General features: G+C 36.5%; 1 long non-coding RNA gene and 5 other non-coding genes across 6 annotated transcripts; all 6 read left to right on the plus strand.

Annotated features, from left to right (window-relative positions):
- Positions 1-23,861: 23,861 nt before the first annotated feature.
- Positions 23,862-23,935, plus strand: TRNAI-AAU (transfer RNA isoleucine (anticodon AAU)). The gene has a single exon. It is a non-coding gene; the product is annotated as a tRNA-Ile (tRNA).
- A 14,389-nt stretch (positions 23,936-38,324) lies between these two features.
- On the plus strand, positions 38,325-38,398 carry TRNAI-AAU (transfer RNA isoleucine (anticodon AAU)). Its single transcript has one exon. It is a non-coding gene; the product is annotated as a tRNA-Ile (tRNA).
- An 8,002-nt stretch (positions 38,399-46,400) lies between these two features.
- TRNAI-AAU (transfer RNA isoleucine (anticodon AAU)) lies at positions 46,401-46,475 on the plus strand. The gene has a single exon. It is a non-coding gene; the product is annotated as a tRNA-Ile (tRNA).
- A 3,657-nt stretch (positions 46,476-50,132) lies between these two features.
- TRNAI-AAU (transfer RNA isoleucine (anticodon AAU)) lies at positions 50,133-50,206 on the plus strand. The gene has a single exon. It is a non-coding gene; the product is annotated as a tRNA-Ile (tRNA).
- A 3,865-nt stretch (positions 50,207-54,071) lies between these two features.
- TRNAI-AAU (transfer RNA isoleucine (anticodon AAU)) lies at positions 54,072-54,145 on the plus strand. The gene has a single exon. It is a non-coding gene; the product is annotated as a tRNA-Ile (tRNA).
- A 4,034-nt stretch (positions 54,146-58,179) lies between these two features.
- Positions 58,180-58,977, plus strand: LOC127129069 (uncharacterized). The gene is made up of 3 exons (XR_007806139.1): positions 58,180-58,259; positions 58,374-58,623; positions 58,750-58,977. It is a non-coding gene; the product is annotated as an uncharacterized LOC127129069 (long non-coding RNA).
- Positions 58,978-72,089: the final 13,112 nt, after the last annotated feature.

Below are 72,089 nucleotides of genomic sequence, written 5' to 3' on the forward strand. Positions count from 1 at the left end.
TGGTTTTTTCCTCAAAGCAATTTCCATAACAGCACTCGTATCCCTCCATTTCAAGCATCAATAAGCAAAGCACTTCAAACACTCATCACTTGAAGACCTAAAGAGCATCTGTTCCAGGCTAGAAGGACCAAACAACCACTGTTTCTCATTCTGCTTCAAAATTGGTAAATTTTCAACCTCTCTATTTTGACAAATTGATGCATGCTTAATGTAGATCTTTTGATGCTGATTTCATGGATGGTTGTAGTTTTAAGAATGGTCAAGTAATGGTTGAGATATTTTGAAATGAACATTGATGATCCAAACTTGTCTTACCTATTTCTCTTTGCCTAGCTTGATTTAATGAAAACCAATGTTGGACTCATGTTGTATGTTGTTTGATGATCACAATGGTATAGCCAATTGCAATTTTTAGGCAAGTTTGAAAATCACGATTTGGGATGCCACTGTTCATGAAACCCTAGCTTTGAATTTCCCAGATTTTTCCCCATTTTCGTGCTGCCTGGTTTAAACTCCCTCATCCAATCAAAACATTTCGTTTTGTGCCCAAAACGACTGTGTTTGGTTAAGTGAATCATGATATTACAACTTTGCCATTCTTGCTCCATTTATTTCATTTTTATTTCACATTTTATAGCCAATCTTCCAAAAATCATAACTTGCTCATTTTTGATCCAAATTCAATGGGATTTTTTGTGTTGTGTTCATCATGATCTCTACTTTTTTACCATTATTTTTCCAGAATTTTTGGATGAGTGGTTTTTTAAATGGCCTTAGGGTTTGTGACATGTGACCAAATTTTGTACACTTTGCCAAATCAATTGTGAAATGATGAGAATGTATCCAATGGTTCCCAAATTTTTTGTGCTTAAACTAGACACACTCATGGTGATTTTGGTGTGGAGTTTGTGAATTTATCATTTGTGGTTTGTGAGTTATGATTTTTTTGAATTAGGGTGTGACAATTTGTGTCACACCATTGATGACCAACTTCATGATTTTCATTGCTATGCTTCTTGACCTCCAAATGACTTGATTTTTTGCATGAGCTTACTCTTGTATGTCTAGTTGACTTGTGAATTTTCTTGGATTTAATTGAACTATTTTCCATTTGTTTGAGATTTTTCTTCCCTGCCTAGACAAATGTTGACTTTGTGTGACACATGTTCCCATTTCATTTGTGAAATTCTCATACTCTATTGGATGGACATGAAATTTTGCATGAGATAACTAGACATCCTCATCTTTGCCATGGTTTTGATCCCACTCATTTATCATACACCATTCTTGACTTATGATTTTTCTAAGTTGATGCATGTTTGGTTGACTTCCTTAAGCATGTTCAAAATTGCCTTGACTTTCTGATTTTCATTGACTGCCTTCCACTTGTCCAAATGAGATGAAATTTGACATGTATACCATGCTATGTGTTAGGTTTGATCATGATTTATTTGGTGATTTTTGGAAATGTCTTAGATTGCTTTTGATGCAAGTCTTGTTGTTGACTTCTATGAGCTTCTGTTTGCCATGTTTTGACCTAAATGGTTCATGAAATGATGATAGTGATTGATATGGATGTGAATCCAGTTGGTTGTGTTTCCTAGTGTTTTGAACATGATTTTGGATACTTGACCCTTGCTGTTTGGACTTTTTCATTCACTTTTGACCCTAGGCTTGCCCTAGTGGTCCTGCTACTCACCTTTGAGTTTGTGATTTCAGGTTGACCATCAAATGGCCATTGAGACCAATTCTTTTGACTGAGCTTGCTTGAATATTGTTGTCTAACCTCTTTGTTTTGTAGGTGGCTTGGCTCACATGCCTTAAGCCTTGTGCCTTGCACATCCTTGTGCCTCTAGTTGACTGTTGGCCTCTGTTTCCTTTCACTTTGTTTGAAGTTGTATACTAACATCTGCTTGACTGTTTCAGGTGCTTTAGTTGCTTAGTTCCTTGTGAACTTTTTGCTTTGCTTTGCTTGTATAAGCAATTCGCATTGAGGTATGCTTCTAGTCTCCATGTAGTCTGGAAGACCTGGCCTGTTACTTGGCCAGGCAACTGTCTGAAGTCCTCCTTAAGAGACAATGTTTGTGGATGTTTAACTTTGTCCTTGCATAGAGTCAAAGTCCTCCTAAGTGAAGAGGCAATTGGTGGAAGGTAGGGATATGCAATCTATCCCCCACTATTCAGTGTGTCATCTGCTTTGCTCACACCACTGTGTTGATGCATTTCAGATAAGAACCCAAGATCTTGTACCATTGTACAGTTGAGTCAGTTCTAAATGTGTAGAAGGGTTCCCACTTTCTGAACCCACACATTCTTGTCTTGAGCTCTCCCAGGCCAGGGATAAGAGCTGTGAAGTCTTATCTTCACCCACCTTTCATCTGCTTCACCTTAGCCCCTCAATGGCAAGGTTAAGAGCACATTCACCCAGTTCCAGAGGTTTGTTTGTCGAGGTTGATATGACCCCTTGACTAAAACCTAACCCTTGTTTGAGCCACTTGTTTGTGTATAGCGTGTGCTATCTGTGCTTGTAGGATTGTTTGACTTGTTTCCTGTGCAAGTTAGGATAGTTTGACTTGCTTCCTGTGCAAGATAGGATTGTTTGACTTGCTTCCTGTGCAAGTTAGGATTAGTTTAGACTTGCTTCCTGTGCAAGTTAGGTTTTGCTTGGCTTGCTTCCTGTGCAAGTTAGAGTGTGTGTGGCTTGCTTCCTGTGTGAGCCATGCTTAGAATAGGTTGGCCCTTGTGCCATTTAGCTAGAAACCTTAACTTAGGGATGATTTGCATGATAACATCTAGGCTCGAGTCGTAGTCTCCCTAGTTGTGTCTCCCTCTGTTATCTGGTTAGGCTAGTCCTTTATCCCTGCGTAGGGGAACTACATCGCCCTGATCTTCATACCAGATGAAGTATGTAGGCAGGAGATTGAGCTGATCTCTCCGGGCGCCCTTTCTTTTCTTTTGTGTGTGTTGTCTGACAGTTGCTAGGCTCGAGTGCCTGACTCCTTAGCAACTTGTTGTCTGTTTGTTTGAGTGTGTGTTTGACAGTTATAGGCTCGAGTCCCCGACTCCCTATTAACTTGTGTGTTGTTGTGTGCTTGGAAGCCGATGTAAGTCCATCGAGTGGCATTTGGGTTCCAGTGTGCGTGTGTTTGGTTCGGATGCTGATGTAAGTCCAGTGATTGGCAGTCGGGCTCCACGTTTGCCTGTGTGTGTCTTGTTTGTTTGTGTGCGTGTCAGCCGAGCTACGAATGCTCTGATTCTCCTTCGTCCAAGGAGATACGTATGCATAGGATGCGACATCCTAGCGAGCATGTGTCGTTTCCCCAGTCCGAACTACTTCGACTCTGATGTCTATGCCTGATAGACTAAGTAGGCCCAGGATACGATGTCCTGCCGAGTCAGTTTCAGTCAGTTTCTTTTGTCTCTTTCAGCCAGTGTGTGTATGTGTGTGAGCAGTGTTTAGCAACCAATTTTCTTTTCTAGTGTGCGTGGATCCCGTCGAGTACGACGGATGCGTAGGGGTGCTAATACCTTCCCTTCGCATAACCGACTCCCGAACCCATACTCTTTGGTCGCGAGACCATGTTCTTTCCCAGGTTTACTCTGAGCGTTTCCTTTCCCTCTTTTGGGATAAATAACACACGGTGGCGGCTCTGTTGTTCTTTCTTTTCCCGCCGGTTTTTCGCGCGATGCGACAGCTGGCGACTCTGCTGGGGAAATAGAGAAGTTGACCTATGCTGGTCCATCTTCCCTGAGCGAGTCTCTCCTAGCGCTCTCCAGGATTAGGGTTTTGGTTGCTTTGTGCTGTTATTTATTGCATTCATTGTATATATGTGCATTTACTGTTTGCATTTATTGTTTGCATTATTGTTTGCATTTATTCATACTCATCTGCTGGTTGTGCTGTGTTTCTCTGTTTGGGGTGGGAGTTACTTGAGGTAAAAGGCCCAATACCCAGGCTATGAGTGAAATCTAGGAAACCTAGGAATAGAGTGATTCATGGGAAGCGGGTGGTATGGCGCCACTTAGCGGAACATTGATATCACGAGCAGTTCAGACCCTGGTGGGGTATTATCGGTGCATACATCGGGTGTGCACAGGATGATATTCTGCGAAAGGTTATTTATGCTGCGTTTCTCTCGACCTTACCCTGGCCTAGATGACACCCGTGAGTGGGGGGGATTGATCATTTTAACAGGTACAGTTGGTGACTCTCGGTACAGATGGTGACTGTGAATTATGGACATTTATTTCTGGGACGCCGGAGTTCTGTCCATGGTTTATCAGCGGGTTCCGTTTATTTCGGATCCCCGGGTTGAATTGAGAGTACCTGTTCAGAGGAGCTGGCTGTCATCCGTTCAGTGGATGTTCCTGTGATGATAGTGATGCAATCTCCAGTTTCGTTTATTTCGGAACTCCCCAAGTCGGATTTATGGTGACTTGGTTCCTCAGATTGGTTTCAGATGCCAGTTGATCAGATTGACTTTGGGTTTCAGATGTTTGTGATCAGAGTTCAAGCCGAAGCTTTGACCCTGTGCCTTGAGACGCACAACCTGACCAGCCATGTTCACATCATTTGCATCATAGCATGTTTATTTTCAAAAAATAGTAACGCATGAAAAAAGAAAAAAAAGTTAACTCGCATACGCATATCCTTTATCAGGATCATTCATGACAAAATAGTACCCATATCATGCATATCATGCATATCATGCACATCCTTGCATTGCAGACATGTTTGGAGAGACTTCTCACTTCGGTTCTTGACTGAGAGAGGATTGCTGACCGCCGACCGCATCGTTACTCAACCAGACTCAATCAACAGAGGAGTATGGATCAGGTTCAAGCAGAATTGGCCGAGATGAGGGCAAACATGGCCCAGTTCATGACAACGATGCAAGGAGTTGTTCAGGGGCAAGAGGAGCTGCGTGCCTTAGCCCAGAGACTGGAAGCCGTGATTCCACCAGTCCACCATGCTCGACCAGTGAATGTACCCGCTCATGAGGATGTTGCTGTCACCATTCTCGTCGATGATCATGCCGTGGGTGATGAATTGAAGGGGATCAGAATCAGTGAACAGCCTCTTGCTGCAGAGACTGTTAATGTCAGAGCAACCCGCGCTCCGGTTCGCCATCCTGGCTCTTCAAAGTTCTTCCAGTTCTAAGAAGCTATACTCTAGGGCACCCAAAAGGGGAGAGATTGAAACAAATGTTGTGCACCGACGGAGGAGTGTGAACAGAGGACAGTATCGTCAGGTTGTTGGTGTGACTATTCCAGCAACTCAACCTCAACAACAGCAGAGAAGGTCAACTCAGCAATATCGGCATCAACAACATCGTCCTCAGCAGCAGGCTTCCCAGCCTCACAATGGTAATCAAGCCAGTACGAGTAATGAGAGGAGAAGATCATTTTGATCCAATCCCCATGTCCTACGCCGAGCTCTGTCCCTCGTTGATAGAGCGGAACTTGATTACTCCCAGAGACCCGCCACCCATACCCGTCAACCCTCGGTGGTGGTATAGGCCTGAACGACATTGTGTGTATCATTCGGGTGCTCTTGGTCATGATGTGGATAGTTGTTTCCAGCTGAAGATGAAGGTTCAAGACCTCGTGAAGTCAGGTATTCCGAACTGTGGAGACTTGGGTCCCCGTGATAATCAAGCTTGAAGATAACAAGTCCTGGGCTGGCGCCGACTTTGTCTTCAGAAGGGTTGTTCAGAAAACAGAAGCTGCTGATGCAAAGGATACTGACAGTTGTCATCCTCGGTGGGATCTATCACAATTGGGTCACTGTGGGCTTTCCTACAGTTGTTCATAAGTCCTTGTAATAATCACTTTGTTTAAAAACCCTTCTCCCATGCCAAAAGGAGAAGTGATGACATTGTTGGCAACATTTTGTGCAATGATATTTTCATTCAAATAATTCATGTTAAAACATTTGTTTTTCCATTTGTTTTCCCTTTTCGCTTTTTGCATGAAATTGGTGATCACAAAAAACCTTAAAAACAAGAATAAAAGCAATCTTTTCATCTGCATAACGATTGTCTTGTTTGATTTTCAAAGTGCTTTTCATATCAAAATCATTATGCAGGTTGTTTCTCAAACCCATTGAACATAATGATCGGACGTCATCTCCCAATTTTGAACTCCCTGTATTCGAAGTGGACGAAGATGATGTTGAAGGGATTCCTGACGAGATTTCCCGACTTCTTGAGCAAGAAAAGAAGATCACTCAGCTGCATCTCGAGAATCAGCAGAACAGCCAACTGGGGCATTATCAAAAAAAAAAGAGAAAAAAGAGAAAGAGGAGGGTGCAAAATCAAGAAAAGAAATCAATCAAAATCAAAAGAAATCAAAAGAAAGAAAAAGAAAGGAAAAAAAACAAAAGAGAAATAGCACCCTCAAAGTCCCAAGTTGACAGATGCTGAATTCGATCGAAAAGAAGAGATCAACTGCCATGTGTCATGGCCAGTCATATCAGCAGAGAGTGAAGAAAGCATTCGATAAGAAGGTCAAGCCTCGTGTGTTCCGAGAAGGTGACTCATGCTCAAAAAAGTCTTGTCTTTCGTGCCCGATTCCAGGGGCAAGTGAACCCCCAAGCTATGAATGTCCACATGTTGTCACGAGAGCCTTTTCAGGCAATGTTTTGACACTTACAACAATGAAGAAGTTCACTCGTCCTGTGGATCCAGATGCAGTCAAGAAATACTTCGCCTAAAACAAAAACAAAAAGCAAAAGCTCGCTAAGTCGAACACCCCAAAGGGCGACTTAGGCAAAAAGGAGCGTCTCGGTGGATTGAAAACCCGAAAGGGCGATCCAGGCAAAAGTTAGAGACATTAAAAAAAAAAGAAGAGAATTTGCATCCCGCTAGATTGAACACCTCACACTGGGGCAATCTAGGCAAAATTAGGGATTTGGCAAGTAACTGCATCTTGACAAGACTGTGTTGTACATCTGTCATCCGTCAGGATTCTCGATTCGTCGTCGACTGAAGCTCTGAATACATCGAAAATTCAGAATGGTAGAGGAAAGGTCATTATGTTCAATGTAGCCCTCTCCAATATATATCGCCAATTTCAAACTTGTACAGATCCATGGAGTCTCGCCCTTTGCAGACTACCATTCCATCACATCAATTTGAGCTTTTATCCAATTATTTGCATTCTTATTTGTTTCAACTCAACAAACGTTTTGCATGTTTTAATTGATAAAGTATCATTGTTTTCAAATAAACAAATTTTTCAAAATTGTTCTTAAACAAAGTGACCATTCACAATGATGGAAAGAATACTTAGGAGACCCACAGTGCTCTCCCGGGGGTGGTATGATTACCAACAGGTAAGACAATTGTTCGTATCTCGAGCATGACTGTATCTTTGTCCTGCAGAACCTCGTATGGTCTCTCCTCAGTGAAGTTGCCCGATGCAGTGTTGTTTGAAGTTGTTCATCTTCACGTTCCCGGCAGTACAGATTCTCCCTCCAAGTCCCTATTAGCCCTATCGTGGGGCATCCCCAGTATAGTGATGTTTGAGCCTTATCATGGGGCATACCTGGGGCACGTTCTTTTATCTAACAATCCCGGCAGAGCCAAATCAGGGGCAAGGGATAGTTGAACGGTGAAAAGACAGTGAAGGATTACGACGACGATCCTGGAAAGTTAATCAAGAAGACTCTTCAAAGTCTGATGATTGGAAAGTATGTATGAATCCCAAGAGTTCAACCTCCGTGAAGTACGGACGAGTTGGGAATACAAGATGATGGAGCAGAAAAGTCCAGAAGAGTCTGGGAGTTCTTAAAAGTGGAAAGTCAACACTATGGGTGGATGATGGATACCAGTGTTCGACGAGTCGACCGACATCCCTGTCAAACAAACTGTATCTCCCCAGAGGATTGAGAGTGTGATCTCCCTGGTAGATTCGAGATCGTTGTCTCCTCAGCAAGCCTGAAGGTCACCACATCCCCAGCCCAAGCCAGTATTGAAGCTATCAGAGCTATTTCCCCTGCAGAGATACCTGTGGACAGTACCTTCTTTCCCCAACAGATCTAAGGATTGCTTCTCCCCAGCAGGCCTGTGCTTGCAGAGTTCCCCAGTTGAGAATCCCCGCTGAGCGCCTGGTAGTTATTTTCCCCGGGAGTCCCCTAGTGGAGTTTATCAGTAGACTGTTGGTGTGTTCCCCAACAATTGGTTTTGTGATGCTATTATCTCCAGTATGGCCGTGAGTGCTTATCCTAAACAGGTTTGTGGGAATTCATCTCCAGTATGATATGACGTGTTATCATCCTCAACAGAGTTGTTACTCTCACCACTATGATTGATCTCTCCACTAGGATCGTTCTCCTCAGCAGAATGGTGTGTTTTTTCCTCAGCAAGTTCCCCGAGTGGAGCGGGTCTCATAAAATACATCTCCAGCAGTGATTCTCCTACATATGGATTGGTTGGGTCGTCCCTAAGTAGAGTAGCATTTATTTCTCCAGCAGAGTTCATCCTACCAGTGGATTGGACGGGTTTCTGTGGTAGACTGATATCTGTATCCCCAGCGGAGTTGTGTTTGTTTTCCAAGTCTGAAGTTGTCTTCCCAGCAGAGGTTGTGCTGATGGTTCTTCCCCAGCAAAAGTTTGTCTTTCCCCAGCAGGATGGAAATTGACATGGTTATAGGATCCCCAGCACAGTTCCTGGAGTTCCCCGGTGTTGTCTCTGAAGGAGACGTGTGTTTATGCATTCAACATTTAGATAAGCATAGCATATTGCATCATTAGTGCATGGCATTTCCATGATCATGGGGCATTGTGTAAAACAAGAAAAACTCATGCATCAACATAGCAAGCATATCCATTAGCCCTGGGCCGTGGTGACCAGCCGAGCTCGGGTTGTTGGAAAGAGTTTAGCATCGCGCCATTGGATCGGCTTCAGAATTGGGTTCATCAACATGGTCGAGAGGTTGGTGTTTTCCGAACAAGTGATTCCTCGGTCGAGTGGGTATCCCCATCAGTGTGACTCCCCAATTGTTAGCGTCTTGCCAGCTTGGGTCTTTTTCCTTAAGCAGATATGGGTGTGTCTGATCTCTCCATGTAGAGTCTACCCCTTAAGCAGAAAGTGTCAATCTGTTCCTGCCATTTCCCCACTGAGATACATCCTCGTGGATGACGGTTGCTTCCGTTCCCTCCCTAATGGGATGGGTTTTCCCTATTGAGTTCTTTCCTCATTAGGATGAGTCTTGATTCAGTCTGCCTTTTTGGATCGATCCTAAATTGGCTCCTTGTTGACTATCTCTTGTGCTGCCCCGGGGCATAAATGAATAGTCGCTCACTAACCGGCACTCATTCATTTCATCCTCAGCAGAATTTGTTGGCCTCTACCTACAACCCGGTAGCTGTAAGTCCTACCTTTGTGGTTTTCTGCCCACTAGCTGGTAGTTGTAAAATCCCACTCTCATCCCCTTGTTGGAATTAACCCTTTGTGCTCGTCCCGATGATGACTGGTTACTTTTCCGTGGTTTTCTGCCTACAAACCGGTAGATGTAATCCCCTTTTTGTGGTATTAATGGTCTTGTCCCCTTTGGATACTTGCTTTGATCAAACAGTATTGTCCCCATTGGGTCTTCACTTTCTTTTTGGATACTTGCTCCAAGTTAGCAACTTTATCCTCTTTTGATTGGTCATCTTTTGCATACCTAGTCTGGTACCCAGATGCCTTTCTTTTCGGTCGATTATTCATTTAACAACCTACAACCCGGTTATGGATAATCTTCCATGCGAGTGTATTATCTACGTTTTGACGGCTATAGATAATATGTACTTATGATTTCCCGGTATTCAGACCGAAGGAGTTTCCGACGATCAGGTCGATGTACTCATGGCACAAGGCCAATTTTCCGGTATTCAGACCGAAGGAGTTTCCGACGATCAGGTCGATGTACTCATGGCACAAGGCCAATTTTCCGGTATTCAGACCGAAGGAGTTTCCGACGATCAGGTCGATGTACTCATGGCACAAGGCCAATTTTCCGGTATTCAGACCGAAGGAGTTTCCGACGATCAGGTCGATGTACTCATGGCACAAGGCCAATTTTCCGGTATTCAGACCGAAGGAGTTTCCGACGATCAGGTCGATGTACTCATGGCACAAGGCCAATTTTCCGGTATTCAGACCGAAGGAGTTTCCGACGATCAGGTCGATGTACTCATGGCACAAGGCCAATTTTCCGGTATTCAGACCGAAGAAGTATTCTCCTCTCCGTTGGTGTCGATAAACGTCGAGTTTTTCCCGATCATCCGTTGATGATTTGGTTGTGTCCTCCTTCCCAAGTGAAGTATTCTCCTCTCCGTTGGTGTCGATAAACGTCGAGTTTTTCCCGATCACCCGTTGATGATTTGGTTGTGTTCACTCTCCCCAGTAGAGTTTCCTCCTCTCCGTTGGTGTCGATAAACGTCGAGTTTTTCCTAGTCATCCGATGATGTCTAGTTGTACCTGTCCCCATGTGGATTTACCTCTCCGTTGGTGTCGATAAACGTCGAGTTTTTCCTAGTCATCCGATGATGTCTAGTTGTACCTGTCCCCATGTGGATTTACCTCTCCGTTGGTCTTGGTAAACGTTGAGTTTTTCCCATTTCGTCCGTTGACGTATGGTTGTATCCCTTCCGGTCATTCATTAATGTCTGGTTACCTCTCCGTTGGTCTTGGTAAACGTTGAGTTTTTCCCATTTCGTCCGTTGACGTATGGTTGTATCCCTTCCGGTCATTCATTAATGTCTGGTTACCTCTCCGTTGGTCTTGGTAAACGTTGAGTTTTTCCCATTTCGTCCGTTGACGTATGGTTGTATCCTTTCCAGTCATTCATTAATGTCTGGTTACCTCTCCGTTGGTCTTGGTGAACGTCGAGTTTTTCCTAGTTGCCCGTTGGCATCTAGTTGTGATTTCTTTTCCCATTCATCGTCGTTGCGATGTCTGGATGTGGCTGTGCCCTTAAAAATAAAAAAAAAAAAAAACCAAGAAATACATACCCAGTAATAAATATCAAATCCCAGTGGACGTTTCCATTGGTGGATCCCTGTATTGTGCAAATTCTACGGTTCTTGGTATTCAATCCCTGTTCACCCTGAAAGTCTGACAGCCGTTGCTCTCATCCATTCGGGTCCCCAGCTGATTGAATAGGGGCAGCTGTAGCACCTCAAATTTGCACCTAGCATTGTACATACATTTTCATATTAGGTCATAGCATATCATGGTCCATTGCATAGCATTGCATTGCCTTCTTTGCCTCAAGTGCAAGCCAATCAAGAATTAGGTCAAACTGATCAGGAGATCAGTCAACCAATCAAGCAAGTGTGTTTTTCATTGAGCCAAGACCTTAGGGTTTGTCCAACAAGTTCACATGACTTGGAGGTCTATTTGGAGTGTTCATGTCAAGGGTTGAAGGCTTGGAGATCATCAGTTCATACACAGACAGTCAAAAGTCAAAGAAAGTCAACAGTCAGTCAAAGCATTGGATGGTGGCCATTCTTGTGGAATTTGGGCACCATGATCAATAATCAAGAGTTCATACAACTTGGGACATCATTTGAAGTCAAGCTCTCAAGGAATTAGGGTTTGGAATTCATCAGAAGAGGTTCAGTCAGCCAGAAACCCTAAAAGTCAACTGTTGGTCAACTGTCCATTTAATCAGTGATTGGATGATTGGAATTGGTTTGTGAGAGTTCATTCATGTCCAAATAGTCATCATACATCATGCCAAACACCATCATGGAAGAATTTGAAGCCAGATCAAAAAATTCCCAAAATGGAAACTGGGCCTGTAACTGAAACCTGCCATAAATGGAAAGTCTTGATCCTCAAACTTACATTTTGATACAAGCCTCAAATGAATTTTTGCCCAACATGAAAGTTGAAGATCTTGTTCTCCAATTTCCAAAAAGTCCTAGAACTCTCAATTCCCATGTGTGGTTGGCAAGTTATGATCGAATCGATTTCAGAAAATCTTGAACTTCAAAGGGCCATATCTCCCAAACCGTTTGGCCAATTTTGGTGGGGTTTTTTCCTACAAGTCACATTTGATCCCCTCTTTCCAAAAATATAAATTTCATGAGCCAAAACTTCACCAATCAAAATGGCATATTTTGACCTTTTTCATTTAAATGTAAGTTTGACCAAGAGTTGACTTTTTGATTTAAACATTTTTTCAACATTTGGCCAATTGGAACAGCTCATAAAAGTCATTTAGAATGTGTTTGCAAAGTCAAAATATGCAGTACATGAAGCCATTGCTTGGTTGCTTGAATTGTAAGAAAGGTACAAATTCACCATACTTGCCCATGCTTCCACAACCATGCCTTGTACTAGCAGCATTATGCAGCAATTTTTCTGTCATGGTGAGCCTCATTATGCAGCCAAATAACCAACAAGTACATATGGCCTTACTAGTTTACTTGAACATTGGCAAAAAAGGACATGTTTACAACAAATCCAATTCATGAACCATGCTTTTACCACAGCATAGCAGCTTGGTGCAGGATATTTTCTGTCTTGAAACCACTGCTGGCCACACAACACAGCAGATTTTGGACACTTTCTCAACATTTGCACCCTGCTGTTGCAGACCTCATGCCTAAAAAACTCCTGTGTTGCATTTACCATTGGCTGTCATAACAGAAAGGAGCAAAAAACCAAAAGCCCAACAGACCTCACTTGGGATTTTTTTTCAAAAACCTGTCTGCAGCAAGAACAACCCTTGGCAATTGCTCAAACCATACCCTCCAACATTTTCTGTCATGGCAGCTACAAACCAACATGGCATGACCTAACCTCATTCATTCAAGCTCCCCCATTTGCATTTGCCAAAACCAAGACCAACTTCATACACTCTCTAAAAACTGGACCTAGCTATTTGGCCTCGGATGATCAAAAAATCCTGGGACAACATTACAACACAGAGAGAAAATCAGGAGCTTCACTCATCAAAAATCCACTCACCTTGCTTGTGCATTTCCTGTCCAAACCTTGCCACAAGCCAGTCCAACCCTACACTGCACCTTCAAAACCTTACAAACATAACAAACCAATCTTGCCTTGCCAACCATAGCATTTTGTTCATCCCAATTTCTCATCATTGCCAAACAGCAGCCAAAGGCCATTGGTCACACCCTCTAAAACCTGATCCTGGCTTTGCACTTCTGGTGTTCTGTCAAAAAAGCATCAAAGTTACAACAACAACAGTTACAGCAGCAACACCAACAGCCACAGTCATCTCAACATGCTATTATGAATAACGGTGTATTTGCTTCTAACCAGATTAAAAAATCAATTCGCACAGCAACCGGTAACCTATGGTCAGCTTCAGCAACAACAATTACTCCCAGGAAGTATCCCACTCCAGCAAAGTGTTCAATCAGCCGTTAAGAATACATTCCCACTGACATCCTTACCACAAGACTCACAGTTTCAGCAGCAGATAGACCAACAAGCGAGTCTCTTGCAAAGGCAGCAGCAACAGACACAGTTACAACAATCCCCATTGCAGGTGTTGCAACAAAGCCAGCAACAGAGGGTGACACCAAATCATCCAGTGGCTCAAATGTCTCAACAAAACACCTCGGAGCAACAATTGCAGCTACAGTTTTTGCACAAATTGCAGCAGCAGCAACATCCAACAACATAGCCAAACCTCAATATCATTTTCTGTCAAGAGAGAAACCAGTAGCAGTCACTACTTGCAGCCAGAACAAACCAATTTCATTGATTCATACTCATCCTAAAACACAGTCTAAGCATCATTTTGAACTGATTACAATTGCCTTCTCATACCTGCAAGCAGCTTTGGAGCAATTGGTTTTTTCCTCAAAGCAATTTCCATAACAGCACTCGTATCCCTCCATTTCAAGCATCAATAAGCAAAGCACTTCAAACACTCATCACTTGAAGACCTAAAGAGCATCTGTTCCAGGCTAGAAGGACCAAACAACCACTGTTTCTCATTCTGCTTCAAAATTGGTAAATTTTCAACCTCTCTATTTTGACAAATTGATGCATGCTTAATGTAGATCTTTTGATGCTGATTTCATGGATGGTTGTAGTTTTAAGAATGGTCAAGTAATGGTTGAGATATTTTGAAATGAACATTGATGATCCAAACTTGTCTTACCTATTTCTCTTTGCCTAGCTTGATTTAATGAAAACCAATGTTGGACTCATGTTGTATGTTGTTTGATGATCACAATGGTATAGCCAATTGCAATTTTTAGGCAAGTTTGAAAATCACGATTTGGGATGCCACTGTTCATGAAACCCTAGCTTTGAATTTCCCAGATTTTTCCCCATTTTCGTGCTGCCTGGTTTAAACTCCCTCATCCAATCAAAACATTTCGTTTTGTGCCCAAAACGACTGTGTTTGGTTAAGTGAATCATGATATTACAACTTTGCCATTCTTGCTCCATTTATTTCATTTTTATTTCACATTTTATAGCCAATCTTCCAAAAATCATAACTTGCTCATTTTTGATCCAAATTCAATGGGATTTTTTGTGTTGTGTTCATCATGATCTCTACTTTTTTACCATTATTTTTCCAGAATTTTTGGATGAGTGGTTTTTTAAATGGCCTTAGGGTTTGTGACATGTGACCAAATTTTGTACACTTTGCCAAATCAATTGTGAAATGATGAGAATGTATCCAATGGTTCCCAAATTTTTGTGCTTAAACTAGACACACTCATGGTGATTTTGGTGTGGAGTTTGTGAATTTATCATTTGTGGTTTGTGAGTTATGATTTTTTTGAATTAGGGTGTGACAATTTGTGTCACACCATTGATGACCAACTTCATGATTTTCATTGCTATGCTTCTTGACCTCCAAATGACTTGATTTTTTGCATGAGCTTACTCTTGTATGTCTAGTTGACTTGTGAATTTTCTTGGATTTAATTGAACTATTTTCCATTTGTTTGAGATTTTTCTTCCCTGCCTAGACAAATGTTGACTTTGTGTGACACATGTTCCCATTTCATTTGTGAAATTCTCATACTCTATTGGATGGACATGAAATTTTGCATGAGATAACTAGACATCCTCATCTTTGCCATGGTTTTGATCCCACTCATTTATCATACACCATTCTTGACTTATGATTTTTCTAAGTTGATGCATGTTTGGTTGACTTCCTTAAGCATGTTCAAAATTGCCTTGACTTTCTGATTTTCATTGACTGCCTTCCACTTGTCCAAATGAGATGAAATTTGACATGTATACCATGCTATGTGTTAGGTTTGATCATGATTTATTTGGTGATTTTTGGAAATGTCTTAGATTGCTTTTGATGCAAGTCTTGTTGTTGACTTCTATGAGCTTCTGTTTGCCATGTTTTGACCTAAATGGTTCATGAAATGATGATAGTGATTGATATGGATGTGAATCCAGTTGGTTGTGTTTCCTAGTGTTTTGAACATGATTTTGGATACTTGACCCTTGCTGTTTGGACTTTCTCATTCACTTTTGACCCTAGGCTTGCCCTAGTGGTCCTGCTACTCACCTTTGAGCTTGTGATTTCAGGTTGACCATCAAATGGCCATTGAGACCAATTCTTTTGACTGAGCTTGCTTGAATATTGTTGTCTAACCTCTTTGTTTTGTAGGTGGCTTGGCTCACATGCCTTAAGCCTTGTGCCTTGCACATCCTTGTGCCTCTAGTTGACTGTTGGCCTCTGTTTCCTTTCACTTTGTTTGAAGTTGTATACTAACATCTGCTTGACTGTTTCAGGTGCTTTAGTTGCTTAGTTCCTTGTGAACTTTTTGCTTTGCTTTGCTTGTATAAGCAATTCGCATTGAGGTATGCTTCTAGTCTCCATGTAGTCTGGAAGACCTGGCCTGTTACTTGGCCAGGCAACTGTCTGAAGTCCTCCTTAAGAGGCAATGTTTGTGGATGTTTAACTTTGTCCTTGCATAGAGTCAAAGTCCTCCTAAGTGAAGAGGCAATTGGTGGAAGGTAGGGATATGCAATCTATCCCCCACTATTCAGTGTGTCATCTGCTTTGCTCACACCACTGTGTTGATGCATTTCAGATAAGAACCCAAGATCTTGTACCATTGTACAGTTGAGTCAGTTCTAAATGTGTAGAAGGGTTCCCACTTTCTGAACCCACACATTCTTGTCTTGAGCTCTCCCAGGCCAGGGATAAGAGCTGTGAAGTCTTATCTTCACCCACCTTTCATCTGCTTCACCTTAGCCCCTCAATGGCAAGGTTAAGAGCACATTCACCCAGTTCCAGAGGTTTGTTTGTCGAGGTTGATATGACCCCTTGACTAAAACCTAACCCTTGTTTGAGCCACTTGTTTGTGTATAGCGTGTGCTATCTGTGCTTGTAGGATTGTTTGACTTGTTTCCTGTGCAAGTTAGGATAGTTTGACTTGCTTCCTGTGCAAGATAGGATTGTTTGACTTGCTTCCTGTGCAAGTTAGGATTAGTTTAGACTTGCTTCCTGTGCAAGTTAGGTTTTGCTTGGCTTGCTTCCTGTGCAAGTTAAGAGTGTGTGTGGCTTGCTTCCTGTGTGAGCCATGCTTAGAATAGGTTGGCCCTTGTGCCATTTAGCTAGAAACCTTAACTTAGGGATGATTTGCATGATAACATCTAGGCTCGAGTCGTAGTCTCCCTAGTTGTGTCTCCCTCTGTTATCTGGTTAGGCTAGTCCTTTATCCCTGCGTAGGGGAACTACATCGCCCTGATCTTCATACCAGATGAAGTATGTAGGCAGGAGATTGAGCTGATCTCTCCGGGCGCCCTTTCTTTTCTTTTGTGTGTGTTGTCTGACAGTTGCTAGGCTCGAGTGCCTGACTCCTTAGCAACTTGTTGTCTGTTTGTTTGAGTGTGTGTTTGACAGTTATAGGCTCGAGTCCCCGACTCCCTATTAACTTGTTGTGTTGTTGTGTGCTTGGAAGCCGATGTAAGTCCATCGAGTGGCATTTGGGTTCCAGTGTGCGTGTGTTTGGTTCGGATGCTGATGTAAGTCCAGTGATTGGCAGTCGGGCTCCACGTTTGCCTGTGTGTGTCTTGTTTGTTTGTGTGCGTGTCAGCCGAGCTACGAATGCTCTGATTCTCCTTCGTCCAAGGAGATACGTATGCATAGGATGCGACATCCTAGCGAGCATGTGTCGTTTCCCCAGTCCGAACTACTTCGACTCTGATGTCTATGCCTGATAGACTAAGTAGGCCCAGGATACGATGTCCTGCCGAGTCAGTTTCAGTCAGTTTCTTTTGTCTCTTTCAGCCAGTGTGTGTATGTGTGTGAGCAGTGTTTAGCAACCAATTTTCTTTTCTAGTGTGCGTGGATCCCGTCGAGTACGACGGATGCGTAGGGGTGCTAATACCTTCCCTTCGCATAACCGACTCCCGAACCCATACTCTTTGGTCGCGAGACCATGTTCTTTCCCAGGTTTACTCTGAGCGTTTCCTTTCCCTCTTTTGGGATAAATAACACACGGTGGCGGCTCTGTTGTTCTTTCTTTTCCCGCCGGTTTTTCGCGCGATGCGACACTAAGTCCTTGAAATGGTTAGTACAATGTCATGATGTCATGATGTTATGATGTCATGATGTTATGATGTTATGATGTTATGTAAGTAACAAACACAAACAAGTCACACCGCAGTCATTCCTAGGTTTTAAGGCTTGCATGGGTTCCATAGGTAAGTACCCTCCCCACTGAAGTTTGGTTGGTTCCACCTGTCCTAGAATAGTAACCGGGTTTTAGAAGGATCTCAAATCATCGACCTTTCCTTAAGTCCACTTCAGTGCAACACCAAGCGGTTGACCAAAATTTCCCTAAAGTCCAATCTCAAAGAGTGTAGTATCGAGTATCAACCAACCCCAGTCGGAACCGAAGTCAGTTATCTCACTACTTTCTAATGGCTAGGATGAGTCAATTAGGGTTCTAAAGGTCTGGTTATTGCTTTGATGACACCACGCAGACGCCAAATTTTTCCTCAAGTAAACATGAGGAACATCAGGACATCTAAAGTGTCACATTAACCGTAGCCATTGTAACACCCTTCTAAAATACCCCAAAATTAATTAAAATAATAAACATATAATCAGAGTAATAGTGCACCAAGGGTGTCACACAAACATTTCACACCATTTAAACAATATAACAATCATGCTCTTTTATTTAATTTAAATATAAAGTATTTGCACAATTACGCAGCGGATAGAGATCAACTCAATCATGCAAAACATGTAACATCACATGTAATTTAGTTCAACCACAACAACAATAATAATCAAAGTGTTCCCGCCCGATGTTACATCTATCAGAGCATGACCCACTAGGGAGACTACACTAGACTCCAAGCATTTGCTTCTACTCAACTCATTTCTCGTTACCTGAAAAATAGTTGTAAGGGTGAGTTCCTCAATCAATATAATAAGCATTATAAAACAACATGTAATGCCAAGTAATTAACACATCAATCACCCTAATTGCAATACACATTCAGTAATAGCTCATTGGCTTAAACATCATACTCAACATCAATATACAATACCAGTATAATCTCAAATCATACTTAACAACAACATAACACACGTATAATATTGGAACACATCCATTCATATTATACGCCTTACATATTTTTTATGCAATGAGACTCTACACATGCGGTACCGACTATCCTTGAACATATAGTTCAAGCTCACCGATCCCTCCGGATACGGCTACTAAGCTCACTAGTCCCACTCATTGAGACCTAATGACTCACTCACTAATTCCTCACCATGGGAATTAGCTACAGCCCCGAAGGCTAGACTATGCACACTAATCATCTAGTATGCAAACATCAACAACAAACCCACAATGGTTCACTCACTAATTCCTCACTATGGGAATTAGCTACAGCCCCGAAGGCTATGCCATGCATACTAATCATCTAGCAATGCAGCATCAACAACAACTCACAATGGACATATGCTCACACTCTAAGCCATACAACAGTCCATTCACAAATACATGCATAATATATACATTCACAACATTTTGCATATCATCATACATCATCAATACATGGATCAACACATCATCAACACATGTGTAAAACACTTCCTCAACACATGTATGAAACACCTCAGCAACACATGTATAAACACTTCTTCTGCCTTGCTCGCTAGGCGAGGCAGTGGCGAAGCTCTGGTTCGCTAGGCGAGCTCAAGGCGAACAGCTCCAGGAAATTGGTAAATTAATTCGCTAGGCGAGCTCAAAGCGAAGGTAATAGCGAACTCATTCTGTTTTGGTGAAAAACACAGCTAGCACTCACTCGCTAGGCGAAGCTCCAGCGAGTCCACAGCGAACATTACAGTAGCAAAACCTCTCAATCTCGCTGGGGCGAGGTTGAGGCGCGTTCCTTCGCTAGGCGAAGGTTATGTTCGCTAGGCGAACATGACAGTTCACCAGACGCGTTTTCTTTGGGCAGGGATCTCATGTGCCCATTCCAGACCCTTCCCACTCAAACTTACTCGTCGCCATTCATCACCAATTTATCGGTTTGATTACACACACAATTATCAATTTGATTTCGGTTTTCACTCAACCTATTCATCACAAATTTTCAGCATTCCAAATCCCAATTAGGGTCAAATTAACGGTTTCTCACTACCCATTACATATTATCCCATAATACCCATTAATCGACGATAAACCCCCCTTACCTTAACAATCCGGCGAATCTTTGAGCTTCAAGCCTTTCCGTTCTTCAACCTTTGCTCTTCAGCTCCTTTCTCCTCTTCTCTGCCCTTTTCCTTTTTCACGATCCTTTCTCTGTTTTCACGTGAAACTTTCTTTTTACCAAATGGGATTCTTTCTCTTATTTCCAACATATATATATTTTCCAAATAATAATAATAATCCAAAAATAATAATAATAAAATTTCCAATTATTTAATTAAATTAATAAATAAATTATTAACTCAATTTAAATAATTATTTTATTATTATCGGGGTGTTACAGCCATCATTTTAACCATTCCAGTATACGCCGGACAGTCGCGATGATCTCTTGCTACTTACCTAAGGTACACTAGATCCGGGTGTAGGATCTTTCACTCAAGCATAGAATACCCAAACAATCCCTTAAAAGTAAATCAGACAAAGGAACAATTCGAAAACATAAATGTGTTTTTCTGAGGTGCAGTTTTTTGTGGTTGTTTTGGTTGATTACCTCTATTGATTCTTGTTGTATTCCAAGATTGGTTGTAGATCTTGATGATGTTGATGTATGCGTCTAACTGGCGTTATAGAGAACCTTAATTGTACCCATTGTTTGATTATAATGGATATTTAAGTGGAATACGGGTCCCGTGGTTTTTTTTGCTCCTAGTTAACAAAGATTTTTCCACGTTAAAATTGTGTTGTGTTGTTTGGTGTGTCTTTTGTTGATTGTCATTGCATTTGGTATTTGGGAGAGATTGTGTTGTTTAATTATTCCATTGAGATATAAAATTCCTCCCACCAAGTGGTATCTATAGTAGTGGTTGGATTTGTGTAATGATGGAGAAGAACACATCTAGGATGGTGAGTTAGAATGGATCCAACTATAATATTTATAAAGGGGAAATGGAAGACTTACTTTATGTTAAAGGCTTTTACTTGCCGATTTTCTCAAGTGAAAGACCTGATGGAAAAAGTGATGAAGAATAGGCTTTGTTTCATAGACAAGTTTGTGGTTACATTCGTCAACGAATGGTGTCATACGGTGAATTGACTTTGGTGTTTTTGCTTTGAAAAGCAATGTCGCGGATAGCAAGAGTCGCCACCGAGTTTTATTTTATCCAATAAGGAAAGGCGGAAAAGAACAGGAAAGACCTTGATTAGATTTTGAGTTCGGGAGGTACATTATACAAAGGGAAGGTATTAGCACCCTTTGTATCCATGGTTATCCATGGGCTCTTAATTTCTTAGCTCACTTATGTTTTCCTTGTTCGAGAAAATGTTTGAGAAATGTGGCGTGTTTAGAAAATATTTTGAAAGGAGAGTTTAACTTTATAATGATTCTTGTACGAATGTATACAAAGTGTTTATCTCATTTGATTTTGAAAGGTGTTTGGAAAAATATAACTCGGCGATGATTCTGGTGCGAATGTATACCAAGTGGTGATTTTCTAAAAGATGTTTTGAAAAGTGTGAGGTGTGAAAAGTATTTTAAGCTGTGAGCAAGTATTTAAGAGTTATACCTAACCAAAGTCTTTATAGGTATTTCCTATCCTTAGGAGGGTAAAACTGTCCTTACTATCGAGAAGTAAGTAGTCTTATCCTTTGGATGTAAAAGGACATCGTGGGGTCGTCGATCGGTCATTGAAGGCAACATTTGTAAGGATACCTTATCATTCGAAGGGACGGTCATCATTTAACCGTAGGCTACCACGAAGGGTCATCGAGGGACAAAGTCATGTATTCGAAGGCAACATTCGAGGGACTATGATGATTTAACCGAAGGGTCTTTGCTAAGGGTATCCTTACATTCGCGGGACATGGCCGTAATATCGTAAGGCAACAAAGAGAGGGTCCAGGTCATAGGTTCGAAGGCAATGTAATCAGTCAAGTAATTAAAATGAATCTTCACAAGGGTATCCCACAAATAAAGCGGAAGACCTAGCAAACTGTCTCTTCAGGAGTATGTGAACCCTCACAAAAATTCAACAAACGGGTTAGAAGACTAAGCTAGGGTGCAACCAAGAGTTGCACCAAACAAAAGAATCACAACAATAATAGTGTCAGGCAAACAGCGTGCAGATGCAATAGAAAACATTCCAATCAAGTACAGAACAGATTAGAATGTAAACGAAAAAAACAAATACTGTCATGTTCGCTACTGCCTCGCCTAGCGAAGGCTTGGCGAACCCTCGCTACATGTTCACTCAGCGAAGTGCTGACGAACGACTGCGGGTTCTGGGTTCTCCTTTGATAACAGTGCGATTTCCAGAACCCCAAACCCTATGGCATCCATTACAGAAATTACATGGTTAAACATTCGAGATATTGTGTTACACGTTCATGCATACTTAAACCCATATGCTAAACCTAATGATAAATTCAATCATAATGCCTCATGTATTTGCAGATATCAAACTAGGAGTATAAAATTAGTGGGGGTGTGGCAAACCTGTTTGCAATTAAGTTGGGCGGAGGTAACCTTTGTGCAGATGAGTTTCCTTCGGGGTATCCCGGGGTTACTCTGAATTCTCTTTGTTAGCCTCCAGGGTTTTTTTTCGGTTGCCTCTGTTAGGGTTTGCTTGTTCCCTCTCTGTCCACCGTCTGTCTCTGTCTCTTTATGTCCTGTGTGAAGTTCTGGTATTTATAATAGTTGTGTCTTGGTGGGCTCATAATTAAGCCCAAAATTTTCTGGTATTTCGTGAGCTCGCTAGGCGAGTGAGGTAGCGAAGGATTCGCCTAGCGAAGGGTTTGCTCGCCTAGCGAGCATGCCAGTTTAGGTCATGTTCTGGATTTGGTAACCTGTGCGCTGGACCCTTGTTCCTTTAACATTAATGTCTTGAAAATGGATTAGAATGTCTTGAAAAATGTCCTGAACACTTAACGGGCAAATCTTGGGGTATGACAAGTGGATTATAATATTTTGAATCATACGAGCTCAGTGACTCATGCCCGTTCTATTTGGACCAAACTTGAGGAGTTGTATGCAAGAAAGACGGAGAATAATAAGTTGTTCTTATTCAAGAAATTGATATCATTGAGGTATAGTGATGGTTCATCAATGACCGATGACTTGAACATTTTCCAAGGGATTCTAAATTAATTGTTGGCGATGAATCTTACTTTTGACTATGAAACTTGAGGTTTGTGACTTATTGGTACTTTACCTAATTCTTGGAAGACTTTTAGTACATTTTTGTATAACTCCGCTCCGAATGGTATCATCTCGATGGACATGGCTAAAAGTAGTATGTTGAATAAGGTGTTGAGGTGTAAGTCACAGGGTTCTTCTTCATATTCTGAGGTGTTGGTTACCGAATCGAGGGGGAGACATCAAAATAGAGGTTCAAGTAATCGTGGTACATTACGTGGTAAATCACAAGGAGACTCTAATATATTCTTTAATATTGAGTGTCATCATTGTGGGGTAAAATGACACATAAAAAGGTATTGTCGGACTACAGTAATGACAAAAATGAAGGTAACAATAATGAAGATGGTGTTAGTGTTGATGATTTATTTGTTGTTTGTGATAGTTGTGTAGAGAATGTCAATCTATCATGTGATGAGATGGATTTGGTGGTTGATAGTGGTGTTTCTACTCATGAAACCTCGAGAAGTGGTCTTTTTTCAACTTATGAGATCAGTGACTTTGGAGTTGTTTGTATGAGAAATAATGGACAAGGTAATGTCATCAGAATATGAGATATTTTTGTCGAAACTAGCAATGAGACTACTCTAGTTTTCACACGCGTGAAACATATTTCAGAACTTCGATTTTATCTTTTATCTGTCGTAAAGTTGGATAATGAAAGATATGATAATTCTTTTTCGGCCAATAAGTGGAAATTAAAGAAAGTCTCAATGATGGTTGCTAAAGGAAAAAATAAATTCAAACTTGTATATCGTCCAATTTGGGGTTTCGAAATGCTACATCAACACTTGTGACAATGATAGCTAATCTGAATTATGGCATAAACGTTTGGGTCATATGAGTGAAAAAAGATCATATGACAACTAATCTGAATTCAAACTTGTTTATCGTCCAACTTGAAGAATTTTTAATTAGTTTTTGACGTCGTGCCAACATTAGTTTATTAGGGAATCTCGTAGCATAGTCCATAAACTAAAAGAGTATAAATATTTATTAGTAATAAAATTTCAAATTTTTAAAAATCTAGCAATTGGCCCATTAGCTCAGTTGGTTAGAGCGTCGTGCTAATAACGCGAAGGTCGCAGGTTCGAGACCTGCATGGGCCATGTATTTTAAAAATTAGAAAATAAATATTATGGGCAAATTTTATAAAATCTGCATGGGCCATGTATTTTAAAAATTAGAAAATAAATATTATGGGCAAATTTTATAAAATATATGATAAATATATTTTTTTGTCTTTATAAATATTTTCAATTTAAAATTTAGTCTATGTACCAACTTTTTAATTAAAAAAAAGTTACATGATTTTAATCCTAAAAGAGAGTACTTAATTATAATATTTTGTAATTTATATAACTTTGTAAGTTTTATAATAAATCAAACATGTGAACCAAATAATTAATAGAAGATACAATTAGGAATGACAATTTGATTCATCCCGAATGAGCACCCACAAATTTATCCATAACGGATAGGATAAAAATCTACAAAAATAAATACGGCATAAGCTCGGGTAATTATCCACAAAAATAAGAAGGTATGATTGTGGGTATGAATATTTTGGTATCAACCCTATCTCATACCCGCACACTATATATTTAGATATTTTTATTTATATTATATATTTTTATTTATATTATTATATAAAAATGCATATCTATCAATCATAAAATATATATCAATCTTAAACTATTATGTATTTAATATTTTGAAAACTTTTAAATGTTTTTAAAATCTTAAAATTATAATTGATATATTTATTTTTAATAGGAATTCGGGTCACGAATGCGGGTATGACTACTTACATACCTATAAGATACGGGTACGAGTGTTAATTTTGACACCCAAGCGGGTATAGACTCGGGCACATAAACTTTTATAAATCGTGGGTATGGGGATGAGTACTATAGTACCATGCCCAAACCATACTCATTGTCATCCCGAGACACAATAGTAAAAAAAGAGAGAAAAAGGGAAATGAAAAGATAGATCAACAAAGGGTAAATAATTTGTTAATTGCTTTAACTCTAAATTTTAAACATATTTATAGTTAAAGATATATTCATTATAGTTTAACTCAAAATTTTAAACACGTGTATAGTCAAATATATATTCGTCATTGCTTTAACTCCAAATTTTAAACATATTTATAGATGATAATAATAATAATAATAATAATAATAATAATAATAATAATAATAATAATAATAATAATAATAATAATAATAATAATAATAATAATATGGACAAAGAGTTAATGTTTTCTATAATACTTTACTTTCATTATGCACAAAGATAAGCAAAATTAACATTATCTATTTTGTAAAAAGATATTGTGAGTATTCTTGCCTACATTATTACATCCCATTAATTCATCCTTAATCATGTTGGGAGAGTTTTTACTATGGAGCATTGAATATTGTGAGACTTTTTCTTTTTAGAGCAACACCATTGTGAGTGATACACCACATATTCACCCAAAACCTTAAGGTGATATGTGGGTGGATTCTCTTATTTATAAATACTCAAGTCTCCATATTTCCAACTAATATGGAACTATTACTCACACTATTCACACTTGATAGATTCTCAACAAACCATTTAAAACACATATGCTCTTAATCTCCTAACTAAACCCTTCATGTTCGCAATAAATAAATAAATGTCAAAAACAACATCAACAAAATGTTTCATTCATGAGCCACAAGAAAATGAATTGTTAGTTTTCCTACAAATTGTTATCTAATCAACTGCCTTTCAAAGCCTGATGCAGCCAACAAGGCTGTATTCTCTTCGGCCTTTCTCAAGAGGTATGTCATAACAGTCTCGATAAGCCTAAATAACGGTTGGGTTATTCCTCCTATTTTGAGTGACCCAAATTAATGTGGATTAGTAGCTCATATGTATGCAAGCCTTTGTTATTATCCAACAAAGATAATTAAGTTAATAATTCATAAGGTGATAAACAACAAAAGAAAAGTTGAGAGAAGAGAGAAATTCCTACAACCCCAATTCAGCACAGATCAGTCCCACGAGATCAAAGTTTTCTCAAAATCCAACTGTCGGATCGTCATTATTTTTGGTGATAGTGTCCAACACTCGTAGGGGTACATTCTGAATGATGTAGATTGGATTTTGAGTTTTCTAGACCTGACTGCAAAGTGTTTTTCTGAGGTGCGGTTTTTTGTGGTTGTTTTGGTTGATTACCTCTATTGATTCTTGTTGTATTCCAAGATTGGTTGTAGATCTTGATGATGTTGATGTATGCGTCTAACTGGCGTTATAGAGAACCTTAATTGTACCCATTGTTTGATTATAATGGATATTTAAGTGGAATACGGGTCCCGTGGTTTTTTTTGCTCCTAGTTAACAAACATTTTTCCACACTAAAATTGTGTTGTGTTGTTTGGTGTGTCTTTTGTTGATTGTCATTGCATTATGTATTTGGGAGAGATTGTGTTGTTTAATTATTCCATTGAGATATAAAATTCCTCCCACCAAGTGGTATCTATAATCGTGGTTGGATTTGTGTAATAATGGAGAAGAACACATCTAGGATGGTGAGTTAGAATGGATCCAACTATAATATTTATAAAGGGGAAATGGAAGACTTACTTTATGTTAAAGGCTTTTACTTGCCGATTTTCTCAAGTGAAAGACCTGATGGAAAAAGTGATGAAGAATAGGCTTTGTTTCATAGATAAGTTTGTGGTTACATTCGTCAATGAGTGGATTATAATATTTTGAATCATATGAGCTCAGTGACTCATGCCCGTTCTATTTGGACCAAACTTGAGGAGTTGTATGCAAGAAAGACGGAGAATAATAAGTTGTTCTTATTCAAGAAATTGATATCATTGAGGTATAGTGATGGTTCATCAATGACCGATGACTTGAACATTTTCCAAGGGATTCTAAATTAATTGTTGGCGATGAATCTTACTTTTGACAATGAAACTTGAGGTTTGTGACTTATTGGTACTTTACCTAATTCTTGGAAGACTTTTAGTACATTTTTGTCTAACTCCGCTCCGAATGGTATCATCTCGATGGACATGGCTAAAAGTAGTATGTTGAATAAGGTGTTGAGGTGTAAGTCACAAGGTTCTTCTTCATATTCTGAGGTGTTGGTTACCGAATCGAGGGGGAGACATTAAAATAGAGGTTCAAGTAATCGTGGTACATTACATGGTAAATCACAAGGAGACTCTAATAGATTCTCTAATATTGAGTGTCATCATTGTGGGGTAAAATGACACATAAAAAGGTATTGTCGGACTACAGTAATGACAAAAATGAAGGTAACAATAATGAAGATGGTGTTTGTAGGAGAATTGCCATACAAGGCGCAACGAAATTTAAAATTTTCTCCATTTAGTGATCCTTACGAATGGGCATGATCAGTGATAGAATCGTTACCTCTTGTGGCGATTCAAACCTTTGGTGCAGATCTCTGATAATGATCAAAACCTTTGATACAGATCCACGGGGCGATCACGAACGTTGAACGATGACAATGTCTCTACTCAGTCCACACGAACGGATTCCTTCAATCGCAGTGCTAGCTGTTATGAATGAAGGCTTTGAGTGAGAGAAAGAGGGAAACAAAATTCCAAGTCTCTACTTGAATTTCTGTCTGAGTGGATTGGAGTCACAATGCTTCTACCCAAGGGGTTCTATTTATAGAATCACTTGTGTGGGCTTCAAGCTAAAAAGCCCACTTAAGTGTATTTTGGCCCATATCTTATAATATGCCCAAAATCACTTAAGTATTTGGTACCTTACCATATTTCGTCTCCCACTTAAGTGCACTGTACCTTACGGTGTTCCTTAGTTACTTTATGTCTCATTAATCTGTCCTTTGTGTGTGACCCTATAGGTTTTCGCGGCGTTGGCAATTATATTAAATCACGCATTTAACATAATAAACAGTGAGCGGTATCTAGCAACACATCACTGCTACCCAAGTCACGAAAATGTCATGTGATCTGACAAAACCTCCTGTGATAATAATTATGTGTATAATTACCCCTTTGCCCTTATGTCTATATTGAACACAAGGTATATACCGTGTCACCCTTGTCCAGTTCAATATTGGGCCCATAGACATTTATCCTGTTACGCAGGATTGGCAAATTCCATCTAGGACACTCATGTCCCTCAGCATGCTTCGTGGAGTACCCATCAACTGTCTTTATGGTTATCCAGTTACGGACAACGTTGGATCAGCAATAAAGCACTCGACTCTACATCTAGGATCCATAGTGGTTTCAGGTCGAAGAGTGGTATACACTATTATCACCATGAGAATAACTTATGACACTTTGCATAACTTTCTATATAGTATTCTCATAGCGGGTCAATCCGGTATAAATATTACTCCTAATATTCATACCTATGTTTAAGACTTGATAACTCTTTATCCATGATCCATGAGATGTGATCATCAGTCTACAAACATAATAGTCTTAATGCTTTAATGTTATCCCACTTCACACTAAAGCTCGACTACGGATACTTTAAGAATAGTGTCCTTATGTTTAATGTGCTCTCATGATTAAGTCACACTTAATACATTAAACGGACTATCTATTCCAGGGACTTTATTAATCAACCATAATAAAGAAAATGCCTTTAAATAATTCGATACAAGTACCAAAAGTATTGGCCTCTAGGGCTTACACCAACAATCTCCCACTAGCACTAGAGCCAATTAGGCATACCCCGTATGCCCATTGATCTAGTATGGCCATCATGCTTCTGCTGCGCAAGAGGCTTTGTCAGTGGGTTAGCAACATTGTCAAGTGTAGGTACTTTACATATTTTCACACAACGTCTAAGTATGTGTTTGGATCGTTGGTGAGATCTAGGCTCCTTAGCTTGTGCGATAACACCATTGTTATCATAATAGAGACCAATGGGATCCACAGTGCTAGGGACTATGCCAAGTTTATTGATCCAAACAGCTTCCTTTGCTGCACTTAAGGCAGCAATATACTCGGCCTCAGTTGTAGAATCAGCAACTGCATCTTGCGTTGAACTTTTCAAGCTCACAGTGCCACCATTTAAGCAAAACACATAACCAGATTGGAATCATTCATATTAAAGCGTCTCAGCACTTTGTCTATGTACTCTGACTTAGGCCAAGCATTTCATGATCTATCTCTATAGATTCTGATAGGCTGCTTCACCCAGATCCTTCATAGAAAAGCATTTCCCCAACCAAAACTTTACTTGTTGCAGGGTAGGGATATCGATTCCAATGAGTAATATGTCATCTACATATAATACCAGGAATACGATCATGCTCCCACTAACCTTCTTGTAGACACAAGGCTCATCTTCGTTCTTGATGAATCCATACAGTTTTACTGTTTCATCAAGGCGAAGATTCCATGAGTAGGTCACAGGCTCATCTTGATCCATGAGTAATACATCACCTTGATCAGATATCCATATATCTCAGGTAGGTGACGTATCCTGCCTGACCTACGCTGGTCTTGTTCTACTTGAGGAGGTTGCTCTTACATAACTACTTGTGTTTCCTGCTCTAATTCCTCCATAGGTGTATCGATGCTTTGTGATTCTTGAATTTCTTCAAGCTCTACTTTCCTCCCACTGGTTCCTTTGGAAATAAAATCCCTTTCTAGGAAAACTCAAGTTCGAGCGACAAACACTTTGCCCTCAGAAGGATTGTAGAAATAATATCCTCTTGTTTTTTTAGGATACCCCACAAATAAGCATTTGTCACATTTGGGCTCAAGCTTAGTTGAAATTTGTCGTTTCACATAAACTTCGCAACCCCAAATCTTCATGTAAGACATATGTGGTCTCTTACCACTCCATATCTCATATGGTGTCTTTTTAACCTTTTGGATGGAACACGGTTAAGTGTGTAAGCTGATGTCAATGGTGTATGTCCTCAAAAGGAGTTTGGAAGATTGGTGTGACTTATCATGGATCGGACCATGTCCAACAGGGTTCGATTTCTTCTCTCAGATACACCCTTTTGTATTAATGTTATTAATAGGCATTTCAAGATCAAGGACATATAGTCCATTCTTCATTTGTGCAGTAGCACAGAATATATCATTCAAATAAATTGAGCAACAATTGTTCTTTATTATAAATGAAAAACCAAACTTGTCCAAAAAAGCAATGGAAATAATATTCCTGCTAATTGCAGGTACATAATAACAGTTCTCTAACTGAATTATTAAACCACTAGGTAAAGTCAATACAAAAGTTCCTACGACTAAAGCAGCAACCTTTGCTCCATAGCCAACTCGTAGGTCGACTTTACCTTTTGCCAAATCTCTACTCCTTTTTAGTTCTTGCACATTTGTATAAATGTGAGAACTGCATCCAGTATCTAATACCCATGATGCAGAAATAGATAAATTAATAACAAAGTTACCTGAAGTTGAAGTCTCTACTCCATTCTTCTTATCTTCCAGGTACTTTGGGCAGTTCCTCTTCCAGTGTCCGGTCTTACCGCAATGGAAGCAGGTGCCTTCTTTTGCTATGCCTCCACTAGGCTTCAAAGCAGTAGTGGATCTGGGATTGGCAACTTCCTTGCCCTTCCCCTTATCACTCTGCTTAGTGGGCCTTTTGTTTTGTCTCTTTCCATTTCCGATCATCAGAATGGACTTCCCTTTTGACTTCCACTACGCCAAATAAGGGAAAAGAGGGCGCTTATTTTGGCCTATAACAGCGCTTTTAAGCGCCCTCTAATCTGGCGCTGGCATAGGTAAAGACAGCGCTTTGTTCTCCTGGAGAAAGCGCTGTCTAAAGTGGCCACATTATAGTGCGCTTTAAGAAAAAAGCGCCCTCTGGAGTGGTCCATACAAGGACACCTTAGAGGGCGCTTTCTGGAAAAAGCGCCCTCTAAAGTTGTCAGTGTAAAGTGTTTAGAGGGCGCTTTCAGGAAAAAGCGCCCTCTAAAGTTGTCAATGTAAAGTGTTTAGAGGGCGCTTTCAGGAAAAAGCGCCCTCTAAAGTTGTCAATGTAAAGTGTTTAGAGGGCGCTTTCTGGACAAAGCGCTCTCTAAAGTGTTAGTTATTTTAAAAAAATTTGTTTGAAAAACAGTGGATATATATTTAATTGGTAACCTGTTCGCATGCTGCAAAAGTGTAAAATTCATATTGATTTCATCCTTTAATCCAATGTTATACACCATTAATCCATTGATATATACAACATGAATCCATTTATATACAACATTAATCCTCCATATATACAACATTAATATATGATTCTTTGATCAACAATATACAACAACATATTCTCAAAGTACTACAATTAAGAGAATAAAACATAGCAACCAACACTCAGTGACCACTGTATCCAAAAGCTGTCTAGTAGTTCTAACCAATACTAAACAAAAATGCCCATCCACCCATGGTGGCAAACATGTTCTGTATATTCAAAAGCTGTCTAGTAGTTCTATCGCACATCCATACAAAATAAGGCTCAACCAAAACAACAGATGGCAGCATAAGTAGTCCCCTGCAAAAAGAACACGTCCAAATGCAAATAACACAGAACTGTCAAAAGGCGATTGAGCAACAAATAGTAAACAATGGCATAAAGTTAAATGACATAGCTAATATTACCTGAATTCCTGCATGGCTGTTAAGGTAAAAATCAAATTCCCTAGGGTGACAAATGCCGGTGTCTACCACGGTTCCTTTGACAATTTAGAACAACAAAATCAGCAAAAAGTGATAAATTCAAATGATAATATATACCAGCTGCGTTGAGAAATATATTGAAAAAACCTGGCATAATTTTTCCACTTCTATCGGTCTCTTTGGGGTTGACAGGAAAGAGACGGGTGTGATGTCTCTTTTGGACCACTACAAAAGTAACTTTAGGTAGATACCCATCCTCTATTGAGACACAAGCCTGATGAAAAAAAATTAAAAATTAAACGCAGAGAATTTAGTGGTGTATTTTATGAACGACAAAGTAACAAGAAATCAACTTTGAGAAGTCCTAAATTCTGCCTACAATACAGGGCTGCAAAGTTGATGCAACAAAAAACATATAACAATACATGGTAAGTACCTGTATCTCCGACCATATTTTTTCTTTGCCAACCTTCAAGTCCGGACTTCTCCAATTATCACATGTAATCGGAATATGTTGTCGAACAAGGAAACCAATGTAACTTGCCAACATTGAACCCTTATCTTTTGAAGATAGAATTGATATATGTTTAGATGGACATGTTCCATTATCGTAGAGGGATACTTTCAAATATCCAGCATCATCATCTACGCGAATGAGGCTTGACGATAATAGAGCATCTCCATCTAAACAAATATCAATTGATACTTTCGAGCATCCCTTGCCCCTTGCACGAATGATTGACTTCATAATAGCCATTTTACCTGTAAAAAAGAAAACAATTAAAATCAGATGACAAATGTAAAAACAATTAAAATCATAAAAGTCATTTTACCTGTAATAAAGAAAACAATTAAAATCATTTGACCTGTACCTTTTTCACTAAGTTCTCTTTCTTTTCTTGGTTGGAATATGTTCTACATGTCTCTTAACAACACGGACGGTTGGATTGATCCAAATACCCTCATTATGATCATTTCTAATATATGAATCATTTGATATATTATTCTCATCTTGATATCAACAACCCAAGCAAGGACATATCATTCTACTGGGGTCTTCGGCGTGCGCAACGACAAACTTAACGAATTCTAATACCCCATTCTCGTACTCTCTCGACAATCGATTGGAAGACATCCATGTATTATCCATTACTAATTAGAATAAACAAAAAACAATTTCAGAAGAGTTCAAACACATTCGGACCTAGGTTTCTAATGATACTGGTGTTGACACAAAATCAGATATTCATAGGTCGTATAACCCTAACTACTGGGTAATGTAGTCCCATTGCATGCGCTATCATGGTCACTAAAAACCAACCGTCAATTGCCTAATAAACCCAAACAAACGTAGGGCTTGAAATTTAACGCATGCGCTATCAAATTTAAAATGACTATGAATATTGAAACTTTACAGGTTGAAACAAACGTAGCATAGACAACAATAACATAAAACTGAAATGGGGCAAAGCTAAAACAAAGCAAGAAATAGGGCAAAGCTAAAACGAAACAAACGTACCTTTGGTGCCAGAAGGAGGAAACGTCGTAGATCTAACAGAGGTGGAAGGAGAACGCCTTAGAACCCTAACGTGAAAAAGAACGAAAATAACAGAGAGTGAAATAACAAAACGCGCAGTATGTTATAATTTTAATGTTTACTAAAGGGGACCTTAGAGGGCGCTTGTGGAAAAAAAGCGCCCTCTAAGGTGCGTTGTCTATTGCTCATTATTTTTTCGCTTCACTTTAGAGGGCGCTTTTGTAATAAAGCGCCCTCTAAAGTGCGCTGTTGTACATGGACTTAGAGAGCGCTTTCTTAGAAGCGCCCTCTAAGGGTATCCTTAGAGGGCGCTTTCATAAACGCGCCCTCTATTGTTGTCCCTCCATTTCCTCATTATTTTTTTGCTTCACTTTAGAGGGCGCTTTGTTACAAAAGCGCTCTCTAAAGTGCGCTGTTGTACATGGACTTAGAGAGCGCTTTCTTAGAAGCGCCCTCTAAGGGTATCCTTAGAGGGCGCTTTCATAAACACGCCCTCTATTGGTGTCCCTCCATTTCCTCATTATTTTTTTGCTTCACTTTAGAGGGCGCTTTGTTTCAAAAGCGCCCTCTAAAGTGCGCTGTCTATTCCTCCTTATTTTTCTCTTCACTTTAGAGTGCGCTTCTTTAAGAAAGCGCCCTCTAAGGTGCGCTGTCTATTCCAGTTTTTGGCGTAGTGTTCAGATTCTGCTCGGCAGTTCTTAATATGGCGAGCAGTTCAGGAAGAGATTTGTCCATATCAATCATATTGAAATTTAGGACAAATTGACTGAAACTATCTGGCAACGATTGCAAAATCAAATCAGTTGCAAGTTCCTTTTCGAGGGGAAAACCCAATCTCTCAAGGTTTTCCACATACCCAATCATCTTGAGTACATGGGGACCTACAGGGGCTCCCTCAGCTAACTTGCTTTGAAAAAGGGCTTTTGAAACTTCAAACCTCTCATGCCTTGCTTGCTCTTGATAGAGCAACTTTAGGTGTTCGATCATATCGAACACTGACATGTTCTCATGTTGCTTTTGCAATTCTGAGTTCATGGTAGCCAGCATGAGACAAGCAGTTTCATTGGCATCATCGACATGCTTCTTATAAGCATCTCTTTCTGCCTTAGGTGCAGAACTAGGAGGTTCCTCTTCAGGAACAGGTGTCTCCAAGACATACAGCTTTTTATCATGTTTGAGGACAATCCTCAGGTTTCGGTGCCAATCCAGAAAATTTGTCCCAGACAATTTTTCCTTATCAAGGATTGATCGCAAGATGTTGTTAGAGGTATTTGCTGTCATGGTAATCTACACAAGGATTAATGAAAATATAAGTATCATTGACATATTCAATTAGGCCTTTAATTAAACATGCTCCCACTATTTTACTCAAAACAAATGACCCTCATCATCTGATTCGGAAAATCCCGTTGGAAGATTTTCTAGTTGGTCGAGATCCATATTTCACTTCGTTCTAAGTCCGCGTAGGCGGATTACACAAAACTAGGTTATTTAGGTAGGAACTCCTTCCAATTGTATCTCATACAACTCTCGAAAATTTCAGTTGGGTGAATAACTCCTTATTCCAATCCATCATATGGATTATTCCCAACTCTTGCTTCTAAACATATATAATAAAATTATAATTAAGTTTGAACCATTGTCTTAGCAGTTGGATATTAGATTTATCCCATCGCACCCTACTAATATAGAACATGCACCTCGCGTAGGCGAAACCTACATATCCTATACCAATCTTGATGAGTGCTAAAACTTGGAAAGCAAGCACATATAATATTATTATAATTTGTTTAGTTAAGTTTGACCCATTGTTTTAACAGTTGGATATTACAATTATCCCATCGCACCTTACTAATATATAGATCATGCACCTCGCGTAGGCGAAACCTACATTATCCATTACTAGTCTTGATGAGTGTTAAAACTTGGAAAGCATAAACTTAATATTTAATTTGAGGGAATTGCAATTTTTCTGATCTCACCGGCTTGTTTATCATATAAACCGTCTCTCACATGCATCAACATACATTCACATGCATCAACATACATACAAACAAAATGAAACAGTTATGGCCCCTAGCGCAATTGTTCTCCCAAGCCAATGAGAGAACCTAAGCTAACCTACAACGATCTAAGCTTCTCCAAGCAAGATCTTCAAGGTTGTCCTCCTTTGGCACTGACTTCTTTGCTTTCTTCATATCATTACATTACATGAAAGAAACTCGTTTTACATACGAGGGAGTGAGATGAGAAAAGAAGTTACATTTGGGAGATTAAGAGAGAGGCACGACACGCAGGTCGTATTTAAAAAAAAACCCAAAACAAAACAAAGGAAAACTAAGGTCATAACCGATCACCACAAGACAATAATAAACACTTTATTATTATTATTATTAATTCCTTTAATTAATTAAAATCAAATTAAATTTCGACGATCGATCACACTACGCAGAGTTAGCCGGGGGTCCGCTGCCCGGTCAGGGGTCAAGGGGGCAGCGCCCCTGCTCGAAAATTTTAATGAACAATTCATTTAAAATTGACGTCGTTTTTCATATTAACACTTGATACTTCAAAGCACTTTTTCTAGCCGAACGAGTGAATTTTTCCTTGCGTTAACCGGTTAACCATATGCGTTAACCGGTTAACACTGTTTGAAAACTTTTAGAAAATTCTTTTCTGCCTTGCGTTAACCGGTTAACCATATGCGTTAACCGGTTAACACTGTTTGAAAATGTCTTGGAAAACTGTTTTCCGCCTTGCGTTAACCGGTTAACACTGTTTGAAAATTAAAAAAAAAATATTTCGCATTTCGTTAACCGGTTAACCATACGCGTTAACCGGTTAACACTGTTCCAAAAAGTGTTTAGGAAGCACAACTCTTGTGCGTTCAAACCCCAATCGCATAACTCTCTGACAACACAACCCTTGTGTCGTCACTAACCCTGATGCACCAATTTCAAACCGTCAAACACATCTCGATTGTTAATTCAGTATGATTGATCAACACGTCATTGCTTCACCATACTAATGTCGGATCAAGAAGCAAACGATCATTGATCGCTCAAAGGAAAACAATCATCGAGGGTTTGAATGAACGAAACGAGAACACTATATCATATATAATGTATTTTGCATCAGGATTACATATATCACATATATGTAACTTGATCGATCTCAATTTAACCTTTGATTCATTTTGTCTTTAATCATATTATTACAGTACAAAAACAAATATCAGATTCATGGTTTCGTAAGTGGCTCTGATACCACTGTAGGAGAATTGCCATACAAGGCGCAGCGGAATTTAAAAATTTCTCCATTTAGTGATCCTTACGAATGGGCATGATCAGTGATAGAATCGTTACCTCTTGTGGCGATTCAAACCTTTGGTGCAGATCTTTGATAATGATCAAAACCTTTGATACAGATCCACGGGGCGATCACGAACGTTGAACGATGACAACGTCTCTACTCAGTCCACACGAACGGATTCCTTCAATCGCAGTGCTAGCTGTTATGAATGAAGGCTTTGAGTGAGAGAAAGAGGGAAACAAAATTCCATGTCTCTACTTGAATTTCTGTCTGAGTGGATTGGAGTCACAATGCTTCTACCCAAGGGGTTCTATTTATAGAACCACTTGTGTGGGCTTCAAGCTAAAAAGCCCACTTAAGTGTATTTTGGCCCATATCTTATAATATGCCCAAAATCACTTAAGTATTTGGTACCTTACCATATTTCGTCTCCCACTTAAGTGCACCGTACCTTACGGTGTTCCTTAGTTACTATATCTCTCATCAATCTGTCCTTTGTGTGTGACCCTATAGGTTTTCGCGGCGTTGGCAATTATATTAAATCACGCATTTAACATAATAAACAGTGAGCGGTATCTAGCAACACATTACTGCTACCCAAGTCACGAAAATGTCATGTGATCTGACAAAACCTCCTGTGATAATAATTATGTGTATAATTACCCCTTTGCCCTTATGTCTATATTGAACACAAGGTATAGACCGTGTCACCCTTGTCCAGTTCAATATTGGGCCCATAGACATTTATCCTGTTACGCAGGATTGGCAAATTCCATCTAGGACACTCATGTCCCTCAGCATGCTTCGTGGAGTACCCATCAACTGTCTTTATGGTTATCCAGTTACGGACAATGTTGGATCAGCAATAAAGCACTCGACTCTACATCTAGGATCCATAGTGGTTTCAGGTCGAAGAGTGGTATACACTATTATCACCATGAGAATAACTTATGACACTTTGCATAACTTTCTATATAGTATTCTCATAGCGGGTCAATCCGGTATAAATATTACTCCTAATATTCATACCTATGTTTAAGACTTGATAACTCTTTATCCATGATCCATAAGATGTGATCATCAGTCTACAAACATAATAGTCTTAATGCTTTAATGTTATCCCACTTCACACTAAAGCTCGACTACGGATACTTTAAGAATAGTGTCCTTATGTTTAATGTGTTCTCATGATTAAGTCACACTTAATACATTAAGCGGACTATCTATTCCAGGGACTTTATTAATCAACCATAATAAAGAAAATGCCTTTAAATAATTCGATACAAGTACCAAAAGTATTGGCCTCTAGGGCTTACACCAACAGTGTTAGTGTTGATGATTTATTTGTTGTTTGTGATAGTTGTGTAGAGAATGTCAATCTATCATGTGATGAGATGGATTTGGTGGTTGATAGTGGTGTTTCTACTCATGAAACCTCGAGAAGTGGTCTTTTTTCAACTTATGAGATCAGTGACTTTGGAGTTGTTTGTATGAGAAATAATGGACAAGCTAATGTCATCAAAATATGAGATATTTTTGTCGAAACTAGCAATGAGACTACTCTAGTTCTCACACGCGTGAAACATATTTCAGAACTTCGATTTTATCTTTTATCTGTCGTAAAGTTGGATAATGAAAGATATGATAATTCTTTTTCGGCCAATAAGTGGAAATTAAAGAAAGGCTCAATGATGGTTGCTAAAGGAAAAAATAAATTCAAACTTGTATATCGTCCAATTTGGGGTTTCGAAATGCTACATAAACACTTGTGACAATGATAGCTAATCTGAATTATGGCATAAACGTTTGGGTCATATGAGTGAAAAAAGATCATATGACAACTAATCTGAATTCAAACTTGTTTATCGTCCAACTTGAAGAATTTTTAATTAGTTTTTGACGTCGTGCCAACATTAGTTTATTAGGGAATCTCGTAGCATAGTCCATAAACTAAAAGAGTATAAATATTTATTAGTAATAAAATTTCAAATTTTTAAAAATTTAGCAATTGGCCTATTAGCTCAGTTGGTTAGAGCGTCGTGCTAATAACGCGAAGGTCGCAGGTTCGAGACCTGCATGGGCCATATATTTTAAAAATTAGAAAATAAATATTATGGGCGAAATATGATAAATATATTTTTTTGTCTTTATAAATATTTTCAATTTAAAATTTAGTCTATGTACCAACTTTTTAATTAAAAAAAAGTTACATGATTTTAATCCTAAAAGAGAGTACTTAATTATAATATTTTGTAACTTATATAACTTTGTAAGTTTTATAATAAATCAAACATGTGAACCAAATAATTAATAGAAGATACAATTAGGAATGACAATTTGATTCATCCCGAATGAGCACCCACAAATTTATCCACAACGGATAGGATAAAAATCTACAAATATAAATACGGCATAAGCTCGGGTAATTATCCACAAAAATAAGAAGGTATGATTGTGGGTATGAATATTTTGGTATCAACCCTATCTCATACCCGCACACTATATATTTAGATATTTTTATTTATATTATTATATAAAAATGGATGTCTATCAATCATAAAATATATATCAATGTTAAACTATTATGTATTTAATATTTTGAAAACTTTTAAATGTTTTTAAAATCTTAAAATTATAACTGATATATTTATTTTTAATAGGAATTCGGGTCACGAATGCGGGTACGACTACTTACATACCTATAAGATACGGGTACGAGTGCTAATTTTGACACCCAAGCGGGTATAGACTCGGGCACATAAACTTTTTTAAATCGTGGATATAGGGATGAGTACTATAGTACCATGCCCAAACCATACTCATTGTCATCCCGAGACACAATAGTAAAAAAAGAGAGAAAAAGGGAAATGAAAAGATAGATCAACAAAGGGTAAATAATTTGTTAATTGCTTTAACTCTAAATTTTAAACATATTTATAGTTAAAGATATATTCATTATAGTTTAACTCAAAATTTTAAACACCTGCATAGTCAAATATATATTCGTCATTGCTTTAACTCCAAATTTTAAACATATTTATAAATGATAATAATAATAATAATAATAATAATAATAATAATAATAATAATAATAATAATAATAATAATAATAATAATAATAATAATAATAATAATAATATGGACAAAGAGTTAATGTTTTCTATAATACTTTACTTTCATTATGCACAAAGATAAGCAAAATCAACATTATCTAATTTGTAAAAAGATATTGTGAGTATTCTTGCCTACATTATTACATCCCATTAATTCATCCTTAATCATGTTGGGAGAGTTTTTACTATGGAGCATTGAACATTGTGAGACTTTTTCTTTTTAGAGCAACACCATTGTGAGTGATACACCACATATTCACCCAAAACCTTAAGGTGATATGTGGGTGGATTCTCTTATTTATAAATACTCAAGTCTCCATATTTCCAACTAATGTGGAAATATTACTCACACTATTCACACTTGATAGATTTTCAACAAACCATTTAAAACACATATGCTCTTAATCTCCTAACTAAACCCTTCATGTTCGCAATAAATAAATAAATGTCAAAAACAACATCAACAAAATGTTTCATTCATGAGCCACAAGAAAATGAATTGTTAGTTTTCCTACAAGTTGTTATCTAATAAACTGCCTTTCGAAGCCTGATGCAGCCAACAAGGTTGTATTCTCTTCGGCCTTTCTCAAGAGGTATGTCATAACAGTCTCGATAAGCCTAAATAACGGTTGGGTTATTCCTCATATTTTGAGTGACCCAAATGAATGTGGATTAGTAGCTCATATGTATGCAAGCCTTTGTTATTATCCAACAAAGATAATTAAGTCAATAATTCATAAGGTGATAAACAACAAAAGAAAATTTGAGAGAAGAGAGAAATTCCTACAACCCCAATTCAGCACAGATCAGTCCCACGAGATCAAAGTTTTCTCAAAATCCAACTGTCGGATCGTCTTTATTTTTGGTGATAGTGTCCAACACTCGTAGGGGTACATTCTGAATGATGGAGATTGGATTTTGAGTTTTCTAGACCTGACTGCAAAGTGTTTTTCTGAGGTGCGGTTTTTTGTGGTTGTTTTGGTTGATTACCTCTATTGATTCTTGTTGTATTCCAAGATTGGTTGTAGATCTTCATGATGTTGATGTATGCGTCTAACTGGCGTTATAGAGAACCTTAATTGTACCCATTGTTTGATTATAATGGATATTTAAGTGGAATACGGATCCCGTGGTTTTGTTTGCTCCTAGTTAACAAACATTTTTCCACGCTAAAATTGTGTTGTGTTGTTTGGTGTGTCTTTTGTTGATTGTCATTGCATTTGGTATTTGGGAGAGATTGTGTTGTTTAATTATTCCATTGAGATATAAAATTCCCCCCACCAAGTGGTATCTATAGTCGTGGTTGGATTTGTGTAATGATGGAGAAGAACACATCTAGGATGGTGAGTTAGAATGGATCCAACTATAATATTTATAAAGGGGAAATGGAAGACTTACTTTATGTTAAAGGTTTTTACTTGCCGATTTTCTCAAGTGAAAGACCTGATGGAAAAAGTGATGAAGAATAGGCTTTGTTTCATAGACAAGTTTGTGGTTACATTCGTCAATGAGTGGATTATAATATTTTGAATCATATGAGCTCAGTGACTCATGCCCGTTCTATTTGGACCAAACTTGAGGAGTTGTATGCAAGAAAGACGGAGAATAATAAGTTGTTCTTATTCAAGAAATTGATATCATTGAGGTATAGTGATGGTTCATCAATGACCGATGACTTGAACATTTTCCAAGGGATTCTAAATTAATTGTCGGCGATGAATCTTACTTTTGACTATGAAACTTGAGGTTTGTGACTTATTGGTACTTTACCTAATTCTTGGAAGACTTTTAGTACATTTTTGTCTAACTTCGCTCCGAATGGTATCATCTCGATGGACATGGCTAAAAGTAGTATGTTGAATAAGGTGTTGAGGTGTAAGTCACAAGGTTCTTCTTCATATTCTGAGGTGTTGGTTACCGAATCGAGGGGGAGACATCAAAATAGAGGTTCAAGTAATCGTGGTACATTACGTGGTAAATCACAAGGAGACTCTAATAGATTCTCTAATATTGAGTGTCATCATTGTGGGGTAAAATGACACATAAAAAGGTATTGTCGGACTACAGTAATGACAAAAATGAAGGTTACAATAATGAAGATGGTGTTAGTGTTGATGATTTATTTGTTGTTTGTGATAGTTGTGTAGAGAATGTCAATCTATCATGTGATGAGATGGATTTGGTGGTTGATAGTGGTGTTTCTACTCATGAAACCTCGAGAAGTGGTCTTTTTTCAACTTATGAGATCAGTGACTTTGGAGTTGTTTGTATGAGAAATAATGGACAAGGTAATGTCATCAGAATATGAGATATTTTTGTCGAAACTAGCAATGAGACTACTCTAGTTCTCACACGCGTGAAACATATTTCAGAACTTCGATTTTATCTTTTATCTGTCGTAAAGTTGGATAATGAAAGATATGATAATTCTTTTTCGGCCAATAAGTGGAAATTAAAGAAAGGCTCAATGATGGTTGCTAAAGGAAAAAATAAATTCAAACTTGTATATCGTCCAATTTGGGGTTTCGAAATGCTACATCAACACTTGTGACAATGATAGCTAATCTGAATTATGGCATAAACGTTTGGGTCATATGAGTGAAAAAAGATCATATGACAACTAATCTGAATTCAAACTTGTTTATCGTCCAACTTGAAGAATTCTTAATTAGTTTTTGACGTCGTGCCAACATTAGTTTATTAGGGAATCTCGTAGCATAGTCCATAAACTAAAAGAGTATAAATATTTATTAGTAATAAAATTTCAAATTTTTAAGAATCTAGCAATTGGCCCATTAGCTCAGTTAGTTAGAGAGTCGTGCTAATAACGCGAAGGTCGCAGGTTCGAGATCTGCATGTGCCATGTATTTTAAAAATTAGAAAATAAATATTATGGGTGAAATATGATAAATATATTTTTTTGTCTTTATAAATATTTTCAATTTAAAATTTAGTCTGTGTACCAACTTTTTAATTAAAAAAAAGTTACATGATTTTAATCCTAAAAGAGAGTACTTAATTATAATATTTTGTAATTTATATAACTTTGTAAGTTTTATAATAAATCAAACATGTGAACCAAATAATTAATAGAAGATACAATTAGGAATGACAATTTGATTCATCCCGAATGAGCACCCACAAATTTATCCACAACGGATAGTATAAAAATCAACAAAAATAAATACGGCATAAGCTCGGGTAATTATCCACAAAAATAAGAAGGTATGATTGTGGGCGAAATATGATAAATATATTTTTTTGTCTTTATAAATATTTTCAATTTAAAATTTAGTCTATTTACCAACTTTTTAATTAAAAAAAAGTTACATGATTTTAATCCTAAAAGAGAGTACTTAATTATAATATTTTGTAATTTATATAACTTTGTAAGTTTTATAATAAATCAAACATGTGAACCAAATAATTAATAGAAGATACAATTAGGAATGACAATTTGATTAATCCCGAATGAGCACCCACAAATTTATCCATAACGGATAGGATAAAAATCTACAAAAATAAATACGGCATAAGCTCGGGTAATTATCCACAAAAATAAGAAGGTATGATTGTGGGTATGAATATTTTGGTATCAACCCTATCTCATACCCGCACACTTTATATTTAGATATTTTATTTATATTATATATTTTTATTTATATTATTATATAAAAATGCATGTCTATCAATCATAAAATATATATCAATGTTAAACTATTATGTATTTAATATTTTGAAAACTTTTAAATATTTTTAAAATCTTAAAATTATAATTGATATATTTATTTTTAATTGGAATTCGGGTCACGAATGCGGATACGACTACTTACATACCTATAAGATACGGGTACGAGTGCTAATTTTGACACCCAAGCGGGTATAGACTCGGGCACATAAACTTTTTTAAATCGTGGGTATGGGGATGAGTACTATAGTACCATGCCAAAACCATACTCATTGTCATCCCGAGACACAATATTAAGAAAAAAGAGAAAAAGGGAAATGAAAAGATAGATCAACAAAGGGTAAATAATTTGTTAATTGCTTTAACTCTAAATTTTAAACATATTTATAGTTAAAGATATATTCATTATAGTTTAACTCAAAATTTTAAACACGTGTATAGTCAAATATATATTCGTCATTGCTTTAACTCCAAATTTTAAACATATTTAAAGATGATAATAATAATAATAATAATAATAATATGGACAAAAAGTTAATGTTTTCTATAATACTTTACTTTCGTTATGCACAAAGATAAGCAAAATCAACATTATCTATTTTGTAAAAAGATATTGTGAGTATTCTTGCCTACATTATTACATCCCATCAATTCATCCTTAATCATGTTGGGAGAGTTTTTACTATGAAGCATTGAACATTGTGAGACTTTTTCTTTTTAGAGCTACAACATTGTGAGTGATACAACACATATTCACCCAAAACCTTAAGGTGATATGTGGGTGGATTCTCTTATTTATAAATACTCAAGTCTCCATATTTCCAACTAATGTGGAACTATTACTCACACTATTCACACTTGATAGATTCTCAACAAACCATTTAAAACACATATGCTCTTAATCTCCTAACTAAACCCTTCATGTTCGCAATCAATAAATAAATGTCAAAAACAACATCAACAAAATGTTTCATTCATGAGCCACAAGAAAATGAATTGTTAGTTTTCCTACAAATTGTTATCTAATCAACTGCCTTTCAAAGCCTGATGCAGCCAACAAGGCTGTATTCTCTTCGGCCTTTCTCAAGAGGTATGTCATAACAGTCTCGATAAGCCTAAATAATGTTTGGGTTATTCCTCATATTTTGAGAGACCCAAATGAATGTGGATTAGTAGCTCATATGTATGCAAGCCTTTGTTATTATCCAACAAAGATAATTAAGTCAATAATTCATAAGGTGATAAACAACAAAAGAAAATTTGAGAGAAGAGAGAAATTCCTACAACCCCAATTCAGCACAGATCAGTCCCACGAGATCAAAGTTTTCTCAAAATCCAACTGTCGGATCGTCTTTATTTTTGGTGATAGTGTCCAACACTCGTAGGGGTACATTCTGAATGATGGAGATTGGATTTTGAGTTTTCTAGACCTGACTGCAAAGTGTTTTTCTGAGGTGCGGTTTTTTGTGGTTGTTTTGGTTGATTACCTCTATTGATTCTTGTTGTATTCCAAGATTGGTTGTAGATCTTCATGATGTTGATGTATGCGTCTAACTGGCGTTATAGAGAACCTTAATTGTACCCATTGTTTGATTATAATGGATATTTAAGTGGAATACGGATCCCGTGGTTTTGTTTGCTCCTAGTTAACAAACATTTTTCCACGCTAAAATTGTGTTGTGTTGTTTGGTGTGTCTTTTGTTGATTGTCATTGCATTTGGTATTTGGGAGAGATTGTGTTGTTTAATTATTCCATTGAGATATAAAATTCCCCCCACCAAGTGGTATCTATAGTCGTGGTTGGATTTGTGTAATGATGGAGAAGAACACATCTAGGATGGTGAGTTAGAATGGATCCAACTATAATATTTATAAAGGGGAAATGGAAGACTTACTTTATGTTAAAGGTTTTTACTTGCCGATTTTCTCAAGTGAAAGACCTGATGGAAAAAGTGATGAAGAATAGGCTTTGTTTCATAGACAAGTTTGTGGTTACATTCGTCAATGAGTGGATTATAATATTTTGAATCATATGAGCTCAGTGACTCATGCCCGTTCTATTTGGACCAAACTTGAGGAGTTGTATGCAAGAAAGACGGAGAATAATAAGTTGTTCTTATTCAAGAAATTGATATCATTGAGGTATAGTGATGGTTCATCAATGACCGATGACTTGAACATTTTCCAAGGGATTCTAAATTAATTGTCGGCGATGAATCTTACTTTTGACTATGAAACTTGAGGTTTGTGACTTATTGGTACTTTACCTAATTCTTGGAAGACTTTTAGTACATTTTTGTCTAACTCCGCTCCGAATGGTATCATCTCGATGGACATGGCTAAAAGTAGTATGTTGAATAAGGTGTTGAGGTGTAAGTCACAAGGTTCTTCTTCATATTCTGAGGTGTTGGTTACCGAATCGAGGGGGAGACATCAAAATAGAGGTTCAAGTAATCGTGGTACATTACGTGGTAAATCACAAGGAGACTCTAATAGATTCTCTAATATTGAGTGTCATCATTGTGGGGTAAAATGACACATAAAAAGGTATTGTCGGACTACAGTAATGACAAAAATGAAGGTTACAATAATGAAGATGGTGTTAGTGTTGATGATTTATTTGTTGTTTTTGATAGTTGTGTAGAGAATGTCAATCTATCATGTGATGAGATGGATTTGGTGGTTGATAGTGGTGTTTCTACTCATGAAACCTCGAGAAGTGGTCTTTTTTCAACTTATGAGATCAGTGACTTTGGAGTTGTTTGTATGAGAAATAATGGACAAGGTAATGTCATCAGAATATGAGATATTTTTGTCGAAACTAGCAATGAGACTACTCTAGTTCTCACACGCGTGAAACATATTTCAGAACTTCGATTTTATCTTTTATCTGTCGTAAAGTTGGATAATGAAAGATATGATAATTCTTTTTCGGCCAATAAGTGGAAATTAAAGAAAGGCTCAATGATGGTTGCTAAAGGAAAAAATAAATTCAAACTTGTATATCGTCCAATTTGGGGTTTCGAAATGCTACATCAACACTTGTGACAATGATAGCTAATCTGAATTATGGCATAAACGTTTGGGTCATATGAGTGAAAAAAGATCATATGACAACTAATCTGAATTCAAACTTGTTTATCGTCCAACTTGAAGAATTCTTAATTAGTTTTTGACGTCGTGCCAACATTAGTTTATTAGGGAATCTCGTAGCATAGTCCATAAACTAAAAGAGTATAAATATTTATTAGTAATAAAATTTCAAATTTTTAAAAATCTAGCAATTGGCCCATTAGCTCAGTTGGTTAGAGTGTCGTGCTAATAACGCGAAGGTCGCAGGTTCGAGACCTGCATGGTTAAATATATTTTTTTGTCACTTAATTATAATATTTTGTAATTTATATAACTATGTAAGTTTTATAATAAATCAAACATGTGAACCAAATAATTAATAGAAGATACAATTAGGAATGACAATTTGATTCATCCCGAATGAGCACCCACAAATTTATGCACAACGGATAGGATAAAAATCTACAAAAATAAATACGGCATAAGCTCGGGTAATTATCCACAAAAATAAGAAGGTAAGAGTGTGGGTATGAATATTTTGGTATCCACCCTATCTCATACCCGCACACTATATATTTAGATATTTTTATTTATATTATTATATAAAAATGCATGTTTATCAATCATAAAATATATATCAATGTTAAACTATTATGTATTTAATGTTTTGAAAACTTTTAAATATTTTTAAAATCTTAAAATTATAATTGATATATTTATTTTTAATAGGAATTCGGGTCACGAATGCGGGTACGACTACTTACATACCTATATGATACGGGTACGAGTGCTATTTTTAACACCAAAGCGGGTATAGACTCGGGCACATAAACTTTTTTAAAACGTGGGTATGGGGATGGGTACTATAATACCATGCCCAAACCATACTCATTGTCATCCCGAGACACAATAGTAAAAAAAAAGAGAGAAAAGGGAAATGAAAAGATAGATCAACAAAGGGTAAATAAATTGTTAATTGCTTTAACTCTAAATTTTGAACATATTTATAGTTAAAGATATATTCATTATAGTTTAACTCAAAATTTTAAATAGGTGTATAGTCAAATATATATTCGTCATTGCTTTAACTCCAAATTTTAAACATATTTATAGATGATAATAATAATAATAATAATAATAATAATAATAATAATAATAATAATAATCATAATAATAATAATATGGACAAAGAGTTAATGTTTTCTATAATACTTTACTTTCATTATGCACAAAGATAAGCAAAATCAACATTATCTATTTTGTAAAAAGATATTGTGAGTATTCTTGCCTACATTATTACATCCCATCAATTCATCCTTAATCATGTTGGGAGAGTTTTTACTATGGAGCATTGAACATTGTGAGACATTTTCTTTTTAGAGCAACACCATTGTGAGTGATACACCACATATTCACCCAAAACCTTAAGGTGATATGTGGGTGGATTCTCTTATTTATAAATACTCAAGTCTCCATATTTCCAACTAATGTGGAACTATTACTCACACTATTCACACTTGATAGATTCTCAACAAACCATTTAAAACACATATGCTCTTAATCTTCTAACTAAACCCTTCATGTTCGCAATAAATAAATAAATGTCAAAAACAACATCAACAAAATGTTTCATTCATGAGCCACAAGAAAACGAATTGTTAGTTTCCCTACAAATTGTTATCTAATCAACTGCCTTTCGAAGCCTGATGCAACTAACAAGGCTGTATTCTCTTCGGCCTTTCTCAAGAGGTATGTCATAACAGTCTCGATAAGCCTAAATAACGGTTGGGTTATTCCTCATATTTTGAGAGACCCAAATGAATGTGGATTAGTAGCTCATATGTATGCAAGCCTTTGTTATTATCCAACAAAGATAATTAAGTCAATAATTTATAAGGTGATAAACAACAAAAGAAAAGTTGAGAGAAGAGAGAAATTCCTACAACCCCACTTCAGCACAGATCAGTCCCACGAGATCAAAGTTTTCTCAAAATCCAACTGTCGGATCGTCTTTATTTTTGGTGATAGTGTCCAACACTCATAGGGGTACATTCTGAATGATGGAGATTGGATTTTGAGTTTTCTAGACCTGACTGCAAAGTGTTTTTCTGAGGTGCAGTTTTTTGTGGTTGTTTTGGTTGATTACCTCTATTGATTCTTGTTGTATTCCAAGATTGGTTGTAGATCTTGATGATGTTGATGTATGCGTCTAACTGGCGTTATAGAGAACCTTAATTGTACCCATTGTTTGATTATAATGGATATTTAAGTGGAATACGGGTCCCGTGGTTTTTTTTGCTCCTAGTTAACAAAGATTTTTCCATGCTAAAATTGTGTTGTGTTGTTTGGTGTGTCTTTTGTTGATTGTCATTGCATTTGGTATTTGGAAGAGATTGTGTTGTTTAATTATTCGATTGAGATATAAAAATCCTCCCACCAAGTGGTATCTATAGTCGTGGTTGGATTTGTGTAATGATGGAGAAGAACACATCTAGGATGGTGAGTTAGAATGGATCCAACTATAATATTTATAAAGGGGAAATGGAAGACTTACTTTATGTTAAAGGCTTTTACTTGCCGATTTTCTCAAGTGAAAGACCTGATGGAAAAAGTGATGAAGAATAGGCTTTGTTTCATAGACAAGTTTGTGGTTACATTCGTCAATGAGTGGATTATAATATTTTGAATCATATGAGCTCAGTGACTCATGCTCGTTCTATTTGGACCAAACTTGAGGAGTTGTATGCAAGAAAGACGGAGAATAATAAGTTGTTCTTATTCAAGAAATTGATATCATTGAGGTATAGTGATGGTTCATCAATGACCGATGACTTGAACATTTTCCAAGGGATTCTAAATTAATTGTCGGCGATGAATCTTACTTTTGACTATGAAACTTGAGGTTTGTGACTTATTGGTACTTTACCTAATTCTTGGAAGACTTTTAGTACATTTTTCTCTAACTCTACTCCGAATGGTATCATCTCGATGGACATGGCTAAAAGTAGTATGTTAAATAAGGTGTTGAGGTGTAAGTCACAAGGTTCTTCTTCATATTCTGAGGTGTTGGTTACCGAATCGAGGGGGAGACATCAAAATAGAGGTTCAAGTAATCGTGGTACATTACGTGGTAAATCACAAGGAGACTCTAATAGATTCTCTAATATTGAGTGTCATCATTGTGGGGTAAAATGACACATAAAAAGGTATTGTCGGACTACAGTAATGACAAAAATGAAGGTAACAATAATGAAGATGGTGTTAGTGTTGATGATTTATTTGTTGTTTGTGATAGTTGTGTAGAGAATGTCAATCTATCATGTGATGAGATGGATTTGGTGGTTGATAGTGGTGTTTCTATTCATGAAACCTCGAGAAGTGGTCTTTTTTCAACTTATGAGATCAGTGACTTTGGAGTTGTTTGTATGAGAAATAATGGACAAGGTAATGTCATCAGAATATGAGATATTTTTGTCGAAACTAGAAATGAGACTACTCTAGTTCTCACACGCGTGAAACATATTTCAGAACTTCGATTTTATCTTTTATCTGTCGTAAAGTTGGATAATGAAAGATATGATAATTCTTTTTCGGCCAATAAGTGGAAATTAAAGAAAGGCTTAATGATGGTTGCTAAAGGAAAAAATAAATTCAAACTTGTATATCGTCCAATTTGGGGTTTCGAAATGCTACATAAACACTTGTGACAATGATAGCTAATCTGAATTATGGCATAAACGTTTGGGTCATATGAGTGAAAAAAGATCATATGACAACTAATCTGAATTCAAACTTGTTTATCGTCCAACTTGAAGAATTTTTAATTAGTTTTTGACGTCGTGCCAACATTAGTTTATTAGGGAATCTCGTAGCATAGTCCATAAACTAAAAGAGTATAAATATTTATTAGTAATAAAATTTCAAATTTTTAAAAATCTAGCAACTGGCCCATTAGCTCAGTTGGTTAAAGCGTCGTGCTAATAACGCGAAGGTCGCAGGTTCGAGACTTGCATGGGCCATGTATTTTAAAAATTAGAAAATAAATATTATGGGCGAATTTTATAAAATATATGATAAATATATTTTTTTGCCATTATAAATATTTTCAATTTAAAATTTAGTCTATGTACCAACTTTTTAATTGAAAAAAAGTTACATGATTTTAATCCTAAAAGAGAGTACTTAATTATAATATTTTGTAATTTATATAACTCTGTAAGTTTTATAATAAATCAAACATGTGAACCAAATAATTAATAGAAGATACAATTAGGAATGACAATTTGATTCATCCCGAATGAGCACCCACAAATTTATGCACAACAGATAGGATAAAAATCTACAAAAATAAATACGGCATAAGCTCGGGTAATTATCCATAAAAATAAGAAGGTAGGAGTGTGGGTATGAATATTTTGGTATCCACCCTATCTCATACCCGCACACTATATATTTAGATATTTTTATTTATATTATTATATAAAAATGCATGTTTATCAATCATAAAATATATATCAATGTTAAACTATTATGTATTTAATGTTTTGAAAACTTTTAAATATTTTTAAAATCTTAAAATTATAATTGATATATTTATTTTTAATAGGAATTCGGGTCACGAATGCGGGTACGACTACTTACATACCTATATGATACGGGTACAAGTGCTATTTTTAACACCAAAGCGGGTATAGACTCGGGCACATAAACTTTTTTAAATCGTGGGTATGGGGATGGGTACTATAATACCATGCCCAAACCATACTCATTGTCATCCCGAGACACAATAGTAAAAAAAGAGAGAGAAAAGGGAAATGAAAAGATAGATCAACAAAGGGTAAATAAATTGTTAATTGCTTTAACTCTAAATTTTGAACATATTTATAGTTAAAGATATATTCATTATAGTTTAACTCAAAATTTTAAATAGGTGTATAGTCAAATATATATATTCGTCATTGCTTTAACTCCAACTTTTAAACATATTTATAGATGATAATAATAATAATAATAATAATAATAATAATAATAAAAATAATAATAATAATAATAATAATAATAATAATAATAATAATAATAATAATAATAATAATAATAATAATAATAATAATAATAATAATATGGACAAAGAGTTAATGTTTTCTATAATACTTTACTTTCATTATGCACAAAGATAAGCAAAATCAACATTATCTATTTTGTAAAAAGATATTGTGAGTATTCTTGCCTACATTATTACATCCCATCAATTCATCCTTAATCATGTTGGGAGAGTTTTTACTATGGAGCATTGAACATTGTGAGACCTTTTCTTTTTAGAGCAACACCATTGTGAGTGATACACCACATATTCACCCAAAACCTTAAGGTGATATGTGGGTGGATTCTCTTATTTATAAATACTCAAGTCTCCATATTTCCAACTAATGTGGAACTATTACTCACACTATTCACACTTGATAGATTCTCAACAAACCATTTAAAACACATATGCTCTTAATCTTCTAACTAAACCCTTCATGTTCGCAATAAATAAATAAATGTCAAAAAAAACATCAAAAAAATGTTTCATTCATTAGCCACAAGAAAACGTATTGTTAGTTTCCCTACAAATTGTTATCTAATCAACTGCCTTTCGAAGCCTGATGCAACCAACAAGGCTGTACTCTCTTCGGCCTTTCTCAAGAGGTATGTCATAACAGTCTCGATAAGCCTAAATAACGGTTGGGTTATTCCTCATATTTTGAGTGACCCAAATGAATTTGGATTAGTAGCTCATATGTATGTAAGCCTTTGTTATTATCCAACAAAGATAATTAAGTCAATAATTCTTAAGGTGATAAACAACAAAAGAAAAGTTGAGAGAAGAGAGAAATTCCTACAACCCCACTTCAGCACAGATCAGTCCCACGAGATCAAAGTTTTCTCAAAATCCAATTGTCGGATCGTCTTTATTTTTGGTGATAGTGTCCAACACTCATAGGGGTACATTCTGAATGATGGAGATTGGATTTTGAGTTTTCTAGACCTGACTGCAAAGTGTTTTTCTGAGGTGCAGTTTTTTGTGGTTGTTTTGGTTGATTACCTCTATTGATTCTTATTGTATTCCAAGATTGGTTGTAGATCTTGATGATGTTAATGTATGCGTCTAACTGGCGTTATAGGAAACCTTAATTGTACCCATTGTTTGATTATAATGGATATTTAAGTGGAATACGGGTCCCGTGGTTTTTTTTGCTCTTAGTTAACAAACATTTTTCCACGCTAAAATTGTGTTGTGTTGTTTGGTGTGTCTTTTGTTGATTGTCATTGCATTTGGTATTTGGGAGAGATTGTGTTGTTTAATTATTCCATTGAGATATAAAATTCCTCCCACCAAGTGGTATCTATAGTCGTGGTTGGATTTGTGTAATGATGGAGAAGAACACATCTAGGATGGTGAGTTAGAATGGATCCAACTATAATGTTTATAAAGGGGAAATGGAAGACTTACTTTATGTTAAAGGCTTTTACTTGCCGATTTTCTCAAGTGAAAGACCTGATGGAAAAAGGGATGAAGAATAGGCTTTATTTCATAGACAAGTTTGTGGTTACATTCGTCAATGAGTGGATTATAATGTTTTAAATCATATGAGCTCTGTGACTCATGCTCGTTCTATTTGGACCAAACTTGAGGAGTTGTATGCAAGAAAGACGGAGAATAATAAGTTGTTCTTATTCAAGAAATTGATATCATTGAGGTATAGTGATGGTTCATCTATGATCGATGACTTGATCATTTTCCAAGGGATTCTAAATTAATTGTCGGCGATGAATCTTACTTTTGATTATGAAACTTGAGGTTTGTGACTTATTAGTACTTTACCTAATTATTGGGAGACTTTTAGTACATTTTTGTCTAACTCCGCTCTGAATGGTATCATCTCGATGGACTTGGCTAAAAGTAGTATGTTGAATAAGGTGTTGAGGTGTAAGTCACAAGGTTTTTCTTCATATTCTGAGGTGTTGGTTACCGAATCGAGGGGGAGACATCAAAATAGAGGTTCAAGTAATCGTGGTACATTACATGGTAAATCACAAGGAGACTCTAATAGATTCTCTAATATTGAGTGTCATCATTGTAGGGTAAAATGACATATAAAAATGTATTGTCGGACTACAATAATGACAAAAATGAAGGTAACAATAATGAAGATGGTGTTAGTGTTGATGGTTTATTTGTTGTTTGTGATAGTTGTGTAGATAATGTCAATCTATCATGTGATGAGATGGATTTGGTGGTTGATAGTGGTGTTTCTACTCATGAAACCTCGAGAAGTGGTCTTTTTTCAACTTATGAGATCAGTGACTTTGGAGTTGTTTGTATGAGAAATAATGGACAAGGTAATGTCATCAGAATATGAGATATTTTTGTCGAAACTAGCAATGAGACTACTCTAGTTCTCACACGCGTGAAACATATTTCGGAACTTCAATTTTATCTTTTATCTATCGTAAAGTTGGATAATGAAAGATATGATAACTCTTTTTCGGCCAATAAGTTTAAATTAAAGAAAGGCTCAATGATGGTTGCTAAAGGAAAAAATAAATTCAAACTTGTATATCGTCCAATTTGGGGTTTCGAAATGCTACATCAACACTTGTGACAATGATAGCTAATCTGAATTATGGCATAAATGTTTTGGTCATATGAGTGAAAAAAGATCATATGACAACTAATCTGAATTCAAACTTGTTTATCGTCCAACTTGAAGAATTTTTAATTAGTTTTTGACGTCGTGCCAACATTAGTTTATTAGGGAATCTCATAGCATAGTCCATAAACTAAAAGAGTATAAATATTTATTAGTAATAAAATTTCAAAATTTTAAAAATCTAGCAATTGGCCCTATAGCTCAGTTGGTTAGAGCGTCGTGCTAATAACGCGAAGGTCTCAGGTTTGAGACCTGCATGGGCCATGTATTTTAAAAATTAGAAAATAAATATTATGGGCGAATTTTATAAAATATATGATAAATAAATTTCTTAATTACAAAGAAACTAATAATTTTTATCTCTTAAACTAATAGTGATTTAAAGATATTATATTTTAATCGATAAACTTTATGTGACAAATATTTATTAAATTATAGTACTTAATTTATTATATTTTTTAGGGATGACTAATTTTGAACCCCATAGTTCTTTGATTAGTAATATTTTTATCAACACTTTAGTTATCTACCATATGTATACAATGATTAAATATATTTTTTTGTCTTTATAAATATTTAAAATTTAAAATTTAGTCTATGTACCAACTTTTTAATTTAAAAAAAGTTACATGATTTTAATCCTAAAAGAGAGTACTTAATTATAATATTTTGTAATTTATATAACTTTGTAAGTTTTATAATAAATCAAACATGTGAACCAAATATTTAATAGAAGATACAATTAGGAATGACAATTTGATTCATCCCGAATGAGCACCCACAAATTTATCCACAACTGATAGGATAAAAATCTACATAAATGAATACGGCATAAGCTCGGGTAATTATCCACTAAAATAAGAAGGTATGAGTGTGGGTATGAATATTTTGGTATCCACCTTATCTCATACCCGCACACTATATATTTAGATATTTTTATTTATATTATTATATAAAAATGCATGTTTATCAATCATAAAATATATATCAATGTTAAACTATTATGTATTTAATGTTTTGAAAAATTTTAAATGTTTTTAAAATCTTAAAATTATAATTGATATATTTATTTTTAATAGGAATTTGGGTCACGAATGCGGGTACGGCTACTTATATACCTATAAGATATGGGTACGGGTGCTAATTTTGACACCCAAGCGGGTGTAGACTCGGGCACATAAACTTTTTTAAATCGTGGGTATGGGGATGGGTACTATAGTACCATGCCCAAACCATACTCATTGTCATCCCGAGACACAATAGTAAAAAAAGAGAGAGAAAAGGGAAATGAAAAGATAGATCAACAAAGGATAAATAATTTGTTAATTGCTTTAACTCTAAATTTTGAACATATTTATAGTTAAAGATATATTCATTATTGTTTAACTCAAAATTTTAAATAGGTGTAATAGTCAAATATATATTCGTCATTGCTTTAACTCCAAATTTTAAACATATTTATAGATGATGATAATAATAATAATAATAATAATAATAATAATAATAATATGGACAAAGAGTTAATGTTTTCTATAATACTTTACTTTCATTATGCACAAAGATAAGCAAAATCAACATTATCTATTTTGTAAAAAGATATTGTGAGTATTCTTGCCTACATTATTACATCCCATCAATTCATCCTTAATCATGTTGGGAGAGTTTTTACTATGAAGCATTGAACATTGTGAGACTTTTTCTCTTTAGAGCAACACCATTGTGAGTGATACACCACATATTCACCCAAAACCTTAAGATGATATGTGAGTGGATTCTCTTATTTATAAATACTCAAGTCTCCATATTTCCAACTAATATGGAATTACTACTCACACTTGATAGATTCTCAACAAACCATTTAAAACACATATGCTCTTAATCTCCTAACTAAACCCTTCATGTTCGCAATAAATAAATAAATGTCAAAAACAACATCAACAAAATGTTTCATTCATGAGCCACAAGAAAATGAATGGTTAGTTTTCCTTCAAATTGATATCTAATCATCTGCCTTTCAAAGCCTGATGCAGCCAACAAGGCTCTATTCTCTTCGGCCCTTCTAAAGAGGTATGTCATAACAGTCTCGATAAGCCTAAATAACGGTTGGATTATTCCTCATATTGGGAGTGACCCAAATGAATGTGGATTAGTAACTCATATGTATGTAAGCCTTTGTTATTATCCAACAAAGATAATTAAGTCAATAATTCATAAGGTGAGAAACAACAAAAGAAAAGTTGAGAGAAGAGAGAAATTCCTACAACCCCAATTCAGCACAGATCAGTCCCTCGAGATCGAAGTTTTCTCAAAATCCAACTGTCGGATCGTCTTTATTTTTGGTGATAGTGTCCAACACTCATAGGGGTACATTCTGAATGATGGAGATTGGATTTTGAGTTTTCTAGACCTGACTGCAAAGTGTTTTTCTGACACTACGCCAAAAATGACTTTTAACAGCGCATCTTAGACAGCGCTTTTAAAAGAAAGCGCTGTCTAAGGTTAAAATTAAAATAAAACACGGAAAATGTTCCAAAAAAATAATGAAAGCGCTGTCTAAGGGGGGGTCTTAGACAGCGCTTTCTAAAAGCGCTGTCTAAGACCCCCCCTTAGACAGCGCTTTTAGAAAGCGCTTTTAAATATAGACCTTAGTCAGCGCTTTTGATAAAGCGCTGTCTAAAGTCTTTAAATTAAAAAAAAAATTAAAACCAAAAGCGCTGTCTAAGGGGGGGTTTAGAAAGCGCTTTTGGAAAGCGCTGTCTAAGGCATATCTTAGAAAGCGCTTTCCACAAAAGCGTTGTCTAAGGTCTAATTAAAATTAAATTTCAGACTTCTATTTTCGTTCTCAGTCTAAGGCATGGAATTGGTAGGGTTTGTCACGATGGCGGAAGAACCACAATACGCCCTAAAACGCAAATACGAAGACCAACCCACCGCCACTGACATTCAACTCGAAGTCGCAAACGCTAAACAGAAAGCTCAAGAAGCCGCCGCTCGGCTCCTCAGTGTCACCGGCGGCGCTCCTCCACTTTCCTTCGATCCTAAACGTTCCAAGTCCGATAATGGTGCTCCTCAATCTGGCTTCGATTCTTACGATTTGAAGCCGCAATATTCAGCTGGTTCTTATGGTGGTTCTAGTAAGAAGATTGAGATACCTAATGGTAGGGTTGGGGTTCTTATTGGGAAAGGAGGTGAGACTATTAAGTATCTTCAGTTGCAGTCTGGGGCTAAGATTCAGGTTACTCGTGATATGGATGCGGATCCTAATTCTACTACGAGGATGGTTGAGCTTATGGGTACTTCTGATGTTGTTGCTTCTGCTGAGAAACTTATCAATGAAGTCCTTGCTGAGGTTTGTTTTAAATTTTCTCTAATTATGTTGTGGAATCACTGTAACTTTGGCCTGTTAGTGAAATATCACTGGTTAGAGTTGTTTTCAACTGATTTTGTAAATGCAATGTGAAATGTTTAATGATAAATTTGCTTAAATTATATTGGAATTAGTGCGCTCTGTATCCTGCCAGGGAAAATTCACTGATAAGAGTGGTTTTGAATTGACTTTCTATTTGTAATATGGTGTGTTTTCTGGTTAATTTGCTCTAGTGAGGTTTGAATGACTGCAACTGTAACCTGCTAGTGAAATATTGCTGACAGTATTTGTTTTGAACTGATTTTGTAACTTTAGTATGATTGTTTTGTGCTGAATTTGTTAAAATGATCTTCAAAGTCGAATGGCCTTAACTGTAACCTGTTAGTGAAACGTCATTGACGATGGTTGTTTTCTACTGATTTTTAACTGTAATAATCTGGGGGAAATGTAACCATTAACATCACTGATAAGAGTTGCTTCTTTACTAGGCTGAAGTCGGGGCTTCTGCCGGTGGTGGTACTAGACGGATGGCTGCACAATCTGGGGGTGATGAATTTTCGATGCAAATCCCAAACAATAAGGTGTGCAAAGTTGCCCGAAATATGTACACCCATGTACTTTCTACAGTGTTTTGTTTATAGTTGATTTGGTTTCTTAGGTCGGCCTTATAATTGGTAAAGGAGGAGAAACAATTAAGAGTATGCAAGCTTCTACTGGAGCACGGATTCAGGTTATCTCTTGTTCTTTGTTTTCTCTGCTTCTTTTGTTATATATTTTCAAAATCATAATTATGTTTGAAGTTGGATGGTGTTAAGGTTAACAGCTGACTGCCCAAACTCTCATGTCTCAAGACTTGGATTTTCCATTGTTAGTAACTTTTGACAACTAATGCCTTATAATTGAACAGATTACTTTTAATGTTAAACACCAATTGCGAATGGAAGATCGAGTTTGGATCCAACTCCAATCCGGCTCAGAATTCCGGTGCGGTGGATTTTCAGAGAATCGCAGGTATTAGCTTCTCTTCCTCTTGTTGTGTCACTCGTTATGTATCTTATTCTTCTCAACTGTGATTGCGATTCTTCTTCTTCTTCAACTCTTCTGAACTGTGTTATGGAATTGCAGAGTCATCACTGCGGTGGTTACGTGGCGAAGTGGTCACGCGAGAGGGAAGTGAAGTGAGCTTCTCAGAGATGAACTGTGAAGAATGAGCTCTAATCTTTGAGCAAAAAGCAACCGATTCTGAATATGAGGGTAGAGAGCTTGAGAGTGAAGAGTGAAGATTGAAGGTGAGGAATGAAAAAACTAGAAAAGCTTCTGATTGCACTGTTATATACATGGTATTCTCAACCAAATCGGGCAACGGATCGGGCAGGTTAGTTATGTTAGGGCAGGTTGTTAGGATTTTTGTTAAAACTCTGTTAGTTGCAAGTTAATTTTATATGTGAATTGATTTTCTATTAATTATTTCCATCAGTTAAAATAGTTGTATTGCTTGCAGGGATAAGTCAAAATTGGACCTTAGCTTGCAGTTCAGCTGGATTTGCACGTTACTTCTATGAAGGTTTGTTGTGGTTGGAAGTTCTGCTGTTAAAATGTTAGTTTGTTTTGTTAGTTACAAGTCTGTCAAATCAATTTAAAATTAGTTAGGTTAAGTTAGAGAACTAGTTAGTCATGGTTATTATGAAATTAGAAAAAAAAACTTAACTGTTAGTCAAAGTCCTGCTGTTAGTTATTTCCCATTTTTTGACTCTGTTAGTTTTATTTATAATCGATTGCTTTGAAATTATGTTACTACAAAAGGTTAGATTAATGTTAGTAAATCTGTTAGCAAGTTGATGGTGAGATCTGTCATGGCCTATTAGTATCAGAAACATTATTAGTGAAGGCCAAGACCATGACCAAACACTTGCCTGATTATTTGATGTAGAACTTACTTGCTGAAACTTTCCGTTATGCTAATGATTGTCTTGGTGCATGACTTGTCATTGGGCATGAGCGCCGGGAGCTGTTACCGCAGCAAGTTGTATCAGTTAAGTTGTTATGACTCATTTTGGGAATCTGCTAACGACTCGTTTTAGACAACACTAGCTAGTGTGTTTTGAGTTGCTCACTTGCCAACAACTTAATAATTGTAATGGATTTGAAGTTAATTGAGAATTTTGCCACCGATACTTAGTAAAACTCGATTAAAATGTCGTTTACAATGGTTATAACATACTGCTATGTTGTTAAAAAGTTGTTTGAATGGTTTGAATTGTGAGTTGTTTAGAAAACCATGTTAATAACTTGAAGTAGGGTTAGTGACGGTATTACATGATTATGTTAGATTCAGTTATATTGGTTAATGTTAACTTACAACATTCGTTCTGTTGTGATAATTATGCAGGATGTACTACCTTGGTTTCGAACTGATTTCAGAATTTGCATCTGTACCGAATTGGGGTGGGCTGCCACGGTTAATTCTTGCACTTTTGGTAATTTTTTATTAGCGAGTTTCAATGATGTCTATGTGTAATTATTAGGATTTAATTAAGGGTATACTTATTTTCCTGTGGAATGCTAACTGTGGCGTTGTTATGTATGTTCTAAAACTTTTGATTTGTGCCGTTTCTGACTTGTGGAAAATTCATGGATGAATATATGACAATTCTGCTTCATGAATGAATGAAGAATTTCTTCTGTGAAACTGGAATTTTGTGAATGAGTGAATCTTTAAAAATTGGAATGGATGAAGAAAATTGCTTTTGTGAAACTGGAATTTCGTTTATATATCCTTCAAAATCTGTTACAATGCTCATGAAATTAATGCTAAACTTATATGAAATGCAATGGTTAGTTACAAATCAAAATGTTAGTTTCAATTTGGACTTGAGTGGATGTGTAACTTAATTTGGCTTTGTTTTGTTATATTGGTTAGTTTTGTGAATTATGAATATAATGTTATCGTGGACTTGTATAATGGTATGTTGTTATGACAATTGGTCTATTCCGTTTCTGGTATGAATTAAGAACTTCTGTTATAGTTTGCAGTGTGGTATGAACTTTTGTCCTGGCCTTTTCTGTTAGTTGCAATTCCGAAAGTGGTTTTTAAACTGTTATTGAAACGTGCAGGTTGATATTCATTCTGAACCTATTTATTACACACTTATGCATGCTATGCTTGGATTACGGAAAGCCCACATCCTGTTGAAAGGGGCAACAGTAGTATATAGCAAAAATAAAGATGCGGAGAAGTTGTTTTTTATACCGTTTAATACCGGGTTAGCATTTCATTCTAAATTCATCTATTATAATTATTTTCCAAGTTACCATCTAACATTTGCCTAATCATTACAGTGGACATTGGTTGTTGCTCGCAATCAATCCTATCCGAGAAATTGTGTATTATCTTGACTCGTTAGGAAATGATTGGACAATGTCGCATCCGCGAAAAAACAACCGGCGGGACTCAAATAAAAACACAAACACAGAGCCGCCACTGCGCGTTATTTATCCCAAGATAGGGAAAGGAAACGCTCAGAGAAACCTGGAAAGGAAATGGTCTTGCGACCAAAGAGAAAGGGTAAGGGAGTCGGTTACGCAAGGGGAAGGTATTAGCACCCCTCACGTCCGTCGTACTCGACGGGATCCACGTTCTAAAATAACGAATAGGTTGCTAAAACATCACACACACACAGGGAACGCAGGTGGGGTTAAGAGAAAGGAGCTCGATAGGACATCGCATCCTATGCCTACATATCTCGTCTGGAACGAGAATCAGAGCCACTGTAGTTCGGCTTACGCACGCCAAACAACACAAAACACACAACCAGATGGCAAACATGGAGCCCGACAACCACTTGATGGAATTACGTCAGCATCCGAACCAAAACACGCATAAAACGGCAAACGTGGAGCCCGACTGCCAATCAATGGACTTACGTCGGCATCCGAACCAAAACCCACAATCAAATAACAAACAAACACACACAAAAGAAAAAAAAATGTCCGGAGTGGTCTCGCACGACCACCTGCCTACATACCTCGTCTGGAACAAGGATCAGGGCGATGTAGTTCCCCCTCAAGGGAAAGAAAAACTAGCCAGAAACCAGGGGAAGACACACTACCAGGGAGCTGGACTCGAGCCTAGTGTTGTCATGCATCATTACCCTACGTTCAGGTTTCTACCTACTTGCACAAATGCAAGCTAATCCTATCCAGGAAAGAAGCAAGCATACAAGCATACAAGCAATTCAAGCATTTCAAATAAACATGTCAAACAAATATTCACATAGCACCCACTATAGCCAATCAAGAGGGCTCAAACAATGGGTTTGACTGCCTAGGCAAGTCATCTGTACAAGGGTTAATGGCGCTCTTAACCTTGCCATTACGAGGCTAAGGTGAAGCAGATGAAAAGGTGAAGTGAGGATGAGACCTCACAGCTCTTATCCCTGACCAGGGAGAGCTTCTGACAAAGGAGCGTGGGTCCAGAATGGAGGGACCCTTCTACGCTCAAAGACTCTGACTCGATTGTGCAACAGCACGAGATCTTGGGTTTGTGTCCCAATGCATCAACACACAGCCGTGTGAGCAGAGGGACGACTCACAGAATAGTGGGGGATAGATTGCATATCCCTTGGCTTCCACCAATTGCCTCGTAGAGGACTTCACCTGCTTAGGCACAAATGTAAACAATCACAAGCATCGCCTCTTAAGGAGGACTTCAGGCAGTTTGCCCGGCCAAATAACAGGCCGGGTCTCCAGACTACATGAAGAATAGAAGTCCTACCTCAAGTGGTTTAAAAACCAAGCAGCAGCAAGCAAGTTCTTAAAGAACTGTAAGCAACTAAATGTACCTGAAATCAATCAAGTATCATCAGTACTCAGACAGACAAACAGTAAACAGCAAATGTTAATCAGTCAGACTATACAAACAACACAAGCACATAAATGCAAGCTACAAGCTCAAGCTCAAGCTTCACAACCTACAAAACAAAGTTATGTTAGTTCTCCACATCAAACAAATTCAATTTTATTGACTTGAATCATTCTCCTTAAGCTTTGTGCATTTCATCCTGAAAAGTCAAATCAAATGTGAGAAACTGGACCACTAGGCCAAGCCTAGGGTCCAAAAGGGAGAAAAAATTCTAAACAGCAAGCAATTCTCAACCAAAACCAAATTAATGCTAATCAAAAGCAAATGCAATTGGTCCCATGTTTATACCATTCACCATATTCATTTCATGACCAAAACATCACAAACTAGGTCAAATGCAACATCCAATGTCCAAACAGAATAACTTCAATCAAAAGCATATCAAAATAATTCCAAAAATCCTCAAATAATTTACACCTAAACAAGACATATTCAAGATACAGCATGTCAATTTTCAGCTCAATTGGACAAAAGGAACTATGTCAATGAAAATCAAGAAAAACAGACACAATTATTCAAGCCAAACCATAGCATCAACACATGCATTCACTTCAAAAATTCATAAATCAGTGAGAACATTTAAGAAATGAATGGGACCAAAACAGGGATGTTCTACAATGTGTCTACAACCAGCTTACCAAATTTCACATTCATCCAAAACCATATGAGGATTTCACATTAAATTTACAAACATGTGTCATATGAACTTGCATAATTGACCAACAGAGATGAAAAATATCAATCAAATTGAAAATGCCACATAAAAATCCAGAAAAATTCACATAGCATCTCAACATATCCATAAACATCCATGTAACATTTCAAGTCATTTCAACAAGCATAGGCTAGGCAAATAATTTCAGAAAGTTGACCTAGCTAGGTGTGACACAAATTGTCACACCTAAGTTCAAAAATTCACATCTCACACCACAGGTATCAAAAATTCACAAACTTTATATGTAAATCACCAGCAACATGTCTACAATCACCATAAAAAATTTCAGACATTTCTTTTAAGGCATGAGAATTTCACATCAAAAATGGCAAAACATGCACAAATATACCACAAGTCAAACAACCCTAGGTCAAACCAATTTTTCACCAAGCACAATTTCTAAAATTATGTCCATAAAATTCTAGAGAGAAAATGGGAACTATAGAAAAAATCCTCATATTTTTTTGACTTTCCAATAATTTTCTATGAATTTTTTAATGTTTATATGATTTTTAGAATAATTATTGAATTATTATTAATTAATTAAAAGAGTTCAGTGGCAGTTTTGTAAATACCAAAGGCAAGGCGCGGTAAACACTGAGTTTAAAAAATTTCACGAGGAAACGGATCAAACGCTTAAGAATTCCAGAAAATCTCTCTCTTCCTCACGCGTTTGCCCAGAAATCCAAGAACATGAAGAACAACAAACCTCCACCAAAATCCACAAACGAATACTCGTTGGAACGGTCTCAACCTCAGGAATGCAAATATGTCCTTAATTTCCATTAATTCTTCCTAAATCCTACGAATCGAAGGGATTAGGTTTTGGTGTTCTAACTAAAATTCATCCTAACTTTCTCTACACTAATCCATTTTACAAACCAAAAGCATCATCGAACTCTACATTCAACAAGCTACAAAACGCATACAAGCATTAAAGCAATGGTGAGATTCGATTTCTAACCTTGATTTGAAGGCAGTGTTGGAATTGATGTTCTTCGCGATTCTTCTACCAAAACAGATGGAGCATGATGATGTGTGAGGTGCCTGGAATGCTCAGGTTCGATTGAAGTTGCTTCCGATGCACAAAAATTCAATTCACCATTGATGGACCTTCCTTGGACAGTTGCGAATGGAGATGAATTTGAGCTTGCCTTGCCAAAACAGTTCAAGAAGAAGTTGAATGAAGATCAAACCAAAAAGAATTTCCGAGTTTGATGAAGAATTGGAAGAGATTTTGTGATTTTTGCTTTTTGTGTTCTTGAGGAATTTTGATGAATTTGGAGAATTTGATTGTGATTTTGGGGAATTGTGAAAATCTGTTAGAGTTTGTTATGATTAAGCTTAAGTACCTCCAATTAATCAAGCTCCTTAATCATCTTAATTAACATAATGCAATGTTTAGCAAAATGTCATTTTCCAAACTAAGGGCAAAATGGTAACTTCACATGCCAGCTCATTGACAGCTCATTGACAGCTCACACACTCTCAAAATGACATGTGTGAGCTGTTGCAACTTGTCTCATGTTGATTGGATGTGTATTTTGGAAATTCACTATGTGATGGCACTTTGTTCATTTTTTCAAGTTCATTTCAAAAGTCAATTCTCAAACCACAAGGCCTTGGCATGTTATGAGCACTCCAACAATTTTCAAATGTCATTTGTGAAGTGTTGCAAAAATCCCCATTCCAAAATTCTCATTATTTCTCAAGTTGGACAATTTTGCCCCTGGACTTTTAACTGTACAGTTGAAATTTGACTTTTTGCATTGACCATTTTTGATGAAATCCAATTATGCACCATGAAAGTACATGTCAAATGGAGTTTGTTCATAAAAAGATCACTCAATTTGGACACTCCATGTGGAAGTTATGCCCCTCTGATTATGGGTCATTTTTGAAATTGACTGGACCATAACTTGCCAACCATGCATGGGATTTTCAAGTTCTTGGACTTTTTGGAAAGGTGAGACCAAGATCTACAACTTTCATGTTGAACAAATTTTCATTTGGAGCTTCCTTGGACATGTAATTTTGAGGTCAAAAACTTTCCATTTTTGGAAACTTCCATTACAAGTCACTTTCTATTTTTGGCAATTTTTGTTTTGACTTTATTTTCTCCATTCTTGAGCTTTGACATGTCAAATAACACTTGTCCCAACATGAATGAAGTATATCCAACTCATTTCCACCTCCAAATCCATCAAATCATGCACAGTTGACCACCGTTGACTTTTCAACTGATAGATGAATTTGGCAATGCATAGATCAATCTGAACCCCAATCTCCTGATGAAATGGCTCAAGGATGGAACCCTAGCCTCAATAAGCTCCATAAAACCATGGGATGATCCCCATCTCCATTGTAGACCCCATCTCCTAGTCATGCCCTGATTGGCCCAAAGCAACTGATTAGGGTTGACCAGTGGTCAAAACCCTAATCTCAAGGAATCCTGATCCAACACTTGATTCTGCTGATGATAACAAACCATGATGATGATGATGTATCACTTCAATCAAGATGAAGACCAATATCCTTTGAGAATCATGAAACCCTAATTCATAGCCCAATCCTCAGATGGCCAATGATCAATCAATAAAACCCTAGCTTGCACTTTGACTTCCTCATCTTCTGAACCAGACCTGGGAGGATGGCTTGCACAATGTAACCACATGATATGCAATATGTAATGCCTAATGACCTAAAAATGATATGTAATATGTTAATGCTAGTCCCAAGAGAGGAGGGCAAATTTTGAGGTGTTACAGACAACATACCCGGATATGAAGGTCCTAATTGACACGTAAGTGAGAATGTTCAAAAAATTTCTTAGTTTATGTGAATTGTTCTAATTGCTTCATTTTTATTTTATTAGCGTCCTACAAGCTTTTCGGGCCCGACGAGATATCCAAACCTCAAGGAGGGGCGCCAACTCCATTACATGGATTAAAGTGGCGGTATATTTTTAATTACCACATTTTTTATTATATTAGTGATGACACTTGATAAAACTTAGGATTTATAATCCATATTTTTTTTTCATATGTAGTGTCCTCAACAACGTAATCAAATAGATTGCGGGTATTTCATGTTGAGGTTTATGCGAGATACTCTTGCTTTGGGCCGATTAAAGATTCCCACCGATGTATGTATTTCTAACTTATGAGTTATTTTTATATTTACACATATCTCATATAATTAAATAGTTGGAATTAATTCAAAATATGTTATATTATTATGTAGTACTTTGATGAATTCAAGTGTGCATTTTATACAAAGGATCAAGTGGACGAAATCAAAGAGGAGTGGTGTCAATTCATGATAAAGCTCAATGTTTGTTCATAAATTTCTGTAATTAATGTGTACATTTGTAGTATATGTTATGACTTGTAAATGTGTACATAAATTTGTATATATTTTGATACATTTAAGGCAAAATTGGTTTGAATTGGTATATATATATATTTGTTAGCCAAAAATTGGTAGAAAAAAGGCCAAAATGGCATATATAAAATGTGATAATTGTCTGTCAAAATCTGGTTGAAAACAGGTAGAAATTCTGGTTTATAAACCTGGAAAAAATGTGGTTTAAAACAAAAGCTTCAAAAAATTTCGTATACCTTAGACAGCGCTTTTGTAAAAAGCGCTGTCTAAGGGGGGGCTTAGACAGCGCTTTTTGAAAAGCGCTGTCTAAGGTATACCTAAAAAAATTAAAATATGAGGGTCTTAGAAAGCGCTTTTGGCCAAAGCGCTGTCTAAGGGGGTGGGGCTTAGACAGCGCTTTTCAAGAGCGCTGTCTAAGGTATACCTAAAAAATTTAAAATAAGAGGGTCTTATAAAGCGCTTTTGGCCAAAGCGCTGTCTAAGGGGGGGGGCTTAGACAGCGCTTTTAAGATTTAAAAAAGCGCTGTCTAAACCTTTAGCAGCGGAGGTTTAGACAGCGCTTTAAAGCGCTGTCTAAGGCTAAAAAAAGCGCTGTCTAAGGTCTTGTTTGTTGTAGTGTGAGGTGCAGTTTTTTGTGGTTGTTTTGGTTGATTACCTCTATCGATTCTTGTTGTATTCCAAGATTGGTTGGAGATCTTGATGATGTTGATGTATGCGTCTAACTGGCGTTATAGAGAACCTTAATTGTACCCATTGTTTGATTATAATGGATATTTAAGTGGAATACGGGTCCCATGGTTTTTTTGCTCCTAGTTAACATAGATTTTTCCACGCTAAAATTGTGTTGTGTTGTTTGGTGTGTCCTTTGTTGATTGTCATTGCATTTGGTATTTGGGAGAGATTGTGTTGTTTGATTATTTGCGATATAAAATTCCTCCCAACAAGTGGTATTTATAGTCGTGGTTGGATTTGTGTAATGATGGAGAAGAACACATCTAGGATGGTGAGTTTGAATGGATCCAAGTATAATACTTATAAAGGGGAAATGAAAGATTTAATTTATGTTAAAGGCTTTTACTTGCTGATTCTCTCAAGTGAAAACCCTGATGGGAAGAGTGATGAAGAATATGCTTTGTTGCATAGACAAGTTTGTGGTTACATTCGTCAATGAGTGGATTATAATGTTTTGAATGATATGAGCTCAGTGACTCTTGCTCGCTCTATTTGGACCAAACTTGAGGAGTTGCAAGCAAAAAAGATGGGGAATAATAAGTTGTTATTATTCAATAAATTGATATCATTGAGGTATAGTGATGGTTCATCAATGACTGATCACTTGAACATTTTCCAAGGGATTCTAAATTAATTGTCGGCGATGAATCTTACTTTTGATTATGAGACTTGAGGTTTGTGACTTATTGGCACTTTACCTAAATCTTGGGAGACTTTTGGGACATTTTTTACTAACTCCGCTCCGAATGGTATCATCTCGTTGGACTTGGCTAAAAGTAGTATGTTTAATAAGGTGTTGAGGTGTAAGTCACAAGGTTCTTCTTCATATTTCGAGGTGTTGGTTACCGAATCGAGGGGGAGACATCAAAATAGAGGTTCAAGTAATCGTGGGACATTACGTGGTAAATTATAAGGAGACTCTAATCGATTCTCTAATATTGAGTGTCATCATTGTGGGGTAAAATGACACATAAAAAGGTATTGTCGGACTACAAGAATGACAAAAATGAAGGTAACAATAACGAATATGGTGTTAGTGTTGATGATTTATTTGTTGTTTGTGTTAGTTGTGTAGAGAATGTCATTCTATCATGTGATGAGATGGATTTTGTGGTTGATAGTGGTGTTTCTACTCATGCAATCTCGAGAAGTGGTCTTTTTTCAACTTATGAGATCAGTGACTTTGGAGTTGTTTGTATGAGAAATAATGGACAAGCTAATGTCATCAGAATAGGAGATATTTTTGTCGAAACTAGCAATGAGACTACTCTAGTTCTAAAACGCGTGAAACATATTTCGTAACTTCGATTTAATCTTTTATTTGTCGTAAAGTTGGATAACGAAAGATATGATAATACTTTTTCGGCCAATAAGTGGAAATTAAAGAAAGACTCTATGGTGGTTGCTAAAGGAAAAAATAAATTCAAACTTGTATATCTTCCAATTTGGGGTTTTGAAATGCTACATCAACACTTGTGACAATGATAGCTAATCTGAATTATGGCATAAACGTTTGGGTCATATGAGCGAAAAAAGATCATATGACAACTAATATGAATTCAAACTTGTTTATCGTCCAATTTGAAGAATTTTTAACTAGTTTTTGCCGTCGTGCCAACATTAGTTTACTAGGGAATAAGAAGTATAAATATTTATTAGTAATAAATTTTCAAATTTTTAAAAATCTAAGAATTGACCCGTTAGCTCAGTTAGTTAGAGCGTTGTGCTAATAATGCGAAGGTTGCAGGTTTGAGACCTGCATGGCCATATTTTTTAAAAATTAGAAAATAAATATTATGGGACAATTTATAAAATATATGAAAAACATAATAGTTTAAATTAGTTTAAAATTTGGTATTTAATAAAAAATAATTGTTCAATTTGATAAAATTTATTATTGAATTTACAATAAACTGTTATAGTTTGATATTTTCATAAAAAATTTCTTTAAAAAATAATTTTTTTATTGAATATAATTATAAATGTACCATGATAATATTCAACTAAACATAAATTTTATAATATGGTTTTGGTTAAAATTTATGCATCCGCACAAATAAAAAAAATTAAAATCAAACAAACAACAATATTTATTGAAATAAATAGTTTATTTATGATGATAAATAAATTTATTAATTACAAAGAAACTAATATTTTTTATCTCTTAAACTAATGGTGATTTAAAAATGTTATATTTTAATCGTGTGACAAATATTTATTAAATTATACTTAATTTATTATATTTTTTAGGGATGTTATGAATCATCAATAAGTGGATTATAATGTTATGAATCAATAAGTGGATTATAATGTTATGAATCATATGAGCTCGGTGACTCATGCTAGCTCTATTTGGATATAACTTGAGGAGTTGTATGCAAGAAAGACGGGGAATAATAAGTTGTTCTTGTTCAAGAAATTGATGTCATTGAGGTATAGTGATGGTTCATCAATGACTGATCACTTGAATGTTTTCCAAGGGATTCTAAATTAATTGTCAGTGATGAATCTTACTTTTGATTATGAAACTCGAGGTTTATGACTTATTAGTACTTTACCTAATTCTTTGGACACTTTTAGGATCTTTTTGTCTAACTCTGCTCCGAATGGTATCATGTCGATGGACTTGGCTAAAAGTAGTGTGTTGAATGAGGTGTTGAGGTGTAAGTCACAAGGTTCTTCTTCATATTCTGAGGCGTTGGTTACCGATTCGAGGGGGAGACATCAAAATAGAGGTTCAAGTAATCGTGGGGCATTACGTGGTAAATCACAAGGAGACTCTAATAGATTCTCTAATATTGAGTGTCATCATTGTGGGGTAAAATGACACATAAAAAGGTATTGTCGGACTACACCAATGACAAAAATGAAGGTAACAATAATGAAGATGCTGTTAGTGTTGATGATTTATTTGTTGTTTGTCATAGTTGTGTAGAGAATGTCAATCTATCATCTAATGAGATGGATTTAGTGGTCAATAGTGGTGCTTCTACTCATGTAACCTCAAGAAGTGATCTTTTTTCAACTTACGAGACCGGTGACTCCGGGGTTGTTCGTATGGAAAATAATAGGCAAGCTAATGTCATCAGAATATGAGATATTTGTGTCGAAACTAGCAATGGGACTACTCTAGTTCTCAAAAGCGTGAAACACATTTCGGAACTTAGATTTAATCTTTTATTCGTTGGAAAGTTGGATAATGAAGGATATGATAATTCTTTTTCAGCCAATGAGTGGAAATTAAAGAAAGGCTCGATGGTGGTTCCTAAAGAAAAAAGGAATTCAAACTTGTATATCGTCCAATTTAGGGTTTCAAAGTGCTACATCAACAATTGTGACAATGATAACTATATAAATTATGGCATAAACGTTTGGTTCATATGAGTGAAAAAGGTTTGAACATTTTGGAAAAGAAGAATATATTGTATGATGTTTCTGATACAAAGTTGAGAAAGTGTTCACATTGTTTGGCGAGTAAGAAAAAGTGAGTTTTGCTTTATGTCATCTGAATCAAAGAGGAAATTAGAAGTGTTAGATTTAGTACATTCCGGTGTGTGTGGTCCGATGAAGACATGATCACTTGGTATATTACTTTGTGATTTTCATTGATGATTATTCTCGAAAAACATGGGTTTATTCCTTGAAGACGAAAGATCAAGTCTTAGATACCTTCAAGTCGTTTCAAGCATCAGTTGAAAGAGAAACGAGGAAAAAGCTCAAGTGTATTCGAACTGATAACGGGGGAAGAATATGTTAGACCTTTCGACAAATATTGTCAAGATCAAGTTATATGTCATCAAAAGTCTCCTCCAAAGACACCATAATTGAATGGGTTAGTCGAAAGAATGAAAAGAACTTTGGTGGAAAGGGTGAGATATTTACTTTCTTAATCAAAGTTGACAAAATACTTTTGGGGAAAAGCATTGAGCACAGTTGTATATCTTAAAAACCTCAATCCATGTGTTTCATTAAATTTTAATGTTTCAAATCATGTTTAGAGTGATAAATATGTTTCATATTATAACATCCCAAATTTAGTTATCTAGATTTAATTGAATTTATATTAGTTTAATTTATTTAATTTAATTAAATATTAGAAATATTAAGAAAATTAGAGATATTTTAGAGTTGAGAGAAAGTTGAATTTTATTTAAAATTAGAGAGAAAGATGTGTTTTGAGTAAGGAGTTAAGGGTGTGGTGAGATTTAGTGAGAATAATAGAATTATTATTTTAATTAAGATAATTAAGTTTATTTGGGTAATTATATAATTATTTAATTAGAATATTATTTGAGTTGGAATAAAGTAATTATTTTAGAATTTTATTTAATTAATTGAATAATAAAAATTAAATAGAAAATAGAGTTTTCAATGAGGGTGTGAGAAGAGTTTGGTGGTGAAAGAAGTAATTGAGACTTTTAAGTTAAATAAATAGATAAGTTGGATGAGATTTTTGAGTGAGATCGTGAATTTGTGGGAAAGAGCTAGCGAAAAAAAATCTAAAGAGAGTGATTATTTGGAAAGGGGCACAAACAAAATCGCAAAGCCAATATTTTCATCGATAGTCAAACTTGGAGATAAGGAGGAGAAATTCTTTATAATATGAATGTTTAGGCGGTCCGATAGTGAGGGATCCTTACCCGCATAATTGATTGTTTTTTTATTTATTTTCACGACTATTTATAAAATTGTAAGATTATTTCTATTAAATGTGCTTGTTTTTTTCAACATTTCTTTTTCAATAATTGGATGATGATATATAATTTATTATTTTTCTCTGTTTGTAGCTAACTAAGATTTGAGAAAATACGAGTTATTCTTCGATTGGTTATTTAAGTAAATAGTTAAGTAAATAAACTATGTTGAGGCCTTATGATAAGAGAGATATAATAAATCCATATTGTTGATTTGATATTATATATGGTTGATCTTGTTATGCTCTTGGGAATCGGTTAGGCTAGTAACATGTTAATTATAGAAACTTAGAAAAAAATGTTCCTATCATTGCTTTAATTTCCATTATTTATGATATGAATTTAGTTATTCATATGAACAAATTTAAAAATAAGCAGTGGACTTGTTGGATTAA

Source organism: Lathyrus oleraceus, chromosome 3 (genome assembly GCF_024323335.1).
Source record: "Lathyrus oleraceus cultivar Zhongwan6 chromosome 3, CAAS_Psat_ZW6_1.0, whole genome shotgun sequence".
NCBI classification, from domain to species: Eukaryota; Viridiplantae; Streptophyta; class Magnoliopsida; order Fabales; family Fabaceae; genus Lathyrus; species Lathyrus oleraceus.